Below are 72,089 nucleotides of genomic sequence, written 5' to 3' on the forward strand. Positions count from 1 at the left end.
TCTCAAACAAGTAATCTCAAATCACTCAGGTATTGAGGATTTAGTGTCTAATAATTTTAATGAAATTTACTTATGACAGATTTTCATCTCTTACAGTAAAGTTTCATAGGTCTTGTCCGATACTAGTCTTCACAAAGTAAGTATCTATGCAAATGATTATGACATTGCCATGTCCACATAGTTCAAGAAACAGAACTACTAGTCATCTTGCATTCTAATCGTCTAACGTTTTCTATGCGTCCAATTTTATAGAAAACTCCGACTAGGGACCATTTTCAACCTTTGACATTCAAGTTCACTTGATAGACATTTCTTAGTCACAGGACTGGTCCTGACAGTCTATCTTGAATATATCGTCAAATTGAAGGGTCTCATCATTTAATAAACCACAAATTAAATGGAAAAATGAATTCTCTTCATTTATTGTGAATGATTAACCAATAATGTTTTACAAAGGTTTAAACTCTAAAACTTTAAAACATTAAACATAGACATCAAAGCCATTCTCCAATATGCTTGATTCCCATAGCTGCAGTGTGCGAGTTGTGCTTTCGCGGCAGAGGTTTAGTCAATGGATCTGATATGTTGTCATCAGTTCCAATTTTGCTTATCTCGACTTCTTTTCTTTCAACGAACTCTCGTAGAAGGTGAAATCTACGAAGTACATGCTTGACTCTCTAGTGGTGTCTAGGCTCCTTTGCCTGTGCAATAGCTCCGTTATTATCACAATACAGGGCTATTGGTCCTTTAATGGAGGGGACTACACCAAGTTCACCTATGAACTTCCTTAGCCATATAGCTTCCTTTGCTGCTTCATGTGCAGCAATGTACTCCGCTTCAGTTGTAGAATCCGCAATGGTGCTTTGCTTAGCACTTTTCCAGCTTACTGCTCCTCCGTTGAGGCAGAAGACAAACCCAGACTGTGATCTGAAATCATTTTTGTCGGTTTGGAAACTTGCGTCCGTATAGCCTTTAACAATTAATTCATCATCTCCACCATAGACCAGGAAGTCATCTTTGTGCCTTTTCAGGTACTTCAGAATATTCTTGGCAGCAGTCCAATGCGCCTCTCCTGGGTCTGACTGGTATCTACTCGTAGCACTGAGTGCGTACGCAACATCCGGGCGTGTACATATCATAGCATACATTATTGAACCAATCAATGATGCATATGGAATCCCATTCATTCGTCTACGCTCATCAAGTGTTTTTGGGCACTGATTCTTGCTTAGAGTCATTCCATGAGACATGGGTAGGTAGCCTCGCTTGGAGTCCGCCATCTTGAACCTATCAAGCACCTTATTGATATAAGTGCTTTGACTAAGTCCAATCATCCTTTTAGATCTATCTCTGTAAATCTTGATGCCCAATATGTACTGTGCTTCTCCTAGATCTTTCATCGAAAAACATTTCCCAAGCCAAATCTTGACAGAGTTCAACATAGGAATGTCATTTCCGATAAGTAATATGTCGTCGACATATAATACTAGGAAAGCAATTTTGCTCCCACTGACCTTCTTGTATACACAAGATTCGTCTGCGTTCTTGATGAAACCAAAGTCACTGACTGCTTCATCAAAACGTATATTCCAGCTCCTGGATGCCTGCTTCAATCCGTAGATTGACTTCTTTAGCTTGCATACCTTTTTAGCATTCTTTGGATCCTCAAAACCTTCAGGCTGTGTCATAAACACAGTTTCTGTTAAAACGCCGTTTAAGAAAGCAGTTTTGACATCCATCTGCCATATTTCGTAATCGTAATATGCAGCGATTGCTAACATTATCCGAATAGACTTTAGCATTGCAACTGGTGAAAAGGTTTCATCGTAATCCACACCGTGGACTTGCCTGTAACCTTTTGCAACCAATCTAGCTTTGAAAACTTCAAGTTTCCCATCCTTGTCCTTTTTCAGTTTGAAAACCCATTTGCTTCCAATGGCTTGGTAGCCATCTGGCAAATCGACCAAATCCCATACTTGGTTTTCAGACATGGAGTCTAATTCAGATTGCATGGCTTCTTGCCATTGCTTGGAGCTAGGGCTCGTCATAGCTTGTTTGTAAGTCGCAGGTTCATCACTTTCAAGTAATAGAACGTCATAGCTCTCGTTCGTCAAAATACCTAAGTACCTTTCCGGTTGAGATCTATATCTTTGCGATCTACGCGGGGTAACATTTCTAGTTTGACCATGATTCTCACCAGATTCTTCTAAAGATCTCTGAGTTTCATCCTGAATGTCATCTTGAGCATTCTCTAGAGTTTGTTGTTCGACTCGAATTTCTTCGAGGTCTACTTTTCTCCCACTTGTCATTTTGGAAATGTGATCTTTCTCCAAAAAGACACCATCTCGAGCAACAAACACCTTGTTCTCAGACGTATTGTAGAAGTAATACCCCTTTGTTTCCTTTGGATAGCCCACAAGGATACATTTGTCAGATTTTGGATGAAGTTTGTCTGAAATTAATCGTTTGACGTATACTTCACATCCCCAAATCTTAAGAAAAGACACATTTGGAGGCTTTCCAAACCATAATTCGTATGGAGTCTTTTCGACAGCTTTAGACGGAGCTCTATTTATAGTGAGTGCAGCTGTATTTAGTGCATGTCCCCAAAATTCTAATGGAAGTTTGGCCTGACCCATCATTGACCTGACCATGTCTAGCAAGGTTCTGTTCCTCCATTCCGACACACCGTTCCATTGTGGTGTACTTGGAGGAGTCAATTCTGATAGAATTCCACATTCTTTCAGATGGTCATCAAATTCATAGCTCAGATATTCACCGCCTCTATCAGACCGCAGTGCCTTAATCTTCTTGCCTAATTGATTCTCTACTTCACTCTGAAATTCCTTGAATTTGTCAAAGGATTCAGACTTATGCTTCATTAGGTAGACATAACCATATCTACTGAAGTCATCAGTGAAAGTGATAAAGTAGCTGAAACCACCTCTAGCATTTGTACTCATTGGTCCACATACATCTGTATGGATTAAACCCAACAGTTCATTTGCTCTTTCTCCAACTTTAGAGAAAGGTTGCTTTGTCATTTTGCCAAGTAAACATGATTCGCATTTACCATAATCCTCTAAGTCAAATGGTTCTAGAATTCCTTCCTTTTGAAGTCTTTCTAAGCGTTTCAAGTTTATATGGCCTAATCGACAATGCCACAGATAGGTGAGATCTGAATCATCCTTTTTGGCCTTTTTGGTATTTATGTTATATACTTGTTTGTCGTGATCTAATAAATAAAGTCCATGGACTAATCTAGCAGATCCATAAAACATCTCTTTAAAATAAAACGAACAACTATTGTCTTTTATTAAAAAGGAAAATCCCTTAGCATCTAAGCAAGAAACTGAAATGATGTTTTTAGTAAGACTTGGAACATGGAAACATTCTTCCAGTTCCAAAACTAGCCCGGAGGGCAACGACAAATAGTAAGTTCCTACAGCTAATGCAGCAATCCGTGCTCCATTTCCCACTCGTAGGTCGACTTCACCCTTGCTTAACTTTCTACTTCTTCTTAGTCCCTGTGGATTGGAACATAAGTGTGAGCCACAACCTGTATCTAATACCCAAGAAGTTGAATTAGCAAGTATACAGTCTATAACGAAAATACCTGAAGATGGAACGACTGTTCCGTTCTTCTGATCTTCCTTTAGCTTCAAGCAATCTCTCTTCCAATGCCCCTTCTTCTTGCAGTAGAAGCATTCGGATTCAGAAGTGGGTTGACTGACCTTCCTCTTTACAGATTTGGCGCCAGTTTGCTTAGTTGGGCTGGCCTTGTTGCCACCTTTCTTAGCATTCCTCTTCTTTCCAGATTTCTTGAACTTGCCCCCACGCACCATAAGCACATCCTGCTTATCACTTTTGAGCGTCTTTTCAGCGGTCTTCAGCATACCGTGAAGCTCAGTGAGCGTTTTGTCCAGACTATTCATACTGTAGTTCAGTTTGAACTGATCATACCCGCTATGAAGAGAATGGAGGATGGTGTCTATAGCCATTTCCTGAGAAAATTGTTGATCCAGCCGACTCATATTCTCAATGAGTCCAATCATTTTGAGAACATGTGGACTTACGGGCTCGCCTTTCTTAAGCTTGGTCTCAAGAATTTTCCTATGAGTCTCGAATCTTTCGACTCGAGCCAGATCTTGGAACATGTTCTTCAACTCACTGATGATTGTGAAAGCATCTGAGTTGATGAACGTTTTCTGCAGATCCGCACTCATGGTGGCGAGCATTAGACATTTCACATCCTTGTTGGCATCAATCCAACGATTGAGGGCTGCCTGAGTGACCCCGTCGCCTGCGGCTTCGGGTATCGCCTCTTCTAGGACATACTCCTTTTCTTCCTGCATAAGAACTATTTGCAAGTTCCTTTGCCAGTCAAGGAAGTTTTTCCCGTTCAACTTCTCCTTTTCGAGAATTGATCGAATGTTGAATGAATTGTTGTTTGCCATATTAAAAACTACAATTGAAAAGAATAAACAAATAAATAATCATTCACAGTTTCTCTTAATAAACTTAAATTCTAGCATACATGCATAACTTAATGTTTATTAAGCATTTTATTCAAGTTATGTGTTCCGGCAGGTGTGAATAAAATGATTCCAAGATCCTAAAATCATTGAAGAACTAAGCACAGTTTGTCGACTTAATCCTAAAACATCTTAGGTAAGCAAAAGCCTTTTGCTAATAGTCTAGAAACTATTCTTGGTTGATAGGTACGTCTAAGAACTTATTAGGTAAACCTATCGATTTTGCCACGACATAAAAGGACTCCTTACTTATATCGTTGAGTTTCACCAAAACTAACATGTACTCACAATTATTTGTGTACCTTGCCCCTTTAGGACCAATAAGTAACACCTCGCTGAGCGAAAACTATTACTAGATTGATGTAAAGGATATCCAAGCAAGTGTATATTTTGGCATGGCACCTTTTAACTCAATTTTTAAGTTTGGAACTTAAGGCTCTTACTATGTTGGTTAGATTTTAAGTGAACTAAAATCCTTAATCATGCAACATAATCAAGCTTTTGATCTCATGCATTTTAAGACATATTTAAAAGCAATAAATAACTTAAAACATGCATAAGATAAATGTGATCTAGTATGGCCCGACTTCATCTTGAAGCTTTGACTTCAAAGTCCGTCTCGAAAATCTCCGTGGGAGGCACCATTTTCTTCAAATAGGATAAGCTATAATTAAAACTAATTACAAATATTTGATGGTACGCAGACCATATTTGAATTGAAAAACAACTTTGGTACTTTAGACCAATTACATTCAAATTAATGGTACGCAGACCATATTTTCTATCCTATTTGGGCCATACTAGTCACTTCATAACCTGCAAAACAGTACATATACAATATATACCATTCACCCATTCATTATCATGAATGGCCCACATAGCTGGTTAGTAAAACACATTATGCATCACGTAAACATTTGCAGCAATTAATCAAGGGCACCAATAATCTACCAATTATTCAGTCCTTATTAATTCTAATCAAGTTGTTTTAACCTTAAGGATTTGTAGACCTAATCAAGAGTTTATGACTAAAAAGGGCTCCCACTTCAACCAATAAATTCATATGCTTTACTAATTTTAAACATAAAAATGTATTTCTAGTCTAACCGGAAACATACAAATTTAATTAAAATTTAAAGCTCATATAAATTTATAATTGAATCCATAAAGTTTAATTTAATTTCAGTCGTATTTAAATTAATTCATGATTTTAATTTTAGTAAAATAATTAGAATAAATAAAATTTATTATAATTACAATATTCAAAATTAAAATCCAAGAAAATAATTTAAATTATTAATTTTAAAATTAATTAAAATTACGTAAACTGAAAATTTCAAATTAAACATTCAAAACGATCTAATCGCAACGCAAACACCCTACGCATCGCACGCCCATGGGCCACACGCACACAGCCATCGCTGGCCATGTGCGCGCAGCCCATGCGCTGCGTCGCATAGCTGCTGCTGCTTTCCTTCGCAAGACTCCACGCGAGCTCGTGCTCGCGGCGCGCGCGCCAGCGCTCGATGCACGCGAGCCATCGCTCGCTGCATTCGCTCGCCAGCGCTTGCTGTGCGCGCTCGCCAGCACTCGTTGTGCGCGCTCGCCAGCGCTCGCTTGATGCGAGCCAGCGCTCGCTGCGCGCGCTCGCTTGTGCGAGCCAGCGCTCAATGCGCGAGGCATCGACGCTGGGCGCAGCACTCATGGCACGCGAGCTTGCGCTCGCTGCGCGCGAGGCTGCGCGCGCTAGCGCGATGCAGTGCGCGTTGTGGCGCAGCTCGCTTGCTGCCCACACGCGACTGCCGTGCCTTGCCTTCGCCCATGCCCATTCGTCCATTGCTCATGGCCCACGACACAAGGCAGGGCTGCTGCCTTGTGCTCGTGCACCATGCCCTTGCTCATTGCATTCGTGCCGCATGGGCGACGAGCTCCCTTGCTCGTCGTCGCATGCCCGCACTATACAACACCCCTTAAGGGTAACACGCAGCGTCCATTGCTTTGTGCGTGCAAGTTATATGAACGAATCGCATAAAATTTAAAAAATTTATATTTAAAATTAATGACAAATTAATAAATTAATATTAATTTCATAATTTTAGGGCGAAAAAATCGAAAATTTATTATTCAATTGATTTCCGATTATCATGGATTCAAGTCTAGGTCATAAAAATTTAAAATTTATCATAAATTTACAATTTTATGGTGGTTTTTAATCATAGGTATCTAATTAAATTATAATTAATTATGAAAATCAAATTAATTCTAAATTATTCTAATTTTCAACAAATTAATCATAATTACAAATTAGATTGCATAATTAACAAGGCTAGGCATTCAAACTTGTTAAACATATACAGTAGGTCAATCAAAAATTCAAGATTTATCAACAAGAATCGCAAATATTTAATTTAACATCTTAAATTTACGAAATTTTGCATTCGAAAAACTAAAACCTTCGAAATGTCATAGTTAGGCTTCGAATTTGAGAATTTTGGGTTCGGCAGAAAAATACTTTTTTTGTCAAAATTTTAGAATGTCTTTTACATGCGGAATTGACACAAAAATCACTCGATTTGGATGAGTAACGAAGAAACTGCCGAAAAACTGCGTACGTATAATTAAATAAACGCAATTTGCAATTAATTAACAATTACGAAAATTAATCACCCCTTTAATTCTTGCAAATTTGTAATATTTAACCATGTTCATGCAATTTAGATTATGAAAATAATAAGAGGCTCGTGATACCACTGTTAGGTTATGATACATATGACAATTCATAAATCATGCGGAAAAACCATTTAGCCAGGAATACATATTATTTACACATAATCATATAGCATAGTTTAGATGCATACTCATTGTTGCGTGCCTTCCCTAGCTGCGCCCGAACCGAACAAGAACAAGTCTTTAGGACTCCAAGTGTCGTCCCTCCGTAGATAGTCCACATCACGTCCGGATCCGCCTTAAGATTGACCAACTAGAATCGCCCTTAAGGTACTAATAATTTCGGCACTTTTAGGCAAGGTATGTGACTGAATTTTTCTCTCAAAAACTCACTTTGAATACTTGAAAACTCGTTATAAATTGTGAACTCAGGCCACATATTTATAGGGGTATGGAAAGAGAATTGGAATCCTATTAGGATACGAATTAATTAAATTAGAATCCTAATGAAACTCTTATTTAATTAATTTATCAAATAGAATTTGGAATTTAATCATTAAACGAATCCTGTACGTTTTAGGTTTCGTATGTGAACACAAACACCCACGCACGCACAGCAGCCCACGAGGGGCGCCATGCGCGCGCGCGCACAGCCCGAGCATCGCAACCCACGACTGCCGCAGCCTTGGGCGCGCGCTGGGCCTGCCTTGCGGTGGGCCTGGCGCAGCCTTCGGCTGGCGTGTTGTGGCGCGCGTTTCCCTTGCTGGACGTGGGCCTGGCTTCGTGCTGGGCCTTCGTCTAGCAAGCTCGTCCAATGCTAATTTGTACGACGCGCTTCCGATTAATTTTCCGATTCCGGAATTCATTTCCGATACGAACAATATTTAACATTTCCGATTCCGGAATTTATTTCCGTTTCGAACAAATATTTAATATTTCCGTTTCCGGAATTATTTTCCGATTCCAATAATATTTCCGATTCAGACAATATTTCCGTTTCCGGCAATATTTCTGATTCCGGCAATATTTCTATTTCCGATAATATTTCCCGATACGTACCATGTTTCCGTTTCCGGCAACATCTACGACTTGGATAATATTTATATTTCCGATACGATCCATATTTCCGTTTCCGGCAATATCATCGTTTTCGGAGTATGCATTTCTTGCCTGTGACGATCTCAGCTCCCACTGAAACCAAGATCCGTCGATTCCGAATATCCATAGATGGAGTATTTAATGCCATTAAATACTTGATCCGTTTACGTACTATTTGTGTGACCCTACGGGTTCAGTCAAGAGTAAGCTGTGGATTAATATCATTAATTCCACTTGAACTGAAGCGGCCTCTAGCTAGGCATTCAGCTCACTTGATCTCACTGAATTATTAACTTGTTAATTAATACTGAACCGCATTTATTAGACTTAACATTGAATGCATACTTGGACCAAGGGCATTATTTCCTTCACATAAATCCTAAATACAACCATGATCAACCAATATAATGACCATAACTCTCCCACTTAACACATGACAAAACAACAAATAACCAACACCATACTTTCTTGCCTTTTTCACAATTATTACCAATCACTTATAAGGATATTTCATTATTGCAAAACTCGATTGAAACAATGCTTTGAACTTTTTCTGAGAGTAATAGATTTTTCTCTTTCTTTTCTTTTTCAATCTCTTTTTTTTTTCCTTTTCTTTTAGAAACCTTCACATTTGTTTTGTTCTTTCATCTCTTTCATTTTGAACTCATTTTTCAACAACAAACATGATAAGACGAACTCCTTTTTCAACAATACTAAAACTCCCTCACCTGACTACTATTAGCTCCCCCAAGCTAGGCTTGGGACTAGTAACCAATGGGTTTTTGCGGGCTTGTAATGTGGCTAGTCACCGAATAAAGGGCACAAGCAACAACATGGGTAGAAAAGGAGGGAACAAATGTATCTAATTTCATCTGAAGGCTACCTAAATAGAAAAATGCCTTCGTCCTCCACAATGTGCATGTATATGAGTCATAAAACACTACTAATAGTTGCAAATCAATACTCAAAATCAATGACACACCAGGAAGCTATCACACATTCCTAACCAAATCAACTAGCCGAGCACCAAGTCCACAAATAGTTAGTCAGAGTTGACTCATGTTAAGGCATCAAAGCAATCGGATATCAAATCATGGCTAACACATTTACATTGCTCATCATCAAATACCAAGAATCAAAACAACTTTCGATCAAGGGGCATAGGGAAGCATGGTTTTGTATTCATCGGAACGTATTTTTGTATTTTTTTTTCCAAAGCAATAAACTACTCTAGAAAGCAATAAACACACAAAAATAAACACACATAAAAATAAACACACCAAAATAAGTAAATGCAAAAATAATAAGAAAACATACCTAAAATGTACAAGTGAGTGAAACACCCCCCAAGCTAAATCAGACAATGTCCTCATTGGCTCAAAAAGGAGATGATTGAAAGGATAAGTGAAATAATGGGAGTGAATCCCGTGTTTAAATCAGCCTTTTCTCCTCTCGCCCGCTGGGCCAACGCCCGCCCGACGGGCCAGCATCTCGTGGGCCGCCCGACGGGCGGACAGGGCGACACTTGGTTAAAATTTCCGCACGCGCCCGGTCGGGAGGCTTTCGCCCGTCGGGCCATTTGCGAACTTGCTCCTTACGATGTTTTCTAACTTCTCGCGCTTAGGAGCTAACAACTGTACATCATCAAACACCAAAAACAGTAAAAATACCCTCTCCTCACCACTCTAAAGCAAAGAATAAACTAGAAAACACACGAAATAAAACTAAACTATCGAAAGCAATAAAGTACACTACGGAAAGCAATAAATGGATAGTGAAGTACTCATCCCCCGATTAGATTGATGCAATGTCCCCATTACACAATCTCAGTTTATGCACAGACAAAGAAAAGAAGGGGATGAGAGCCACGACAACTCATCGAATGGGGGCACCAAAGATGGTGCCATCTGGTGTCAATTCAAATGCCTCGGACGAGCTATATGGTGCGGAAAGTGACAGATCACGACCCCGATCATGAATACGGTGCCCACCGTTTACAGAACTTTCGGCCTTTTGGGTCGCAGTATTATCAAATCGTGCTTCCTTTCGAACCCATGCCAAAGAGTTGATATTCCGGTCACCTCCACCTGCAAAAAAATTTGAAACACGTGCTTTCTCCGAAGGAATGTTAAGAGTTAGTATGAGTCAATTCATTATTAAAATAATCATTAGAGACATTGACTCCACAACATAATTCCTCTACCATAAGACTCTTAGCAACATGGGTTAAATTGAAAGTAACCTTGTCATCCCCCACATTTAAGGTCAGCTTGCCATTCTTGACATCTATGATTGCCCCCGCAGTGTGTAGGAAAGGTCGACCTAAAATAATAGGAATCTTCCTGTCCTCTTCCATGTCCAAAACAACAAAGTCAACAGGAATAAAAAATTTACCTACTCTAACAAGCACATCTTCTAGCACACCTAGGGGGTACTTCACAGATCTATCGGCCATTTGCAGAGTTATATTGGTAACCTTTAAATCACCCATGTTCAATTTAGTGTAGACAGACAGGGGCATGACACTAACACTGGCACCTAAATCACATAAGGCTTTGTCAATAAAAGATTGCCAATGTTACACGGGATAGAGAAACTCCCGGGGTCCTTCAACTTGGGTGGAGACTTATTCTGTAGTAAGACACTACATTCTTCAGTAAATGCAACAGTCTCCACCTCACTAAATGCTCTCTTCCTAGTCAAGATGTCTTTCATGTATTTAGCATATGCATGTACTTGAGTAATTAATTCAGTGAAAGGGACTGTTACCTGCAGGTTCTTTACCACTTCTAAGAACTTACCAAACTGCTTGTCTAGCTTGTTCTTAAGCTGACGGTGAGGGAAGGGAAGTTTGATAGGCGGAACTTGTATTTCAACTTTCTTCTCAACCCTTGTGCTAGCTTCCTTCTCCTTGAGCACTTTCCCACTTTCTTCTGTCACACCATCACTGATAGGTACTTCAACCTCTTCTTCAATAGTCATAGGCGGCCCATCATACTCATATCCACTCCGCAAGGTAACAGCATTTACAGACTCTGTGTGCACGAGCTGTGAAGGGAGTTGACATTGGGGGTCTCTCAGCAAGAGTAGTAGCCATTTGTGCCAACTGTTTATCCATGATCTTGTTATGAGCAGTGAGGGCATCGATTTTGGCATCCTTTTCGCTCAGAGACCTCTGCAATTCCAACATCATATTCCTCATCTCTACAAGCATGGGATCATGCTGTGTGGGTTGAGGTTGTAGAGGAAAACCAGGTGATCCACTAGGCTGCGGGTTATAGTTACTCTACGATTGGTATGACTGTTGTGGTGGTGGTTGGTAATGTTGGTGTGGTGGTGGAGGGTGTTGAATCTGATGGGGGTTCTGGACATTAGTACTCCTATATGATAGTAGGGGGTTGTTTTTATACCCCTCATTGTAAGAGTTGGAGTACGGATTGTTCTACTTGTAGGACTGGAATGCAATGCATTGTTCGATAGAGCTCCGGCATTCCTATGCATAATGGCCTTGAATCCCACAACTACTACAGACATTGGCAGATTGGGCACTCATTGCAGCGGCACTAGCACGTTGGGTGGATTGGGAAGATGCGATCTGTATATTATTTAGCTTGTAATGTAGGCAGTTAGCTGAGCAGTAAGCTGTTCAATAGAATTCATCTCATGCTTAACACCCCGGTCGGCAAAACCTCTAGGATTCCCATATTGGGCACTATGGATGGCCATCTCCTCAATCACCTCTAAAGCTCTAGGCACCTCCAGTTGCATAAATCTCCCACTGGCAGCTGAATCCAAAAGACACCTAGACTCATTACCCAGACCATTATAGAACTGCTGAACCAGGAACTAGTCATCCAAACCATGGTGCGGGCACTCTCTTTGCAAGTCCTTGAATCTCTCCCAAACCTCGAACAAACTCTCATCTGCTTGTTGAGAGATACCTAATATCTGACCCCTCAGACGAGCTGTCTTCTCAGGTGGGAAATATTTAACATAGAATGCAAGGGCCAAGGAATTCCAATCGGTGATTTTCATAGCTGCGCGGTTGAGACTGTTAATCCATAGCTTTGCCTTCCCACTCAATGAAAATGGAAAGAGTATCTCCATAGTCTGCTCCGGTGTTAAATTCTTCTGCTTAATGGTGGCACAATACTGAATAAAAGACTAAATATGGAGATTAGGATCTTCACCCTTTTCCCCACCGAAGTGGTGTCTCTCGATCATGTGTATCAGCTGGCACTAGTAGAAAAAACCCCTGTTGCAGCGTACATGTATTAATACGCTTCAACAACCAATCGGTCAACGCGGATCAAACTATTTAAATGGTTATTGCAGCGTACAATTTAATTGTTCCCTACAAAAGTGTTTATTGCAGCGTACATTTTAAAAGCCCCTGCAATAACCCGTTTTTATCGCAGCGTACATTTAAAAGACCCCCTGCAATAACCCGGATAAAAAAAATTTCGCTGCAATATTGGTTGAATACTACGGAGTAATTCAGAACAAATTTCAGCATCTCAAAATTTCAGCTCTCGCGCTCAACTCCCTTCTTCTTCCCTTAGCTTTCCCTGCGTCGCCCCTCAAAAAAAAACCGTTCCTGGGTCATCAATCTAGCTTCCTCGTCGAGTCGTCGGTGGTTATGGCCTCCTCGCCAGTCGCTGGTGGGTATCTTTTCTCGCCTCCTCTCCAGGTGTCGTTTTGTTCAATTCGTTTTTTTGAGTTCTGTGCTTCGTTTTAGGTTTTGTTCAACTTGTTTGTTCAATTCGTTTTAGGGTTTGTTCTATTCGTTTGTTCAATTCGTTTTTAGGGTTCTATCCGTTTGTTCAATTCGTTTTTAGGGTTTGTTCAATTCGTTTTTAGGGTTTGTTCATAGATAATGATGGGGTGGTGTTGGAATTAGAGAATGGTGGTGGTGGTGGAGGTGGCGGTCGTGGTGGGGTGGATCAGGGGAGGTGGATTGACTGTTGTTAATTGCATTGTACGTACTATTGAAATGTGATTTTTCAAGGGCTACTTTGAGAGAAGTTGTGGTCTTTGAGGAAACCTGTCCTTCATGATTCATTTTTCTCCTAAAAAAATGTTTTATGTATGCATCATCAAATGTTTTCATCCAGGTTTGATAATACGTGCATGAATTTCATTGATATTGTCTAAAAATAATCTTGATATGGATGAAAAGGGAGAGTACTGTTATGCTTTCTCATGTCGTGCATTTTTCTCTGAAATGATGCAGCTCTACCTAATTCAAACAGTAGTTACAGTAAGAAATTTATGGGATTAAATTTTTTATGCTCAATTATTGGGAAATTTTTCAGTGAATTTTGAGCATTTAATTTGAGAGTTAAGATTTATCAATGGGGTCTTCAATTTCAAGTTGAAATATTTTTCTGGGGTTTTGAAATTTTGTTTCATAAACAAGATTTATAATAACAGTAATTATAACAACAATTTCTGGGTTTTCAAAATTTCAAATTTGTGAGACTTGAGATGTTATTCTACAGAGGTATGCGATTATGCAGATTGGTTTCTTTCCCGTTCTTGCTCTTCAGTTCAGAGATTGGTAATTCTTCCTTTCTTCCGAAATTATGATACTTTTAAGTTTAATTTGCTGTTATTGTTGTTTTGAATTAGTAGTTTGAAAGTGTTGATTTAATCTTGTTCAAGTTCATCTCATATCGGGAAATGATCTTTTGGGGTTTGTGAAATTTTCTTTTCGGGGAGTTGGATGGTTTTGCAATAGCTAAAACCATTTTGAATAGTCAATTAATCAAAATTTGGTGCTGCTGGTGGTTGTTTCTAGGTGTTGGGGTCTGTTTATTAGAAAAGAGGGGAATATATTAGGAATTCCATTTATTGATTGGTAGGCGGAGGAGCAAAAGGAGGAATCTGGCCGAGGATGGGATTCTCTAGCAAGATGTAGATGGTAGGCTCAGTATGCTGTTGAAATGGCTGCGAATACTCAGTATGCTCAGTATGCTGTGGGGTTATTCTTGGGTTATTTTGCCTTTGTGATCATGGTAGAAAACTTACAAGTTAGAGTATCTAGTTTTGATGAATCAGTAGGGATTACTGGATTAGTATCAGCCATATTTCTGGTTGCTTTCCACTATGAAGTCATGGAATCGTGATCTACCTTTCAATTTTGCTTGTTTATATTGAATTATTGATGTTAAGTTCATTGTGATGACCTGAACTTGTTTCTTCCCATGGTCTGGTTGGAGTATTTTTGGAATCTCTTATGTTGAGTATATTGATATTAAACTAGTAGTCTAGTAGTATGCATCTTTAAGATATTGAAGCTTACCGATCTTCTGTGATCATATTCTGAGAGCTAGAAGATATAAATCTTGACTGTGCTATTTCTGTTCCTTCTTCCAGCACCTTTGACAGTAAATGCTTTTACTGGAACTTATGGAATTAACTATGGTAGAATTGCGGACAATATCCCAACACCAGAGAAAGTTGTTGAGCTTTTGAAAGCTGCAAAGATACGAAATGTCAGAATATTTGACTTTGATCACAGTGTGCTTCAGGCCTTCAGTGGGACTGGGCTTGAGTTAGTTGTTGGACTTCCAAATGGGTACCTCAAAGACATGAGTGACAATGTAGATCATGCACTTAGTTGGGTAAAAGACAACATACAACAATTTTATCCTCAGACTCGTATTGTTGGTATCGCTGTCGGAAATGAAGTATTGGGGAATGATCAGGTCCTCTCAGAAAGTCTTTTACGTGCAGCAAAGAATATTTATAACGCAACCAAAAGTCTTCATCTTGAGCATAAAATTCAAATAACAACGTCTCATAGTTTTGGTGTTTTTGATAATTCTTATCCGCCATCTAATTGCACGTTCAGAGATAACGTGAAGCAACAGTTTATGGTGCCACTTTTGGACTTCTTTTTAAAGATCGGATCTCCTTTTTGTCTAAATGCTTATCCTTTCCTGACCTACATGAGTGATCCAAAACACATTGACGTAAAATATGCTCTTTTCAAGAAAAATGCTGGAATTGTTGATTCCCCAACAAAACTTCATTATGACAACCTGCTTGATGCTCAGATTGATGCAGCTTATGCTGCTCTTGAAGATGCAGGTTTTAAGAAGATGGAAGTGATAATTACTGAGACTAGTTGGGCATCTCGTGGGGATCCAAGTAAGAAGTTGCTACTCCAGAAAATGTAAGGACCTACAATTACAATTTGCGAAAGAGACTAGCTTTGAAGAAGGGAACACCTATGAGGCCAAAAATCATGCTTAAAGCTTATGTGTTTGCAATGTTCAATGAGGATGACAAACCTGGGCCAAATTTTGAGAGGAATTTTGGGCTTTGGAAACCTGATGGCAGCATCTCGTATGATGTGGGTTTTCCTGCATTGAAGTCAACTGCTTTAGCTATATCACCCTTCTCCATAAAGGTACACATTTGATTAATTTATTTGTTTTTATTCTAGTAGTAGACTTGACTAAACTGGTGTAACGCCCCGACCTCTAAATCACTTATTAAAGCATAATTAGCAGCGGAATTACCCTGATTTGGTCGGGACATTACCTGCCGTAATTCCCTCTTGGAAATTACAAGGCAAACATCAATCTTAAGCTATTAATTACTCTGAAAATATATAATACTCCTTTATAATACCAAAATAAAAGTTCATAACTTACTAAAAGTCTTGAATTAAACTATTAAAACTTTAAACATAAACTAGGTGAATAATAATAAAGTGAAATTCCTCGCCACTACTCGTTTCCATCGTTCCCCGCAGTACCTAAAACAGAAAACAAAATAACGGTGAGCCGAAGACTCAGTAACGAACTATTCTAGCAACGTAAATTCATTTCAATTCATTTTATTTAATAACACAGGGAGAATAGAATAATGTAAAACATTTTATAAAGTCCTTTATTTAATTCATTCATAACTTTTGGGTGCACATGCTAGTCGTGGCAAGTATGACATGGTGGAACGTCTTCCACGATGGACCGCTGTCCATAAACATGGGGCCTTGGCCCGAAAACATGAGAGCCTTGGCTCAATGGGCGGATGCCCCATGGGTACATGCATGACCGAGAATCGTAACCTGTGAACATATACTGCCAAAAGGACTAGGAATTTCACTTTCATTTATCATGTTTCGTTTGATTTTACATTTTAGTCTTTTTACTTCAGTTGAAGTAACATAATTCCTTTGGATCATAAGATCAAACATCCTTTCTTTCATGGTTTCTTATAAACAGCATTTTATAAGAAATTCAATCAATCATCATAGCATTTTATAATCAATCATAAAATAAGGAATAATTCAAATCATATTATAATAAATTATTCAATAAAATCATACTTCATTTCCCGCAATTCATAAAACATGTCAAAACATTCATTTAATAAATCAATCATACATTGTAATTTCATAATCACATTTATAAGGGAATTGCGGGTACTAGCAATAGCCGTTACCTAACTCCGCGATTTCCTAGGGATTTTCCTTGGTTCGTTCGTCCTGAGCTCCGAGTTCAATTCTTTCAAAATATTAAATCATTGAATTAGTACTAAATCGATAAATAATTTAAAATCAATATTTTATAAATCATAACCTTTATAAATCAAGAATTTTATAAATAACGAATTTTAATATAAATATAATTTCATAACTTAATGAAAATATTATTAATTGAAATTTTAATCGAATATATATTTATTTCATAAATCGGTTTTCATGAAAATCTTATTTAAATTCTGTTTTTGTTAATCCAAGATAATAATTTATTTTAGTAAAATCCATATTTGATAATTAAACCTGAAAAATAATAACAATTTATTAGTAAATAATTATATCATAAAAAAACAATATTAAAACATGAAAATTAATAGTTAGAGAATCTGAAATTTAATAGTTAGGAAATCTGAAATAGTAATTCAAAGTTTAACTCACCAAAGGCCCAAGTTAGAATAGCCCAACTCAAGTATGGATTTGATGTGAATAAAATTCAAGGTTTCAAGAAACCTGATTTTCGGTTCTTCTGGGAAAGGGAATAGAAACAGGGGAGGGGGCACGAAGAAGAGCGGGGGAGGAAAGAGAGGAGGAAGGAAGGGAAAGGTGGTCGGCTGGGCGGCTCGGTGTCGGATGCGACGGTGAGGGTGGTGGTTGTGCGGTGGACGAACGACAAGAGAGAAGAGGTAGGGGTACGACAGAGCAGAGCACAGGGAAGAGGGGGGGAAGAAGGTGGCCGACTGGGTGTCTGGCTGGGCGTCGCAGATGGGTTGCGACGGTGATGGCGGTGGTTTGGTGGCAGAGGAACGGCGAGGGAGACAGAAAATGGAGCACGAAGTGAGTGAAAACAGGGGAAATTCGGGTTTGTTTCTGGGTGGTTTTGGGCGGCGGCTCGCCGGAATTGAGGGCGGAGGTGGTTGGCGAGATGGTGAGGGTGGCTGGGGGTGGTGGTGTGTGGTGTGGTGTTGGTGCGGGTGGTGCAGCGAAGAGAAAAGGGGAGAGGCAGGGGAGTGCGAAGCGGGGAAGCAGGGGACGGTGGTTGAGTACGGTGGTGTTTCTGGCTGGCCGAGTGGTGCTGGGGTGGTGGTCGAACAGTGGTGGGAATGGTGGTGGTCGGTGGCTGTTGTGGTGGTTAATGGTGGTTGCAGCACGGTGGTGCCGTGAAAGGAAGAAGGAGGGAAGCTTTGGTGGGTTGTTGGTTCGAAACAGAGAGGAGAATTAGAATTGAAAATTGGTTTTGATTTTGTGATGTTGAATTCCAATTGGTACTATGACTGATTTGTATAGTCAAGAAGATTTAATGGAAAGGAAAAGTCCTTGGTCTCCAAGGCAGGAATGTAGACAGAATTCAAGGAAAGGAGTGGAAACATACGTGGAGAGGGGGGGAAGAAGAAGAGAAATGGAATTTTTCTCTTTCAAGGGCATTTTTGTAATTTCACAAGATTAGGCTAAAATTCTGAAAAAAAATTGGTTTCTATTTTTAGGAAATTAATTAGAATAGAGATGTTTAATTAAAACTAAGTTTCAAGATAATCTTTTATAAAAATATCGTTAACGAAAAATAAATTTAGTTTTTGAATAGAATAAGAACGTTTCGAAATTATTTAAAAATCCGAAATAATTAACGAAATAACTAAAATAAATAGCTTAAACTCGTAACTTTTTAAATTAAATCATGGAATCTGAAAAATAATAAATCGTGTAATAATATTAAAAATTCAAGTGAAGTAAACTTCGTTAATTAAAATAAAGTTCGAATTTAGGATTTAAAAACGGTTTTAAGCTAAATAAAAATAATTAAGCATAATTAATCGAGTTTTAAAAATTCGGGGTATTACAACTGGGCAGTGGACTGACGGTCTCCTTTGTCAAAACTTATGAAAGCGTCATCATGTTGATCTAAGATTAATGAACATTGCTTCAAGAAATATGACGACTTCCATAATAAATTACACAGTGTCTATTCGTTATTGTATTGCTTTTATCTCCTGCCTTTTGTGGACATATTCGTATATGTAAGTGTTTATCATTGCTGGAGATAAGGAGTTAGTATTTACATATCTCTTTCCTTGAATCAAGGACAAGCCGTTGTACGAGCAATGCTAGTTTACGTACTATTTGTGTGACCCTACGGGTTCAGTCAAGAGTAAGCTGTGGATTAATATCATTAATTCCACTTGAACTGAAGCGGCCTCTAGCTAGGCATTCAGCTCACTTGATCTCACTGAATTATTAACTTGTTAATTAATACTGAACCGCATTTATTAGACTTAACATTGAATGCATACTTGGACCAAGGGCATTATTTCCTTCAGTCTCCCACTTGTCCTTAGGGACAAGTGTGCATTTCCTAATTCCTTTGTCGCTCGATGCTTGCTCTTGAACATAAGGTAAGAGTTGTCATCCTTATTATGTCCAGAGGTGTTCCTCGGTTTCAGAGTTCAACTGATCAAATAAACAGATAATCATAGCCTATGATTCATCTGAGCACGGCCATGCATTTCACAGTTTCTAGCTCTCCGAGTGGCCTTGTACAACTTTTAAGCATCTCATCCCGATTTATGGGAGGACAATCCCAATCTTGCGATCTTAAGATTAGACTTCGTTTGATAGGTGATTACCTGAGCGTTGCCTTTATAGCCTCCTTTTACGGTGCGACGGTTGGTCAACGTCAAAGTAACCAGTTCTCAAACAAGTAATCTCAAATCACTCAGGTATTGAGGATTTAGTGTCTAATAATTTTAATGAAATTTACTTATGACAGATTTTCATCTCTTACAGTAAAGTTTCATAGGTCTTTTCCGATACTAGTCTTCAGAAAGTAAGTATCTATGCAAATGATTATGACATTGCCATGTCCACATAGTTCAAGAAACAGAACTACTAGTCATCTTGCATTCTAATCGTCTAACGTTTTCTATGCGTCCAATTTTATAGAAAACTCCGACTAGGGACCATTTTCAACCTTTGACATTCAAGTTCACTTGATAGACATTTCTTAGTCACAGGACTGGTCCTGACAGTCTATCTTGAATATATCGTCAAATTGAAGGGACTCATCATTTAATAAACCACAAATTAAATGGAAAAATGAATTCTCTTCATTTATTGTGAATGATTAACCAATAATGTTTTACAAAGATTTAAACTCTAAAACTTTAAAACATTAAACAGAGACATCAAAGCCATTCTCCAATATGCTTGATTCCCATAGCTGCAGTGTGCGAGTTGTGCTTCGCCTGCGGCAGAGGTTTAGTCAATGGATCTGATATGTTGTCATCAGTTCCAATTTTGCTTATCTCGACTTCTTTTCTTTCAACGAACTCTCGTAGAAGGTGAAATCTACGAAGTACATGCTTGACTCTCTGGTGGTGTCTAGGCTCCTTTGCCTGTGCAATAGCTCCGTTATTATCACAATACAGGGCTATTGGTCCTTTAATGGAGGGGACTACACCAAGTTCACCTATGAACTTCCTTAGCCATATAGCTTCCTTTGCTGCTTCATGTGCAGCAATGTACTCCGCTTCAGTTGTAGAATCCGCAATGGTGCTTTGCTTAGCACTTTTCCAGCTTACTGCTCCTCCGTTGAGGCAGAAGACAAACCCAGACTGTGATCTGAAATCATCTTTGTCGGTTTGGAAACTTGCGTCCGTATTTCCTTTAACAATTAATTCATCATCTCCACCATAGACCAGGAAGTCATCTTTGTGCCTTTTCAGGTACTTCAGAATATTCTTGGCAGCAGTCCAATGCGCCTCTCCTGGGTCTGACTGGTATCTGCTCGTAGCACTGAGTGCGTACGCAACATCCGGGCGTGTACATATCATAGCATACATTATTGAACCAATCAATGATGCATATGGAATCCCATTCATTCGTCTACGCTCATCAAGTGTTTTTGGGCACTGATTCTTGCTTAGAGTCATTCCATGAGACATGGGTAGGTAGCCTCGCTTGGAGTCCGCCATCTTGAACCTATCAAGCACCTTATTGATATAAGTGCTTTGACTAAGTCCAATCATCCTTTTAGATCTATCTCTGTAAATCTTGATGCCCAATATGTACTATGCTTCTCCTAGATCTTTCATCGAAAAACATTTCCCAAGCCAAATCTTGACAGAGTTCAACATAGGAATGTCATTTCCGATAAGTAATATGTCGTCGACATATAATACTAGGAAAGCAATTTTGCTCCCACTGACCTTCTTGTATACACAAGATTCGTCTGCGTTCTTGATGAAACCAAAGTCACTGACTGCTTCATCAAAACGTATATTCCAGCTCCTGGATGCCTGCTTCAATCCGTAGATTGACTTCTTTAGCTTGCATACCTTTTTAACATTCTTTGGATCCTCAAAACCTTCAGGCTGTGTCATAAACACAGTTTCTGTTAAAACGCCGTTTAAGAAAGCAGTTTTGACATCCATCTGCCATATTTCGTAATCGTAATATGCAGCGATTGCTAACATTATCCGAATAGACTTTAGCATTGCAACTGGTGAAAAGGTTTCATCGTAATCCACACCGTGGACTTGCCTGTAACCTTTTGCAACCAATCTAGCTTTGAAAACTTCAAGTTTCCCATCCTTGTCCTTTTTCAGTTTGAAAACCCATTTGCTTCCAATGGCTTGGTAGCCATCTGGCAAATCGACCAAATCCCATACTTGGTTTTCAGACATGGAGTCTAATTCAGATTGCATGGCTTCTTGCCATTGCTTGGAGCTAGGGCTCGTCATAGCTTGTTTGTAAGTCGCAGGTTCATCACTTTCAAGTAATAGAACGTCATAGCTCTCGTTCGTCAAAATACCTAAGTACCTTTCCGGTTGAGATCTATATCTTTGCGATCTACGCGGGGTAACATTTCTAGTTTGACCATGATTCTCACCAGATTCTTCTAAAGATCTCTGAGTTTCATCCTGAATGTCATCTTGAGCATTCTCTAGAGTTTATTGTTCGACTCGAATTTCTTCGAGGTCTACTTTTCTCCCACTTGTCATTTTGGAAATGTGATCTTTCTCCAAAAAGACACCATCTCGAGCAACAAACACCTTGTTCTCAGATGTATTGTAGAAGTAATACCCCTTTGTTTCCTTTGGATAGCCCACAAGGATACATTTGTCAGATTTTGGATGAAGTTTGTCTGAAATTAATCGTTTGACGTATACTTCACATCCCCAAATCTTAAGAAAAGACACATTTGGAGGCTTTCCAAACCATAATTCGTATGGAGTCTTTTCGACAGCTTTAGACGGAGCTCTATTTATAGTGAGTGCAGCTGTATTTAGTGCATGTCCCCAAAATTCTAATGGAAGTTTGGCCTGACCCATCATTGACCTGACCATGTCTAGCAAGGTTCTGTTCCTCCGTTCCGACACACCGTTCCATTGTGGTGTTCTTGGAGGAGTCAATTCTGATAGAATTCCACATTCTTTCAGATGGTCATCAAATTCATAGCTCAGATATTCACCGCCTCTATCAGACCGCAGTGCCTTAATCTTCTTGCCTAATTGATTCTCTACTTCACTCTGAAATTCCTTGAATTTGTCAAAGGATTCAGACTTATGCTTCATTAGGTAGACATAACCATATCTACTGAAGTCATCAGTGAAAGTGATAAAGTAGCTGAAACCACCTCTAGCATTTGTACTCATTGGTCCACATACATCTGTATGGATTAAACCCAACAGTTCATTTGCTCTTTCTCCAACTTTAGAGAAAGGTTGCTTTGTCATTTTGCCAAGTAAACATGATTCGCATTTACCATAATCCTCTAAGTCAAATGGTTCTAGAATTCCTTCCTTTTGAAGTCTTTCTAAGCGTTTCAAGTTTATATGGCCTAATCGACAATGCCACAGATAGGTGAGATCTGAATCATCCTTTTTGGCCTTTTTGGTATTTATGTTATATACTTGTTTGTCGTGATCTAATAAATAAAGTCCATTGACTAATCTAGCAGATCCATAAAACATCTCTTTAAAATAAAACGAACAACTATTGTCTTTTATTAAAAAGGAAAATCCCTTAGCATCTAAGCAAGAAACTGAAATGATGTTTTTAGTAAGACTTGGAACATGGAAACATTCTTCCAGTTCCAAAACTAGCCCGGAGGGCAACGACAAATAGTAAGTTCCTACAGCTAATGCAGCAATCCGTGCTCCATTTCCCACTCGTAGGTCGACTTCACCCTTGCTTAACTTTCTACTTCTTCTTAGTCCCTGTGGATTGGAACATAAGTGTGAGCCACAACCTGTATCTAATACCCAAGAAGTTGAATTAGCAAGTATACAGTCTATAACGAAAATACCTGAAGATGGAACGACTGTTCCGTTCTTCTGATCTTCCTTTAGCTTCAAGCAATCTCTCTTCCAATGCCCCTTCTTCTTGCAGTAGAAGCATTCGGATTCAGAAGTGGGTTGACTGACCTTCCTCTTTACAGATTTGGCGCCAGTTTGCTTAGTTGGGCTGGCCTTGTTGCCACCTTTCTTAGCATTCCTCTTCTTTCCAGATTTCTTGAACTTGCCCCCACGCACCATAAGCACATCCTGCTTATCACTTTTGAGCGTCTTTTCAGCGGTCTTCAGCATACCGTGAAGCTCAGTGAGTGTTTTGTCCAGACTATTCATACTGTAGTTCAGTTTGAACTGATCATACCCGCTATGAAGAGAATGGAGGATGGTGTCTATAGCCATTTCCTGAGAAAATTGTTGATCCAGCCGACTCATATTCTCAATGAGTCCAATCATTTTGAGAACATGTGGACTTACGGGCTCGCCTTTCTTAAGCTTGGTCTCAAGAATTTGCCTATGAGTCTCGAATCTTTCGACTCGAGCCAGATCTTGGAACATGTTCTTCAACTCACTGATGATTGTGAAAGCATCTGAGTTGATGAACGTTTTCTGCAGATCCGCACTCATGGTGGCGAGCATTAGACATTTCACATCCTTGTTGGCATCAATCCAACGATTGAGGGCTGCCTGAGTGACCCCGTCGCCTGCGGCTTCGGGTATCGCCTCTTCTAGGACATACTCCTTTTCTTCCTGCATAAGAACTATTTGCAAGTTCCTTTGCCAGTCAAGGAAGTTTTTCCCGTTCAACTTCTCCTTTTCGAGAATTGATCGAATGTTGAATGAATTGTTGTTTGCCATATTAAAAACTACAATTGAAAAGAATAAACAAATAAATAACCATTCACAGTTTCTCTTAATAAACTTAAATTCTAGCATACATGCATAACTCAATGTTTATTAAGCATTTTATTCAAGTTATGTGTTCCGGCAGGTGTGAATAAAATGATTCCAAGATCCTAAAATCATTGAAGAACTAAGCACAGTTTGTCGACTTAATATTGGTTTTCCCTTGTATGTTTTCTTTTGTGTATTTCACATTTTCCTGATAATGCAATTTTCTGCTCTTTGATGTCAAACTATCTCTTCCTTTCCTGATAATATATTCTATCGTTAGAACGAAAATTTCCAGAATGAACTTTATTATTTCAGTGGTAGGATTTACTTAAGAAAAGATCCAATAATCCAATTGTTATCTTTGTTTTGTGTCTATTCGGCCGAGGAACACTTCCTCTATTAGCATATGATCAACTTCCAATTTTTGTCATTTTTTCTGCTGTAGTGGTAACTGTCAACGATTATCTTACTCGTCGTGATGCTGAGTGGATGAGCAGTGTTCATCATTTCCTTGGTCTATCAGTTGGTCTCATTCAGGTAAATTTTTCAAATGTGAATTTGAGTTGTGCTTGTCTTTCATTTACGTCCGCATTATCTTGGACGTTGGGTCATGCCTACTGTTGTTTTTTGATTTCCTGCTCTGCATCTTGATTTTTATTCTCCTATTTATAAGTGTAGAAGGGAATGAAGGCTGAGGAGAGGAGATCCAACTATAGATGTGATATAACTTATACCAACAATTCAGTATGTAGCTTTAAGATCATTTCTCTTAGTTTTGGCTTATTTTTCATTTTTTCTCTGCTGGAAACTCGGAAGCTGTCACTTGCTCTTGTGGCAACTTCTTGATGTGCCTGGTACACTGTCTTATAATTGGATTCTATCGTTTTGTCCGCAGCGCCATGTTTTGGAACTGAATCATGTGTGCCTCATTTTTTGCAAAATTTAGGAACTTGGTTTTGATTATCTGCGGGACATGCAACCTTGCTGGAACTAGTGGAGAGCTTGTGATGAGATGGTACTTCTCCAAATAATATTGAATTTCTGTTTGATTTTTCTTTTTTTCCCCTATGAGAGTTTAATCTAGAAATTGTAAACAGGCCAAAGCCATTTCATTTTGCAATTTTTGATGAGGTCGATTCTGTTCTTATTGATGAGGGCAGAAACCCTTTACTGATAAGTGGACAGGTAATCTTCTTTCTATGTATAGGATGGGATAATAGTAAATTTCCTTGATAATTATAACTATGTGATTATATTGGAGGTCCACTAGCATCCCTCTGAAAGTGTGTCTCTCGGTATATATTTAGGCCAATGAAGATGCTGCCCGATACCCTGTTGCTGCCAAAGTAGCGGATTTGCTTGTGCGGGGTATTGTAAGTTTTATGTTCCTCTTTTCAGCAATAAGTAGAAGTCGTGATTTGGCCTTCTCTTTTAATTGTGCCAAAGATCCTAAGGACACATTTTATTCTTATTACATGATTAATATGCATAGTTTTAACTTTCTAAAACTCATTCCAATCTATGTAAGTACATTTAAGGCTCATTGGGTCGTTATAAGTCATATTTAGAGCTAAAACGACATTTCCGCTCCCAACTTTGAACTAAAGAACTTAAGGACTCATTTGATTATTATCACATGATTAATATGCATAGTTTTAATTTTCTAAAACTCATTCCAATCTATGTAAGCACATTTAAGGCTCATTGGGTCATTATAGGTCATATTTAGAGCTAAAACGACATTTCCGCTCCCAACTTTGAACTAAAGAACCTAAGGACTCATTTGATTTTTATAACATGATAACATGCATAGTTTTAACTTTCTTACACTAATTCCAATCTATTTATGCACATTTAAGGCTCATTAGATCGTTATAGATCATATTTAGAGCTAAAATGACATTTATGCTCCCAACTTTGAACTAAAGAACCTAAGGACTCATTTTATTATTATTACATGATTAATATGAATAGTATTAACATTCTAAAACTCATTCTAATCTATGTATGCATATTTAAGGCTCATTGGGTCGTTATAGATAATATTTAGAGCTAAAACCACATTTCCGCTCCCAACTTTGAACTAAAGAACCTATGGACTCATTTAATTCTTATTACATGATTAATATGCATAGTTTTAACTTTCTTAAACTAATTCCAATCTATCTATGCACATTTAAGGCTCATTAGATCGCTATAGGTCATATTTAGAGCTTAAATGACATTTAAGCTCCCAACTTTGAACTAAAAAACCTAAGGACTCATTTGATTCTTATTAAATGATTAATATGCATATTTTTAACTTTCTTAAACTCATTCCAAACTATTTATGCACATTTAAGGCTAATTGGATCGTTATAAGTCATATTTAGAGCTAAAATGACATTTACGCTCCTAACTTTGAACTTAAAAACCTAAGGACTCATTTGATTCTTATTAAATGATTAATATGCATATTTTTAACTTTCTAAAACTCATTCCAATCTATGTATGCACATTTAAGGCTCATTGGGTCGTTATAGGTCATATTTAGAGCTAAAACGACATTTCCGTTCCCAACTTTGAACTAAAGAACCTAAGGACTCATTTGATTCTTATTACTTGATTATATGCATAGTTTTAACTTTCTTAAACTAATTCCAATCTATTTATGCACATTTAAGGCTCATTAGATCGTTATTGGTCATATTTAGAGCTAAAATGACATTTACGCCCCCAACTTTGAACTGAAGAACCTAAGTACTCATTTTTATTCTAATTACATGATTAATATGCATAGTATTAACTTTCTAAAACTCATTCTAATCTATGTATGCACATTTAAGGCTCATTGGGTCGTTATAGGTAATATTTAGAGCTAAAACGACATTTCCGCTCCCAACTTTGAACTAAAGAACCTAAGGACTCATTTGATTCTTATTACATGATTAATATGCATAGTTTTAACTTTCTTAAACTAATTCCAATCTATTTATGCACATTTAAGGCTCATTAGATCGCTATAGGTCATATTTAGAGCTTAAATGACATTTACGCTCCCAACTTTGAACTAAAGAACCTAAGGACTCATTTTATTCTTATTACATGATTAATATACATAGTATTAACTTTCTAAAACTCATTCCAAACTATTTATGCACGTTTAAGGCTCATTGGATCGTTATAGGTCATATTTTGAGCTAAAATGACATTTACGCTCCTAACTTTGAACTAAAAAACCTATGGACTCATTTGATTCTTATTAAATGATTAATATGCATATTTTGAACTTTCTAAAACTAATTCCAAACTATTTATGCACATTTAAGGCTCATTGGATCGTTATAGGTCATATTTAGAGCTAAAACGATATTTCCGTTCCCAACTTTGAACTAAAGAACCTAAGGACTCATTTGATTCTTATTACATGATTATATGCATAGTTTTAACTTTCTAAAACTCATTCCAATCTATGTATGCACATTTAAGGCTCATTGGGTCGTTATTAGTCATATTTAGAGCTAAAATGACATTTCCGCTCCCAACTTTGAACTAAAGAACCTAAGGACTTATTTGATTCTTATTACATGATTAATATGCATTGTTTAACTTTCTACAACTCATTCTAATCTGTGTATGCACATTTAAGGCTCATTTGGTCGTTATAGGTCATATTTAGAGCTAAAATGACATTTACGCTCCCAACTTTGAAATAAAGAACCTATGGACTCATTTTATTCTTATTACATGATTAATATGCATAGTTTGAACTTTCTTAAACTCATTCAAATATATTTATGCACATTTAAGGCTCATTGCGATCGTTATAGGTCATATTTAGGCTAAAATGACATTTCCTTACTCTTGACTCGTATTCTAGACTATTAGGACATTGTCATTAGTTGCTTGAATGTTAAAATGCGATATTTAATTTGCATTTAATCTAATGCTTAATTGAAATTTTTGTTTTTGTAAAGGTCTATACTCTGAGGAATGCGCCTTATGCTAGTGAGGAAATTGATGTGGTACGTGAGCAATGGGCTAAGTTTTTTACCAGCAAATATTTATTATTGGCCTGAGCGCGCTTGATCGAGTTGGTTTAGATGTTATAGAACAATATTTTATAATAAAATGTATGCGTACGTTGAAATTCGAACATATATATAAATGTACGTGCACTTTGGTTTCATGTATACAAAACAACAATTATTGTTTTTATATTTGTTATACAGGTTGCGGTATTCTATTATTGTTGTGACAGGTTTCTATATTTGGTGCAAGGCACTCTAGGTATCCCTAACCACAATTAAAATTTTCCCGCCAAAAGTGCTTTTTTGCAGCGTACATATATATGTGTACGCTGTAACAAGGGTGTAAAATTTGGCAAAATTTCAGACTTGTTGCAGCATACAAATAGATGTACCCTGCAACAGGTGGGGTCTATTGCACCGTACATGAATTTGTACCCTGCAACAAGTCAAGATTTTGGTCAAAATTTTGACACTTGTTACAGCGTACATGCATATGTACGCTGTAAAAAAGTACTTTTTGCAGCGAACATTGTATGCTGCAACAAGTCTAGACTTGTTGCAGGCCCCCCAGTTGCAGCATACGATGTACGCTGCAATAGGGGTCTAAAAGCCCGCTGCAACAAGGGTTTTTTCTACTAGTGTGGGGTTCGATCTTGAAATTCTCGACCGTAATAGAAGGCATGATTTCCTTGGGAAGCATAGACAGACTTGGTTTAGAATAGTCTGTAAGCCTTGGCACAAGTGGGGGTGGTGGTGGTGGTGCTTGGTCACCCATCTCTGAATCTGTATGGAATAGATTGCTAATCAGATAGTCGGATTCAGAGTCAGAATAGTCCCTCAACTGTTCAACGAATCTACGCCGTCTACGAAAGGTCCGTTCAGGATCGAACGAAGTCAGATCGCTGGTATGGACAGTCCTGGGCATAAACAAGTAAAACCTAGAAAGCAGTCGTGAGATCCGATCTCAAGGAACGGCAGTCCCTTGAGAAGTAACAAACAATAATCTAGAAAAACAATTAATAACAGAAAATAAAACCGAATCCCCGGCAATGGCGCCAAAATTTGACAGGCTTAAGTCGTATCACCTAATAAAAAATAACCTAAGTCCACTAGCTAGGTAGCAAGGGAAGTCAGGATCAAATCCAAAGGGAAACAGGCGTTCTTTCTACTATCAATTAATTAATCTAGACTATTGGGAACAGGAATTGGTTGGTGGTTTGTATGATAAAACTACGAACGATAATTAAGCGAGTAAGAATCAATATATTAACAAATAACAATCCAGGACAATGAACAATCACGATAATCAACAAAGTAATTAATTAGACTAGCATGCTCTCTCGAATCGATATTAATCATAGACTTAGAATTAACGGGCTCTCGCTACGTATTAACTCTAATTCCACCTATTGACACAAGCCTAAACATCAAATTGCATCTCTCGAATCTTAATTTGATATTGCATAACTACCACAATTAAACCTGCGCAAATCTAATTGTATAGTGAAATAAACCAATCAATAGGAATCAATTACAATGCCAACAATCATGATTATTCAATATCCCTTCATATTATTCATGGATCCCCAAACCCTAGAAATTAGACTACTCAAGCACATTAACAATAAACAAGGAAATTCGCATGATTGACAACATAATTAGAGCTAAACAAAGAATTTAAATAGTGAACAATACCTTAATTGAAGAACAATGGAAATAGAAATCTTGAATTTTTATTGAAATTGAAAACTAAGTGTTTGCATAAATTTAGAGAGAAATTAACTAAGGAAAATAAAACTAAGGGTTTCAATACTAGAATAAGATGTCCACTAAAAATAATGAAGCCTAGTATTTATAATTTGCCCATAAAAATAAAGAAAAACCGGAAGAAAACCGCGGAAAAAGGGCCCTGGGTTGTCGTCGCCCGGTCGGGCAGCCTTCCGCCCGTCGGGCGACCAGCTCGTAACCCGCCCGTCGGGCACAGGTCTGCCCGCCAGGCGGAGGGAGACATTCTGAAAATCATCGGCACGCGCCCGGTCGGGCAGCTCCCGCCCGTCGGGCAGACGTTCGCCCGTCGGGCAGCCATTCGCCCGCCGGGCGCGCGTACAAACTGCACGATCCTCTATCTTTAAAACGCTATATCTCCTTCGTTATTCGTTGGAATTAGGTGAGTGACCACTCGTTGGAAAGCTATTGAAGTCTAGAATCCAACCCAATTGAAATCACTTCATTTAGAGTTGTAGAACGTAAGTTATGATCAAAAGAGTAGACGAGTGTCGGTTTTCTAGTTCTTTCACTATCCGCTTTGCTCAAAAACTCTTCCAACTCAATGTGTGTGCTCTCGAAAGTACATAATCTCTTGTATTGATTCAAATGAGTAGAAAATGTACAAAAACATGCTAATTCCTACAATGATGAACCTGAAACTACAAACACACTACAAGGAGCACATTAGTACTAAAAATCGCTCCGAAGAGCTCATTTGAGATCAAAAAGTACTAAGGGACGGGGGTAAAAACACTATAAAATATGAACATATCACCTAGCCCTGCAAGATGAAGGATTCGATCCAACCCAACCAATCATCCGGTCACCCACTACGGAGGAGGAAGCCAAGCACGGATGGTACACATCATTTCAATGGATCAACTCAAGAGGGATCGAGTTCAAGATGACCACTGGAGAAGGACCAAAATTCTTCGAGAACCAACCGAAAGTATGAGTTCAAGTCTAGGGTAGCTAGCATATAATGAAGGAAATAATGCCCTTGGTCCAAGTTTGCATTTAATGCTAAGTCTAATAAATGCGGTTCAATATTAATTAACAAGTAAATAATTCAGTGAGATCAATTGACCTGAATGCCTAGCTAGAGGCTACTTCAGTTCAAGTGGAATTAATAATATTAATCCACAACTTACTCTTGACTGAACCCGTAGGGTCACACAAATAGTGCGTGAATGAATCAAGTATTTAGGTGAATATAATATTCAGTAAATACTCTATTTATTGACATTCGGAAAATGATGGATATTGGTTCCAGTGGGAGCTGAAATTATCAAAAAGGCAAAGAAAGAATATTTGCCGGAAATGAAGATATTGCCGGAAACGGAAATATGGTTCATAACGGAAATATAAATGTTATCGAAGTCGAAGATATTTCCAGAAATGGAAATACAGTTAGTTTAGGAAAATATTAATGGAAATAGAAATATTGCCGGAATCAGAAATATTGCGGGAAACAGAAATATTACCGGAATAGAAAATATTGTCGAAATCAGAAAATATTGTCGGAGTCGGAAAATATTATAAAAAACGTGAATATTGTTCGAGTCGGAAATAAATTTCGGAATCGGAAGCACGGCGAGAGATTGCTCGACGAGCAAGCCCGCAAGGCACGAGGCCTAGCGCAAGCGCCAAGCCCAACGCCCAGAAGGCCTGCGCGCGCGAGCAATAGTGATGGGCCAGCAGCGCCATAGCGTGGGCTGCAAAGCCTTGCGTGGGCGGCAAGCAACAAGCAGCAGCAGCGGGGGCCTCAAGCCACACATGATGCAACGAGCACCAAACCCGCATGTGCTTGTCATTGGCTTGGACGCTAAGTCTACTTGCGTGACAAGTAGCTTGGGTCTTAAGCTAACCGTTTTCCTAATCCTACGCAAACTAGAATTTTAGGATAAATATAATACTAATAGTGTTTGATTATATCTGAATTCCTAAGAGTTTAAGATTAACTAGAATCCTAATTCTAATGGATTTAATAAATCCAATCTTAGTAGGATATGACTACTCTATTTCCTCTGATCCATGATCACAAATAAATATACAACACACATTGAATTCTAACCGAATTTAATAATTTTCTTATCACTTATTGTGAGTCCCCGAGTGCACATAAAACCTTAGATTATATCCAAGTTGTAACAGCCCTGATTTTAAGCAATTCTTAATATGATATTAAGAGTAATTTTCGTCTTAAACGTGTAATTAGAATTTCTCCTAAACCCATTTTGAGATTAAGATCTTGAAATTTTATTAAACTGGTGAATGAATTTGAGATTTTTTTTTATATTTTGTATTTAAGTTAGTATTCGAATTGATTTTCGAGTTTACCCTCGAGATAATTTATGGAATAAAAAATTCGTTTGAAGATTTGAGATTTTGTACTCCGAAGTAAATTGTTTAAACTCAAGGATTAATTATGAAATTAAAAATTCTATTTTAATGAATTATATTTTGTTCAAGTATTTTGCCTAAAAAAGAAAATCATTGTTAAGTTAGTTGAAGAGAATTATATTTAAATAATTAAGATTATTATACTTGAGCTTGTTTGTAAAAATCTGAGTGTTTAGATGATTTTCTTATTGTTAAATGAATAATGAACCTTCTCCTCTCCTCTCAATCTCCTTCACCTTCCTTCTCTCTCCTCACCGACACTCCCTCTCCCCACCTTCGACACCCTCCTCTCTCTGTCCTGAGCCGCGCACCACCAGCGCCTCCACCGTACTCCGTTCTCCCTCGTCAATGCTTCTGATGATGTGTGTTGTTTGTTTGTTGATTTGTTTCTGCCACCTTCCTTGCTCTACCTCCCTCTCGTGCTCTGGGTCGCCGCCGCCACCGACGGTGACGTTTCGGGATCTCCATGCTTGCTACACTACTTGATTGGTAATCTCTTAAATTCTTATCACTAATTTATTGAATTCAAGTAAAACCCCCAAATTGAAGAAAACCCTAACTTTCTCTTTTTTTGGGTTTCTCTCTCTTCTTGTTCGGTGCACCACTTCCTCCGCCGGAGTCGTGATTTGGTGGTGGTGATGCCCACCCTGTACGTGGTGGTTGTTAGTCGTCTGATGTTGTTGCTCTTCTCCCTCTCTCCACTTGCTCTTCCCTGTCATCTCTCTGGCTCTCCGCCAGGCTCTCCCACCACTGTGGCGGTGCGGCGTAGCTGGTCTTGCTGCTTCTTGGTATTATTGTTGGTCACTTTGTTGTTGTTGATGTGGAAGCTCATGTTGCTAATTCTGCCTTCTATATTCCTTAAGGGTATAAGTCAATCCAAACTTTATTCTATCTACTTTTCAGTTCATCCATTTCCACAAAGTTATGAGAATTTAATTTGTTATTGATTATTAACTTTATTCTATCTACTTTTCATATGAAAGATTTGGGAGTGTTAAAATATTTTTTGGGGCTAGAGGTAGCTCGAAGTCATGAGGGAATTTATCTTTGCCAGAGAAAATATGCATTGGAAATAATTGAAGAAACGGGTTTATTAGGGGCAAAACCGACAGAATTTCCAATGGAGCAACATCACAAACTGGCATTAGCGACCGGTGCGCTACTTGAAGACCCATAACCCTATCGAAGACTTGTAGGGAGATTGATTTACTTATCAGTGACTAGACATGATCTTGCCTATTCAGTACACATCTTATCTCAATTTATGCAACAACCTCGTGAAGAGCATTGGGAAGCAGTCTTGCGGGTTGTGAGATATTTAAAGAAAAAACCTGGCCAAGGAATTTACTTCTGTCCGATAGTGCTTTGGTCTTGGAGGGATGGTGTGATTCTGATTGGGCTAGTTGTCCACTTACAAGACGTTCTTTAACAGGGTGGTTGGTGTTGCTTGGTCTTTCGCCAATCTCTTGGAAAACTAAGAAACAACCAACCGTTTCTTGTTCTTCTGTTGAGGCGGAATACCGATCTATGGCAGCAACTACATGTGAGCTAAAATGGCTTAAACAATTGCTCGGTGATTTAGGAGTTTGCCATCCCAAAGGGATGCGGTTATTTTGTGATAGTCAATCTGCTTTGCATATTGCTCAGAATCCGGTGTTCAATGAACGGACAAAACATATATTGAAGCCGACTGTCATTTTGTTCGTGATGTAGTGACTGAAGGAATTATTTCCCCTTCGTATGTTCCTACGACAATACAACTAGCGGATATTTTCACAAAAGCCTTGGGAAAAACACAGTTTGAGTTCCTCCTTCACAAGTTGGGCATTCAAGACCTTCACGCTCCAACTTGAGGGGGGTATTGAGATATTATTATTATTATTGCTAGTAATGTAAAAAGATATGTTAGTCAACTTAGGAGTTATGATAATTGTTAATATAGCTTATACATACATAACTTCTGTCATAGTAGAGTAGTAATAAGGGATATTACATTAGCATTAATTTGTGTCTGAAACTCTGCTTGCTTGTAACGTTTATGTTACATTAGAATTTGTATAAATAGTGGGTTGATAAATGAGAAAGAACACACACTTTTGAGGAGAATTAACATTAATATATAGTGGTTGTTTCCTTTGAAATATTTGTTGATTTCTAATTGTCCAGCAGAGACTAGAAAGAAGACGCCAGATGCCATATCACATGCACATTAACCTTGAACTTTTGGAGGCAGTTCATCTAACTTGTGCCATGCTACTGGAGGTCCCCCACATGGCAGCCAATACCGTGGATGCAAAGCGTAAAGTCTATAAGCAAGACATTCAGAAGATTGCTTGAAAAAGCATTTGAAAATAACGAGCATGTTAACATTAAATGGTTTGCCTGACAGGAGGAGGGATGTTGCTACTGCAGGCAACCGGTGGCAGGACGTCTCCCAAAGAACAAAAGTTTCGTATTCTGCACACGGATCTTATACAACGTATGGATTCTTCTGGCCGTATGGTCAATCTCCCTAATTTATGCTACTTGAATGATGTGAAAAGCTTCAAAATTATGCTACTAGTTTTTTTAACCTAGTGTCTGATTTGGAGATATTGCTGGGTAAGGTAAATAGGTAATACGGCACCTATATAGTTGATGGAGAATAGCCTACATACCCTTTTTCCTTTCTCCGAACCACCAATGGGGCTTGGGAACAAGAGATTCTCGATGCAAATTAACTTATCGTTTATACGGTTAAAATTAGTGTGTTGACAATACAATAGGGTTAAAACGCCATGGATTCAATGCTTTAACCTCCAACTTAATGGAAGGTGTTACATCTCCTTTTAAACGAGAGTGCCGCCTAGCAGTCAAATCTGATTTTGACCATGTTGGACCAGGGTGTCCATACATATCAAATTCGGACCATTCTTGAGTCGAGTCAGTTCTTAACTGCTGCTGCTGGTACCTGACTGTATGATGTCAAGTACTAAACTTCTGATAGGGTATTCCAGCATATCAGTCTAATATCCAGTCAAACAACGATTTTTCCCTATGAAATATAACGAAACCATTACTCCATTATTCGGTCACGACTTTTTTACAGCCAACTAAATGTTCACTACAACATTCATTGATGATCACCAGAATACACACGTATGGAACTTTATACAGGAAAGGGGATTATCTATTTTACTTTTTATTTTGCCATAACATCACATCCTGTGGCAAGCGTAAGGACTCGGCTCCAAAATTTGTTGCACTAAGAACATGTTGGCCCCAATCATTTTTTGGGAAGCTGAAATTGATCGATGAAAGAAGCATCCTACATTACAACACTTGCTCTTGAACTCTCAAAAAAGCACTGAACTACATAGAAACAGATTTGTAGGATTTGATGAGCTGATTCCTTATGTAGCTAAAAGGAAGTATTTGTGACACATTTATGTACTAATTGTCCTCTACTTTACATCCTTCCTTTCGGATTTTATAGCCTCATACGACGTCATTACCTCTTTAAATTTCGCTTCAGCAACCTCTGTAACAACAAAGCTATGTGTCAGAGACTCGGAGGCAGCAAAAGAGACAACCTCAAAAGAAAATGCAAATATGTGAGACTATGAATAAGACCTTCTCACCTTTATTATCCTGGTTCTGATCAGGATGGAACTCCAATGCCTTTGCTCTGAAGGCTGACTGCAAGGTCAAAAAATATTAATAAATAAATAAATAACTACAACTCTGAATTGCTGTTGATACAAAAATGCGACAGAAGACGCTGAGTTTTTTGTTGTTTCTTTTACACTATTTACCATAAAGCCTAATCCTATCCATTAAAACTCATAATGTGTGTGCCACATTATTTACCATAAAGCCTAATCCTATCCATTAAAACTCAAAATGTGTGTGCCAAAGCCTAAACTAACATTTCTTTGTGGACAAAGAGCAATACTTTTAACTGCAGATTAATGCTCATGTTCCCCTTACTAGAATTTATAAATGGAAATGAAAACAATTATACTAGCAAATGGGGGTGTGGGTTCCTTTTGGATATCACACAAAGTGTTCACTTTGGGAGCCACCTCCAAGGGGGTGTAGGGCTTTTTTTTTTGCAAGTAGGTGTAGGGCATTCCACCTCTTAGAAGGTTTTTTGTTTGTTAAGATCTTCTTCTTCAGTTTTCTGCCTTCATTATTGTTCAATAAAGCTTACCTTGTTTGAATTTATTTATTTTTTTTTAAAAAAAACCTGTAGCTAACACTCAAGCATCAAATTGTACTATTTTTTCAGATTCCAAAAGTCTAGGAGGTTTTAACACCAGTTGGAACTCAGTTCATTTAATTAAGTGAGAAAGACACAAATACTCCGATGGAGCCAAAGATTCATTTGTTCTTTTGGTTGTGGGATGTAATGGACTAAATAAAAATGGCTCTTAAAACCTCTTTGCTTCCATTTCATGAAGTAGCAGATGGTCGTCCCGTTGTCGTCCCGTTATCGCTTTTGGGTCAATTGAAAACAACCTCTCTGCAATTGCAGGGGTAAGGTTGCGTACACCCGACCCCTCCTTACCCCGCTTCTTGCGGGAGCCTCTTTGAGGCAATGGGGTAATGATAATGATAATGATGAGAAAGACACAAACACTTTTAGTAAAAGAATCCAGCAAGTCTTGCAATAACGCAATGTGTTTGGATTTGAATAGAAACAGAAGGGATGGAGAGAGAGAGAGATTTGAATCCAGCAAGTCTTGCAATCTGTTCACTTTCATTTGGCTGGATATTTATTAGGGGGAAGAGAAGGAAAGGGAAATGAAAGAATCCAATTTCTTTCCATATTAATAAACCAAATACTTCCAAAGGTGGGAATTTGGAGAAATTCAGAAGCCCATTCAACTTCCTTATATTTTTTTTCCCTTTCCCTACACCATTACACCAAAGAAAAGAGCTAATTGGCTAACTGGCTAAGTAAACAGCTCTAGTAAATCTTCAAAAAGAGGAAACTCCAGTAATGTCCGTATCCACAGATTTGGCCTGATCACAGGGAGGCTAGGAGCTTAAACCGTGATACATCGAAATCAATAAGAATATTCACATAGCATTCTTACGTCTGACCTTAACGTCTTAACAATAAATCTGGCAAATATAAAGGGGAGCACTAGTTCTATCTGATGAGATTTTAACCTATGTAGCACATGAACAACTGCTGCAGTGGAACGCTGGATGTTTGAGGAAATGGGATTCACTATCTAATTGAAGCTCAAAGAAAGTTCCGTCTTCAAGAAGCTGGTGTGATCAGGTTAACAAGAGATAAAAGCGTCATGGACCTAAATGCTGAACAAATAACTCTATATATGTATTTAATATGGCTTTCTGTTCTCTCTATTGACTTCGTTACAAGAGTCATAAAAGCAAGAAAGGGCCAAAATAAACAACGGTTTATGGCCTTGTAGACAGATTCCAAAGGACTCCCAATGAATATGACACGGACAACACAATATGGGCTGGCACAGGTGGTCTAGGTCGTGGTTGTATTCATTTCCTATATCCCGGTAAATACAAAGCCATCAACGGCTTTTAAGAGTGATAGCAAAACACTGAGAGAAAGCTTCACATAGAGATCCAAGAACACTGTCAAATATTCAAATCAACTGATTTAAAAAATATAGTATTGCAAAGAAAGGGCATCTATTAGAGGTAACATAAATAAATCCACATAGATAAACCTTGATGAAGAATCTAAAGCTCATTCAAAGATAAGAGCATAAAACAATACTCCATTTGTCCCCAAATTCTATTTTGTGAACATACCCATATGCTCGAAATGATACCATTAATTAAGAACTTTGAGAGACAGACCGACAACAATGTGGAAATGAACATAGTTAAATTAAAGGAACATAAGTATGGTGCTTTTATTCAACTTCTTAAACAATATAAAATGTCGCCAATTATTTAGGGGCTGAAGGAAATTGCCAGCAAACAGTTCAGTTTTGGACACTTTTGAAAATAAGAAAGGGTGAGGGAACTACTAAAAATACTGTGTACTCCATAAATAAATTAAAACAAAAACAAAAAATAAGTAGAAGGTAGTGTTCTTCGAAATAAAGGAAACGAGGGAAGTATTAAGTACCTTTATCTCCTCATCAGTGTATGATTTTGTTCTTAGCCTGCAAATAAAAACATGGCATGTCAATTTGACATGTAAGCATCAACAAATACACAAAGGACTTTGTGAAAGAATATATCTGAAACAAACTATAATCAGGATCGAGAGTTGTAAATGAAAAAAAATGAAAATTCATTTAGCTCAATTTCAAGGAGAAGCAAAGAGGGGATCTAGTAGGACACATATTTCACAACAACGTCATGACACTAGAAAACCTATTTTTTATCAGATATGGAGTTCACAAATCAGTCAGGCTTGGAACATAAAATTAAAGTACATCGTCAGACTTAATTAGCATAAAAGTGAAGTCTGAACATTACAATTATATTGAAATTCATACAATCAATTGAACATACTAATATATACTGTAAGGGCTTTCTTGTGTAGGTTCTTACGTGTTAGTGTGTTTCGTCCACTTTGGCTGTTTAGGTGAGACAAGTGTCTTGACATAAAAGGCCAGCTTTCACTTTAAGAAATTGGCGCCCATCAGATAACAGGTGTTACATGTCCATTAGTCACAGCAGAGGGATAAAATGGTAATATTGCTCTTAGGATTCTGAGATTTGGCCAGATCAGTGGGTGCTATGTGGCACCAAATTGAATTACATGATACTTGCCTTTGGGCTTTCACCATGTGTCACTGTAGGATTTCGGTTGTGTGACACTGTTCCACAACAACAACGATTGTGTTGGGACTGGGAATGGTAAAAGCCTAAGGAAATGTGCAGAAGGATAGTACTTGCCCAACTTCAAAGGTAAAACAGCCTCTAAAATTCTAACGGGTTTGGTTGTGGTACGTCTTGTAGTAGGAGTAAAATGCTCGTGCTAACATCAATACAGAAAAAGCAATGATCAAAGACAAGTGTCTCAAGTATATTCTATGAACGAAAAATGGGATAGTTTGAAAACATGCAATTAATAGTAATAACCGTCGTAATCTCTGTGTAGTGAAGAATAATTGATGCGATGAATTAATAAATTTAATAAGGAATTCAGGTAAGAGAAAATGCATAAAATACTGTTTTGTTATTACATTTTTGTTAATACCATAAAGCGTAGGAAGTGTAAATACTTCTGAAAAGATTTTAAATAATACACGAGTCATTATCATTTACTATAAAACACTTCCTTCGCTTCACAATAGATTCATCATTCTGACTTTCTACACTATTTACATACTAACTTTGACCATCAATATATTTAATCAAATATTTTGAAAATTATAAAAATTAGATATTTTGAAAATATATATTGAGATTATCCCAATAACAATTAAAATTTAGAAATTCCGTCGTAACACGTTAGTTATAAATGTGGTCAAAATTAATAATTGAATTGTGTAAAAAGTCAATATGATGCATCTATTAAGAAACAGAGGAAATAGTAATCAATAACATTGTATTGGATTGGTAGGTGAGCTCTCACATTTCAATTTAGAGGTCATGTATTCATGTCTCGGTGGTGAAAATATATTTTACTTGAGAGAAAAACATGGAGGCTGAGCCTTTGCATGAGAATAGAGTGCCACATGCCACGTACAATGCATTAGAAACGTTTTTTAATATAAGTATAGATGAGGATTTGAGCTCATAATCTTCTCTATTAGATTCTGTAAGGACTGTTTTTCTCTATTTCTATGCTTCGCGCCTTCGCTACATCTCTAATAAATTAGTTCTCATCTCTTTAGAGAAGGGACCTATATGAAATGGTCAGCAACTCGAATGTTGTCCATACACGTAGCGAGTAAGTTTCAACAGAATGATCATTTACCTGTCAAGGCCTAAGACTGCATAGTGGCGAGATAAAGAATAAGATCCATTTTTTTGAGGCGTCTGTTTATGGTTTGTCTTTCGATCTCTAAAGGAAGACTCAGCTGTCCAATACCAATCATCCCGCTGGAAATGTTGATGATATTCACCAGTCCCATTTTCTCTCCAGCTCTCATAGCTTCTTTTATACTTATTTCTCTCTCTGTTGAACACACTTTGCATACGACGTATGCGCTCCTAGGAAAAAAAACAAGTTACAAAGAAAATCATTAACAAGGCCCAAACAAGCAAAGTACATAAGAGGAAAGAAAGCAAAAAAGAGGCTCTTAATTTGAAGTAAGAAGCAAAAAGACAGGAACTGAACAAAGTCACTCTATGTCTCTATATAAGAAATTGCACCAGCTTAAAACAAGTTTGACACAAAACATCAAGAATTCAGTAAATTCTACTGAGTATATATTGAATGATAATAAAGAAAATGCAAAAATATTCTGAAGGCCAAAGGAGTGACAGAGTGAGATACATATTATACTTCCTCTGTTCCATAGATATTACAGCATGTAGAGTTTTATACTTCCCAGTGCACAACTTGGACCACTTACATCATTAATTTTCAATAAAATAACATGAAATAAAATTGATATCTTCAAAGTTAAATCGAGACGAGTCTAACAAGATTCCACATGACTATATTTCTCCTAGCGTATGAATCACAATAGATGGTCAAAGCCAAGTGTGTAAATAGTGTAAATGTCCAAATGTTGCAATAATTATGGAAAAGAGGAAATACTTCAACTAAGATCATTCATTAATTTCAAATAGCAGTCGATAGAAAAATCAATCTAGTGGGTTTCAAATAATTTTGGCAGTTTCAACTTAGGTTAACTAAAGTTATCCTTCAACACTAAACCCATCTAGAAAATATCTTACCCTCTCTCCTCCCTATCATAATCTTGCATCCACTGACAGAAACCCCTCCATGCTCCTCCTGCAAGGAAGCACGGAGCAGGAATCAGCAAACGCTCTCATCAATAAACCAAAGGTATAAGAAAATGCATCAGAACGCCTAAAGCAATAAAACTGGGATCAATAAGCCATGGAGTAAGTATGCAAAAGAAACTTGAAAATGCACTCCTCGACTATTAAAAAGGAATACATCAACATACTGAAAGTAATAGGGACTGATATAATGAGAAATGTCATCTTAATACAAGCATGTGCCAGTTTTAATTAATTAATAAATAAATAAAGCAATCAAGCAGAACCCGAAAAGATCTGTATGGAAATTACAATTGAACTTTACAAAGAATTCCTTCAGACAAAGCCATATAGCAGATCTTACCACTCTCTCTAGCTCATCTTCATATTCCTCTTGCATCCGCTGTCTGTACCTTCTACGTGCGTCCTCCTGAAAAGATGATCTAAAAGAACCACTTCCTCCTTTATTTGACTGCATCCTGGAAAACTTTGAAATAGAATTACAAACAACAGAATTAGTTGTAGGGGCAGAAATTCTCTGTAGTAAGGCTAAATAAATATATAAAGCAGTTCATACACTGGATATGCACGGAGGAACTGTGTGCAACATACAAAATAGCATCTACATTACAGTAAATAACAAATTAACATCACAAATCACTGAAGTAAAACCATTAGCCTTAAATACGACAAATCATATGGAATTGGTAAAACCTACCTAAGAAAGTAACCCATCTTCTTCAGCATAATCATCCATCTTTGAAAACCAAGCCCAGCAAGACTGACATCTATGCTTAAGTAATGGATGGCTCTAAGTAAGACAAAAATACACATTGATGGAGTTCACTGGTAACTCTTAAGGGGTGTTTCACTTTAAATGTAAATGTAATCAATAATTTGCTACTACAATCTTTTACTTCATGCGAAATGTGAGGACATGTTATAGATCAAATGATGGGAAATATTCAGTCTTTGAAAAGCAAACTGTTGTCTTACAAATAGGTTCACTTTACAAGCATATATCTCCTCTCTTTATTTCTAAAAGGATACTACGAGATATCAGTAGGAAAGGCATGCATTATCTGTAGGATAGACTGCTGACAAGTTGAGAGACTTTTAGCATAGCTAAGTAGGAGAAAGGGCTGACTTTCAGCGGATTTCTAAGGGACATACTTCAGAGAACTTCTGGCCTGATATAAAAGCTGCAGCCACTAGGTAGTTTAATTGTTCAATTTGACCTCAAATGGTCTGCGTGCGTCTTCATTTATGAAGTTTCTACATGGAAAGGAATTCTAGCTCCCCTGAAGTTTTGACACATTTCTTATATTGGAGAAAAAATTGGTTTAGTAAGCTTGGTGATTTAATGAACACAAATTCTTATTTACAAGTGGTGTACAATAAATATGTACACCACAATAAAAGTTAACCCAAAATGCTTAAAATTTACCTTTATATATGTAAAAGTTATCTATTTTTTAATAATAAATTTTTTCATTTGAATAAAAAAAAATTCTTCAAAATCACTAATAATTTATAAAACTAATCATTTAACTTTTTAAAATGTTTATCTACAACCTTTTCTTTTATAATACTTCGTATAAAAGTTAATAAAAACATATTAAAAGTTTCAAAAAACTAGGTAAAAGTTATAAAAAAACTGATTAAAAGTTATCTTGGTGTACAATAAATTTATTGTACACCTTGTGCGTGCAAGACCTTTTGTTTAATGAAAGTACTGTTTTGCTAAAACGGAGAAAATGGAGCAGAAATTAAATTTCTATATCATAAACATGTTACACAGCAATCCAGGCAAAAGAAATTCCCTCTTTCTTTCCTAACATATAAGAAATAAGTTCTCATAAAGGAAAGAAAGTTGTCCTATGATTCTCCTTCTTACCTCCAGAATGAGTAAAGCGCTTACTTACCTTTTTGGGAAGGCATTAAAAGAGTCTAACATCTACAGATGGAACTTTTCTCCTTCTCCTTTTTTAATTTTTAGGTAATCTTGCAAATAGCCATGACACAAATGCAAACTCCATTACTAAGAGAAGAACAAATGTACCATCTTTCTACAAAGTCGTTATTTACAAGGTTAATCCATAACAAGAACCTTTTATGGAAAGGCCATAGAGGAAACAGCGTGCACATGACTTGCAAACCTAAATTTAATCCTTTATAATTCATCCAAGTATCTAGCTATAAATGCTTCTAATGATTTTCCATCTAGAAATCTACTCCCAAGGTTCACAAGAACAGATAAAACCACTCGTGACACAATGGCTGATATTGTGCCTTCACATGAGCCTGTTGATACTTTGAGATTCAGATTAGATTCAAATTGTAAATCTAGCTATGTAAACTGTGCTCATGGATTGAGAACAAATGATATGGTTTATAACTTACGTTAATAGCTTACTTTAGGAATCATTTGGCTTTTCCATACTCTTAAAAGTGTGGATTTTATACATTTGCTTATTTGTCTTTTGGGCATTTATGGTTCCAACCTGTTTGATGAACTTATTGGGTGAATGTTTAAGCCTTATCAATTTCGTTTAATAGGCTTGTCAGCTTGCTGCATGTGTAAATTGCTTGAACCCCAAAGCAGACCATAAGTTTGCTAGTAGGTTATTTCTTATTTCCTAGTTAGAACAAGGACCAGCATGTTATTTCCTACACATACGCTGTGATGCTTGGACTAGCTGTTCGACATTCCATACCCCTCCATACGCGGTACACACACGGGATATGGGTCGGATTCGTACAGGCGAAAACGAACTCGGCACTTTGTAGTTGGTTTTTTTTGGGGGGGGGAGGGGGGGTTCTTTTTAAAGAAAGCTCGTGGAATATTGGAATGAAGTTCATTCAAGAAAGTTTAAGCGTATTGCCTTTCCATTGTGTTTAATTTCTTGATATTTTTTAGTGTTTTACATACTTGTTTTACATACTTGTAGGTATCATCCTAAACTCAGACCAAGTAAATATAACCAATCTTCCTAATTCATACTTGTAGGTATCATACTAACTTCAGAGGTGGGTATTTGTAAAGTACTCCCTTTCGCTTCATTTTAATGGCAACACTTCACTTTTTCACCAAAACCCGGAAAAAGTGTAATTTGGAAAGGAAAACAATTATAAAAGTAGTGGTCCAAAAAGTAAAATAATACTCCCTATATCCCAATTTAATTGTCCCACCAAACATTTCACCTATGTAGCACGGAAACGGGTACGGGGACAAATACCGGGACGAGTACGGAAACGGGAAACGGTAAAATCAAATTTTCAAGAAACGGGTACGGCAAGGATACGGCAAAAATCCAATAAGAAAAATTAATACATCCTCATTTCGTACATGAACCTTGCCGCAAATGTGTATACACTAGCTATTAAGAGAGAGAGTTTTAGCTACTTAAAACTATTTATCAAGACAAAAGGTAAAATAATTCCTAATTACATTTCAATAATAAGAAAAAGTAAATTAAAAAAAAAAAAACAGCCTTGGGAGTTGGAATTAGGATACAACTGTTGTCTTATTCCCTCAAAAAAAATGATACAGCTATTTCACTTTCCTCTTTCCTTCTTCCTCATCCTCTTCACCTTCTTCTTTCTTTCTCTGTCCTTCATTTTCACATAGACTTGCAGAAATTCACCCTCATCCTTTCCCCCTCCTTTATTTTCACGCAAACATACTTACCTCCCTCTTTTCTTTCCCCTCTTCAATTTTCACGAACAAGATCACGATTCTAACACCAATAATTGATGGCTTTACCTAATTTTTTTGCCTTTTTTGTGTGGGTACTTCTATTTGAGGCCCAAAGGTATCCGAAACGTACCCAATAATGGTGTTGACCGTACCCATTTAAGTTGACCGTACCCAATTTTTGGATACGAATCCGGTACGTATCCATGAGGTACCCGTACCGTACCCGAGAGGTACCCGGTACGGATACCTCACTAAACTGCCGTACCCGTGCTTCCTAGCTTTTCACGATGTTTTGTGGATAAGTAGTTGTTGTCTTATCTATTATACTTTAATCAGAAAAAAGGATTTTTTTGTCATAAAAGACCTTTTAAAGTCAAAAAATTGTGACAAAGGACCTTATTAAAAATAATTGTGAGATGGGACCTGAAATTGATTTTTTGTTGTGAGATGGGATCTTTACCGATATTCCGATGGTTGGCTCCAATTTTCCGGCAAGCAGAGGGTTTTTTTTAGGTTTTTAGGTTAGTTAAAGGAGGGAGGGAATTAGAGGAAACTTAATGAAAAAAAATCATTTTTTAATAAGCACGTGATCAACATGCGCGAGTTTGGAGTCAACCATCGGAAAATGGGTAAAGGTCCCATCTCACAGAAGAAAAAAGAAAATCAATTTTAGATCCCATCTCACAACAATTTTTTATAAGGCCCTTCGTCACAAAATTTGGATTTTAAAAGGTCATTTCTGACAAAAAATCCTACAAAAAATAGATGTTATTAAAGATAATGAATGAATATTTTAATTGAATGGGAGAGAGTGTGGGCCTTAACTTTTGGTAGTGGGAAGAGAGATGTAATAAACTATTAGTAGTTCCATGCCATAAAAGGAATTGTGACTATTAAACCCGGGACGGATGTAAAAGAAAAGTGTAGTGATTAAATTGGGGTAGAGAGAGTATAAAAGTTTGGAACAGTGGCCCTAAAAGAGTAAGGAAATGATCAAAAAAAGTTTGGGCCACATATCTCAAAATGGAAAAACTTGAAGTGTAACCATTCTTTTCAAATGTACAGAAAAGAAAATTGTAACCTATTTTTTTTGTTAGACATACAAAAAAGTGCAACCATTGTATTGAAACGGGCAGTCGGGCAGATTATAAACTATAAACTATTGAGATATAAAGTGATAAAGAATCACAAGAGGGGAAAGAACCAGTAAATTTAGAAGTATCAACAGAACATTAACTCATTCATGATCTTCTTGAGGCAGTAAATACTTAATAGAACAATCACATGAAAGAATTTGTTTACCTGGGTAGAAATCCAATCAACAGTTCGCCCAAACTGTCTCAGTTGTCCAACCTGCCAAGTTTTCAATGACTTAAATGGATAGAAAACATATAAAAACATGCAAGCTAAATTTAATGACAATATGTTTATGTTCATTGCAGGCTTCTGGAACGTACGGCTTATACGAACTACAAGTTTTAGCAAAACAAAACCATGAAACAATGTTGATAGGGCACTACACGAATTGATTAAGGGTTTGTTTGGCCAAGTTTCTCAAAACAAATTAATGTTTCTTAGAAGTAGTTTTCTAGAAATTGTATCTACAGAAACTATTGGCAAACGAATTTCTAGAAAACCTATTCCTAATTCGCTATCACCCCAAATGTAACGGAAAACACTCAAAACTAACAATCATGATTCAAAAATCAACTAGCAAATTCCATTCTTCCATGTGCATAAGCCATCCGTTTTGATCAGCAAATAGGAGGAGACGAGGGAAATAAGAAGCGGAAAACCTGAGCACTATCAATTTGGTGGTTTTACAGCTCTGAAGAGTTGCAAAAGTTAATCCAACTAAGTCACACAAAAAGCTACACAAGCCTAGCTTTGTAATTTTCAACAGTCTGCAAAACAATTAAAACTCAACATTGCAAATTAACTCAAACCAACGACCTGTCCCAAAATATAACTAATCAAACAAACTTAATTGTCCACAAAACTTCATCATTAAATCTAAACAATGCCAGATTTCACAGCAAAAAGCATTTCCAACCAAATTATGCAACAAAACCACCATAATCTCGAATAACAAAGCAGTAATAGATTCTTCGTTTCAATCGAATGAAAAGGAAATTCAAAGAAACTGAAGAAAAATGAAAATGAATTATATACATACAGCAAAGGTGGTTGCAGTGGCGCCAATCAAACTGAAGAGCACAATTCCCCACAATTTCTTGCTGCCGTCTTCCTTTTTATGGTTGTCGTTATCTTCCGCCATGTTCGGGCATGTCAATTGAAAATTTTAAGAAATTGAAGACAATCGAATTGGAAACCCTGATCGCATGCTTCTTCGTGTTATCAAGAGGTCGAATTGGTATTTTAGATTCCCGAGAGAGAGTGGTTCACCGCCTGACAACTTTACCTGAATTTGATTTTAACTTCTTCGGCGACAGAAATGGGTCGGGTTTGGATCCGATAGATCTCACACGTGCATCCACTCCACCCGATCTATCCGTTATCCGCTTTATCCATCACCAGGGCAGCATTTATCTATTCATCATTCGAGGGTGAAGCAGGTGGAACGGGTAATTTTCGGGTGAATAATATGCATAATAATCAACCAAAAGAAAGCATATATCCCTACATTCAATTCGGCGATTTATGTGTAAGACCGTTTTACCGAAAAAACCACTTTGATTGCTTAACTAATTTTGTTCCATTATTTAACTAATTAGTTCTACTGTTTAACTAATTGGTTTCAGTGTTTAACCAATTGGTTCCAATACTTAACTAATTAGTTCTAGTGCTTAACTAATTAGTTCTAGTGCTTAACTTATATGACACCGAGGTGGTCTTTTGTGTAAGACCGCCTTATATAAAAATTTGTACATTTAATTTCGGTAGCTAGTTCTTATCATCATAACCTATAGAGCGATTTCCGTCAATAATACTGGAAAATGCATAAATTCCCAAAATACTCCACATACTAATTTACTTCCCACTCTAACGTCCACGTCAGCAATACAACTGGTCCATTTTTTTTTTAATCAACCAGCGCAAAACCGCCAACTGAAATAGAGGTTGACACTGGTAGTACCGCCAACTGAAATAGAGGTTGACGTGGACGGTAGAGTGGGAAAGAAATTAGAATGTGGCGTATTTCGGAAATTGATGCATCTTCTAACATTATTGTTGGAAATCGCTCTAACTTATAACCAAAAAAAATTCAACAAACAAATAATTGACTTAATTACCAGCATCTACTATATTTAAAATAGAAAAAAAAAGTATATATAACCTGAATCTCGCCCGCATCCATCACCCGATTCACTCGTCGCCCGTTTTTCATCCATTTATTAAGTTTTCATATGTTTTATTATAGCAAGTGATTGGGTTATTATTGGATCATCAACTGGATATTTCTATCTAACTATCTCTATCCATCCTACTACGGTACTACCACATGTGAGTTAGTCGATTCATAAAACGATATTGAGTACTATTTACAGTAATTTGGTTAAACGGCAGGCCCATTCAATTCCAAGTTTAGGTCTTGTCCGATTCGGGTTAGTACAAATTGGATTGACCTGGAGCGATTCGGCTCATATCGGACTCGGGTAAACTCGGCTCGATTTTAAACAGGTTTTTAACGGGTCAAATTGCGTCGGGTAGATTTTGGATTTGTAGCAGGTGACATTTTAGTGTCTCGTTTCGATTTCAGTTAGATTAGACCTTTATTTTCGAGTATTATCTAGCGGTTATCAAAATGTTCTATGTATCTTATTATTATCATTTTTTAACGGTTCATTGTTAAGTTCGAATCACTGTTAAGTCAATTGCTCACTGCTATCAATTGCAATTTGCATTGTGATTATATAAACAACTCGATTATTAAAACTATTCAAATAATTTATTAAATATATTTAAAGCCCGTGCCATGCACGATTTTGCAAAATTATACAACTAATATACTAAATAGTTGTTTGATGTAAAAAAAAAGAAATTAATTACTTTTTTATACGGATTATAACTCATTTGATGTTGTTTTGTCATTAGCTTAACTAAAGCTAAAGATATTTTTATCTTTTTTCAGTCCTTCCTTATCTTATAAACTAATTGTTTATCTTAATCCAAACTTTTTAACTGAAGATAATTTTATAAAAATGTTTATCTCCTTTACTATTTTATTTTATTATGGACTCATTTTATCTTTTTTTTATTAATTAAAATTATAATAATAATATTGTGTGACTGGACAATCCATATATATATATATATATAGAGAGAGAAAGGCTCCCGTAAGAACACTTCTTACGGTGAGAACACCTCTTACGGTAAGAACACTATTGATTAATGGCATTTTCGTAATTATAAATAACAAATACCCTCGTTTAATATAATTCTTTCACGCAATTTTTTTAAAAATATTTCGGATTCCACTCTCTCTCTTCAATTCCTCTTTCTCTCTCTTCCCTTTTCGAACACCACCATCATCCGGCGATTTCCGGTCGTAGCCACCACCACATCCGACCATGGTCGTTCTAATCCACCACCAACATGCGGTTGTTGCCGCTCGATGATCGTCGCCGCCGGTCTCTGCATTTTTCTAATCGCCGGTAGCCTGCGAAATCGATTCTTCAAAATCGATTATTCGAAATCGATTCTTTAAAATCGATTTCGCTGCTCGCCGGTTACTTCTCGCCGGTGGTCACTTCTCGCCGCCTCTCTCCGCCGCTGCTCGCATCTCTCCGCCGCTGCCGTAAGAACACCTTCTCAAATCTCAATCGCTCTTAACTCGCCGGTAAGAACACCTTCCTCCTCCGTCCAATTCATCAATTGATTGATTCTCGAATCTCAATCGCAAATTCTTAATCGGCATTCACGATTTGTTTTTCGAACAAAATTGAACGAAATTTGCGAAAGTGTTGGTGGTTCGCTGGTGTTGCTGGTGGCCGCGAATCAGATCCGTGAATTAGTGTTGGTGATTTCTCGTGATTCGCCGATTTGTGGTGGTGTTGAGCGAGGCAGCTAATCCTAGCAGCGGTGGCTGGCTGCGAATCCTAGCAGTGGAGGCTGGCAGCGAACCCTAGCAGCGGTGGCTGGCAGCGGCGAAGTTTTTACATGCTTGAATAATTTAGCACATCGTTGAATAATTTTGAACATGCTTGAATAATTTTAGAAATGCTTGTATTAATTTAGAATATGCTTGAATAATTTTTGAAACACGGTTGAATAAAGTTAGAACATGCTTGGATAAATTTAGAAAGCTTGAATAAATTTAGAACATGCTTGAATTAATTTAGAACACGCTTGAATAATTTATAACATGTTTTTAGAACATGAGTTTGAAATTTTAGAACATGTATATATGTATATATGTGTTGACTATGTTCTCATGTTCTAAGTTTAGAACATGAATAAATTTAGAACATGCTTAAATAAATTTAGAACATAGTTGAACAAATTTAGAACATCGTTGAATAAATTTAGAACATGCTTGAAATTTTAGAACGTGATTGAATAATTTTAGAACATGTTTGAATTAATTTAGAACATGAGCTTAAAAATTTAGAACATGGTTGAATAAAATTAAAACATGCTTGAATAAATTTAGAACATGTTTGAAAAAATTTAGAACATTAGCTTGAAAATTTAGAACATTGTTGAATAAATTTAGAACATGAGCTTGAAAATTTAGAACATGTATATATGTATATGTGTTGACTAGGTTCTCATGTTCTAAATTTAGAACATTATTGAATACATTTAGAACATGCTTGAATAAATTTAGAACATCTTTGAACAAATTTAGAACATCGTTGAATAAATTTAGAACATGCTTGAATAAATTTAGAACATGAGCTTGAAAATTTAGAACATGGTTGAATAATTTTATAATATGCTTGAATTAATTTATAACATGAGCTTAAAAATTTAGAACATGGTTGAATAAAATTAAAACATGCTTGAATAAATTTAGAACATGATTGAACAAATTTAGAACATGGTTGAATAAACGGATATTTCATGAAATACCCCCGAGTTTTGAAGTAATTCACCAAATGCCCATCAAGTTCCAATAATTCACCAAATACCCCTGACAATTGACTTAATGTCCCAAATACCCTTACTTTTAACGGTCCGTTAGTCCGCCGTTAGCCTAGTTTCATAATTCACCAAATACCCCTATTATTAAACTTATTTCACCAAATCCCCAAACTTAAAAATAGTTATTCTGATGTTCCAACGACTAGTTTTTTCGTTTGAAAAGTAGCTGTTGATCTTGCTTGGCTATAAAAACCCACTTTCCGAATGTTTCTTGTAATTTAGATATTGTTTTTCTTTGCTTTGCTAATTGCATTAGATTTGTGTCATGAGTTTTGTTTCCAAATCATCATCCACACACAATGAGTCCACATATATTAGAGTACCTAACCAATTTTGCTATTGTGATAGGAAATTTGTCATCTGAAGCTCCGATACAACACTCAATCCACAAAGGCTGTACTACAAGTGTGATCCTTGCAACAATCTGAGATGGTGCAAGGGAGTAGTTGAGCAAGAAAACAGGGGGCAGCAGCATGAAGGACAATACAGGGGAAGCTTAGACGAAGGAGAAAGTACTGAAAATAGGGGAAATAGTAAGATGCAATAGGACTTGAAGCAAATGAAGAAAAGGCTGATACTGTAATGTCAATACAAGGCATCTTACTTTGATTTTGAAATGAAGAAAGGCTAATCCTATTTATGTCATGGTTTGGGATGGACAGGCAGAACTTAGGACTCAGGAGAGCAAGCAAGTACTTTTAGCAAAGAAAAGTTAAGACTTCAGAGAACTCTTAGCAAAGCAATTGGGAGGCAAACAACATGTGAAAGAAGTCCGAGGGCAGGGTCTTATTATTGGTATAGAGTTGGATGTACAAGTTGGCCCGCTAGTTGATGCTTATCGAAATTCAGGAATGTTAAATTGTTAATATTAACTGCTGGAAAAGGAAAATAGTGAGATTGGTTCCTCCACTGACCATATTAGAACAGGAGCTCGAAACAGGTTCTGAGATTCTCCTCGAGTGTTTCCCGTCCCTAGGTTGAAGCAGTGGAGTTGAATTTGTGTACGATGAGTCGATGCTTGTCAAATTTCCTTGTGACATCAATAGATCCAAACCTCATAATTGGCATCGTAGCTGTAAATCAGGAATAAGTTTCCTACTAGCTTCTCTTTGGATTATGCCTTGAGTTTAATGTACAAATTGTCATTTCAAGATATCCCACTCGTTAATCAGAATATTGATTTTCTTTGTTGCTTGGATTCATTTCATAAGTATCTTTCTTCCTTATTATAAGGCTTAGTTTGTTATTTTGATACCTATAAATTGTGTAGCTTTGTATTGAGTGGAACACACAATCAACATTATTATTTTCTCTTCGTACTACAACGTTTGTTCAAAATTAGCCTTTAAATATTATCACGACTTTAGTGGATCAAGAAGGCATAAGCAAACAATAAGCAACGACTAATTTTCAAACGAAAAAACTAGACGTTGGAACATCAGAATAACTATTTTTAAGGTTGGGGCATTTGGTGAAATAAGTTTAATAATAGGGGTATTTGGTGAAATAAATTTTTAAAAAAGGGGCATTTGGTGAATTATGAAACTAGGCTAACGGCGTACTAACGGACCGTTATCAGTAAGGGTATTTGGGGCATTAAGTCAATTGTCAGGGGTATTTAGTGAATTATTGGAACTTGATGGGCATTTGGTGAATTACTTCAAAACTCGGGGGTATTTCATGAAATATCCGTTGAATAAATTTAGAACATGGTTGAATAAATTTAGAACATGAGCTTGAAAATTTAGAACATGGTTGAATAAATTTAGAACATGGTTGAACAAATTTTGAACATGGTTGAATAAATTTAGATCATAGTTGAACAAATTTAGAACATGGAGAGTATAAAAGTGTTCTTACCGTAAGAAGTGTTCTTACATAAGGAGGTGTTCTTACCGGATCCCTCCCCTATATATATACATATATATATATATATATATATATATATATATATATATATATATATATATATATATATATATATATATATATAGAGAGAGAGAGAGAGAGAGAGAGAGAGAGAGAGAGAGAGAGAGAGAAAGGCTCCCGTAAGAACACTTCTTACTGTGAGAACACTTCTTACGGTAAGAACACTTTCTTAATCGTTGGATTGTTTCTAATCTGACCGCCCAAAATGAATCGATTTTAACAAATCTGGGCCTTAAATATTTTACGGTTGGGATTAAAAACAAAAAAAAAATCAGATTTTTTTCTCTCTCCATTTTCAGATTTCTTTTTCTCTCTCTTCACTTCCTCTTCTAGGTTCAGAATTTCTCTCTCCACCACCAACGATCGCCGTTCGTTCTTGCCGGTCGCCGCTCGTATGTCTTCGGTCGGTGCTCGCGGTGGTGATTCCTTCATTGCCGCGAAATCGAAATCAATTAATTTCTCAATTTGAACGAAATCGAAATCGAACAAAATCGAACGACAATTCTCAACGGCATTCGAACAAATTCAAACCAACGGCAAATGAAATCGATTCCTCTCTCTCTCCAGCGCTCATTCTCTCTCTTCAATTCCTCTCGCTCCCCGGCGCTCATTCTCTCGCTGCTCGCTTCTCGCCGGTCGCTGCTCGCTTCTCGCCGGTCTATGCTCGCGGTAGTAAATCGATTTATCAATCGAAATCAACTTATCGATTTATCAATGGTCGGTGTTGCTGGTGGCTACAAATCGCCGTGTTTCTGGTGGATGCAAATCGTCGGTGTTAGTGGTGGCCGCGAAATCGAACAAAATCGCGAAATCAAACTGGATTTCGCCGGTGTTGGTGCTGAGCGACTGTTTTATCCGGTGAATCCTTATGTCGCTCCTTGTTCCCTCGATCAAGTATCCGGATGTCGCTCCTCTTCCTCCTTCACAAAGTCAATACCGCAAATTAGTGCGGGTGGCGGCAGTGAAAGCGGTTCCAGTCCAGCAGCAGTTGCGGTGGAGGAAACTGGTCTGTGCTCTGTGGTGGTGCTGAGCTAGCGGTTTGCCACCAACGTTCAAGCCACTAATTTTGCATTTTTCTCTCTCTTCCCGTTTTTATCATCCTTGGCAGGCTCATCTTTTCTAATCTTCGTTGGCAGGCTTAATTTAGAACATGCTATAAAAAAAAATTAGAACATGCTTAAATAAATTTAGAACTCTATTGAATAAAGTTAGAACATGTTTGAATAAATTTAGAACACTGTTGGATAAAGTTAGAATACGCTTGAATAATTTTAGAACATGCATGAATAAATTTAGAACATGTTTGAATGAATTTTGAACACGGTTAAATAAAGTCAGAATATGCTTGGATAAATTTAGAAATTTTGAATAAATTTAAAAAATGCTTGAATAGATTTAAAACATGCTTGAATAAATTTAAAACATGGTTGAATAAATTTATATCATGTTTGAATAAATTTAGAACATGCATGAATAAATTTAGAACGTGCATGAATAAATTTTGAACACGTACGGTTGAATAAAGTCAGAACATGCTTTGATAAATTTAGAAAGCTTGAATAAATTTAGAACATTCTTGAATGGATTTAGAACATGTTTGAATAAATTTTAGAACATGCTTGAATTAATTTAGACGAGCTTGAAATTTCAGAACATGTATATATGTATATGTGTTGACTAGGTTCTCATGTTCTAAATTTAGAACATGGTTAAATAAATTTAGAACATGCTTGAATAAATTTATAACATGGTTGAACAAATTTAGAACATCGTTGAATGAATTTAGAACATACTTGAATAAATTTAGAATATGAGCTTGAAAATTTAGAACATGATTGAATAAATTTAGAACATGATTGAATAAATTTAGAACATGGTTGAATAAATTTAGAACATGGTTGGATAAATTTAGAACATGAGCTTAAAAATTTAGAACATGGTTGAATAAAATTAAAACATGCTTGAATAAACTTAGAACATGGTTGAACAAATTTAGAACATGGTTGAATAAATTTAGAACATGAGCTTGAAAATTTAGAACATTGTTGGATAAATTTAGAATATGGTTGAACAAATTTAGAACATGGTTGAACAAATTTAGTTACTTGTGTGTAATTTTGAAGTAAAAACCGGTTCAGTCCAAGACCAACAACAAATAAAAGAAGATTACTTTTGTATTAAAAATTTATAAATTACAATCATTATCAACAAAAAGAAAGAATATAAATGAGTTCTTGACTCAATGGTGGTGATGTAGGATTATATAGATGCATAAAGCGGAATTTCAGGAAACAATTTCCTAACATCTATCACAGGATCACATGCATAACAATAGTATAGATCAGATTAAGACGAAAGAATAATCACCTTTGTAGCGTGTTCTCCCGTTCATATGCAAGCTTCGAAGATCTTAGAGCCCCACTTGTTGCTCCTCTACTTAGTCCACAAGCACCAATTGAATCCCACGTATGCTAGTACGGAAGAGAACAATCAAAATCAATCTCTTGCTTTGTTTGGGAAGAACGGCGTTTCAGAGAATGATAGTTAGGGTTTTTGTGTTTTCCTTTTATCAGATATTGAATGAACGTAATTCCTAAATCCCTGACATTATAACTATTATAATGTGAGAGTTTTAGGTTAACACAAAACCAAAGCCCAATATGCTTTCCCTTAATAGACCGGTTGCCATAGGGCCTTTTGGGCCCATTCCAATTACTGCTTATATGTGTGACCTTATAGGATTAATATATTTTAGTTGTTGGTCCAATCAATATTGTCCTACTAATCACATTTATTCTCTAGCAAGAAAATATGATTACTAAAATAATTTACTTATTATCTTCATAATTAATTCCTATTTATATTTAGTAATTGTCGGAAATGTCTAAGGACATAATTCCTTCAATCTCCCACTTGTCCGAAGACAAGAACGCAATGTTAAATTCCTTAAGTATCTTAATGCCAAAATTTGATAACACGATGTTATTCTCAAATTCTTTTTTCTTGATTGCTGAGTTCGAACTGTTCAAATAAATATTAACATTTTAATCTCATTCCGCATGGCCATGCAATTTTTCAGTTCTCGCTCATCAAGAGGCCCAGACACCATTCCTATCTAATAGGAGGACTTATTCACTCTTGTATGACCATAACTCCCACCCAATTCTTAGCCCACCTGATCACTGCCTTTATAACCTCCTTTTACTGCGCGGCGTTTAACATCGTCAAGGTTAAACTAATTGTCTCATGGTTATTAAGACATACATACTCATGTCTAAGGAATCCACTAAATATAGAATTTTGATTCTACTTTTAGTATCTAGTTAGGTCAAGTCTCAATGCATCAAGTATGCATCCATATAATCAATTCGACATCTCTATGTCTCCATAGCCCATGGAACTGCACTATCAATTAATTACATGCTAGTCTTCACATAAATCACTTATGTCCAATTTAATGATTTAGACTAGGGACTTTAATAAGTTGTGATTTCAGTTCACTTTATAAGGTTCCATTATCAAAACGTTTTCGATAATCCTATTTGAAAACACACAAGTTATTTGGACATTTTATTTAATACTAAACCAAACAATTAAATAAGAATGAACTTTTATTGATAAACATTCAAAGCATAATAAATGTCTTTACAATTGTAAACATGAAGTAAACAACCTAAAGCCATTCTCCCATATGCCTAAGCCCCATAGACCTAGTATGACTCTCATGCTTAGGTTGAGCAAGCGGTTTAGTCAAAGGATCAGCCACGTTATCCTCAGTATGAACCTTGCTTACTTTCACATCCCCTCTTTCAACGATCTCTCGAATAAGGTGGAATCTCCCGAGCACATGTTTGGATTTTTTGTGTGATCTGGGTTCCTTGGACTGAGAAATGGCACCATTGTTGTCACAATACAACTCAATGCCATTTTCAATGCTAGGAACTAAACCAAGTTCACTAATGAACTTTTTGATCCAAACAGCTTCTTTTGCTACATCACTTTCTGCAATATACTCAACCTCTGTTGTAGAATCTGCGATGGTACTCTGCTTAGAACTCTTCCAGCTCACAGTCCCTCCATTGAGACAAAATATGAAACCAGATTGTGATCGGAAATCATCTTTCGCAAGTACTTAAGGATATTCTTTGCTGTCATCCAGTGCGCCTCTCCTGGGTTTGACTGGTATCTGTTGCACATACTCAAAGCATATGCAACATCCGGTCGAGTGCATACCATGGCATACATAATGGATCCTATGGTAGAGGCATAAGGAACATTACTCATATGCTTGACCTCATCAGGTGTCGAAGGACACTGAGTCTTGCCAAGTGATATGCCATGTTGCATGGGAATGAAACCTCTTTTGGAGTTTTCTAGCTTGAACCTTGCAAGAACCTTTTCAATATAAGTAACTTGGCTAAGTCCAATTAGCCTTTTGGATCTATCTCTATGAATCCTTATTCCCAAGATGTACTCAGCTTCTCCTAGGTCATTCATGGAGAAACAACTTTTAAGCCATTCCTTGACTGATTCAAGCATGGTCATGTCGTTTCCTATGAGAAGTATGTCATCCACATAAAAGACCAGGAAAGAAATACTACTTTCACTCAACTTCTTGTATATACAAGATTCCTCTTCATTTCTGAGGAAGCCAAAAGATTTGACTGCCTCATCAAATATGAGGTTCCAATTTCGAGATGCTTGCTTTAGTCCATAAATGGACTTCTTAAGCTTGCAAACTTTCCTTGGACTGTTTGGATCTTCAAAACCTTGTGGTTGTGTCATGTACACATCCTCTTTCAAGAACCCATTCAAGAAAGCGGTTTTGACGTCCATCTGCCAAACCTCATAGTCATGAAAGGCAGCAATCGCAAGGATTATCCTAATGGACTTCAGCATAGCTACTGGTGAGAAGGTTTCATCATAGTCTATACCATGAATTTGCCTAAAACCTTTTTCCACTAGTCTTGCCTTAAAGACATCAATGTTTCCATCTTTGTCCTTTTTGAGTTTGAAAATCCATTTGCAACCAATGGGTTTAACCCCATCAGGCAAAGCAACCAAGTCCTATACTTGATTTTCAAACATCGAATCCATATCGGATATCATGGCTTCAAGCCATTTCTCGGAGTCTTGACTCGTCAAAGCATTTGTGTAGTTAGTAGGTTCCTTATGTTCTAAAATCTCTATTTCAGAACTTTCAGTCAAAAGGAAATTAATATACCTCTTTGACGGAATGACGGTCCTACTAGACCTACGTTGGGGAACAACAGGAGAAGTTTCCACCTCATTAGGTTGAGGGACTTCGCATGGATTATCTCCAAGTGGGACGGTAGAAGGCGCGTGAATGGAAAGCACCGCCTCCTGAGCATTTTCATGCTGGGTTGTCTCTGACGAGGTGTAAACCTCATCCATTTGTTGCTCATCTCGAATTTCTTCGAGATATACATTACTCCCACTTGTTTTTTCTGGAAATAAACTCCTTTTCCAGAAAGACACCATCGCGAGCAACAAACACTTTGTTTTCTCTTTGGTTGTAGAAGTAGTATCCCTTAGTCTGTTTTGGGTAACCCACAAAAAGACATTTATCAGACTTGGGTGAAAGCTTATCAGATAGTAAACGTTTTACATAAACTTCACAACCCCATGTCCTTAGAAAAGACAATTTTGGAACTTTTCCGGTCCACATCTCATATGGAGTCTTCTCTACTGCTTTGGACGGAGCTCTGTTGAGTGTGAATGCCGATGTTTCAAGCGCAAATCCCCAAAATGAGGCAGGAAGGTCAGCAAGACTCATCATGGACCGAACCATATCTAATAGAGTTCGATTCCTTCTTTCGGAAACCCCATTCAACTGTGGTGTCCCTGGTGGAGTCAATTGCGAAAGTATTCCACAATCTTTCAAATGATCACCAAACTCTTGAGAAAAATATTCACCACACGATCGGATCGCAATGCTTTAATTTTCTTTCCAAGTTGGTTTTGTACTTCATTTTGGAATTCCTTGAACTTTTCAAAGGATTCCGACTTATGTTGCATGAGGTAAACATCTCACATCATCAGTAAAAGTAATGAAATACCCGTACCCTCCCCTAGCCAAAGTACTCATAGGTCCGCACACATCAGTATGTATGAGGGCTAAAAGATCATTGGCCCTTTCACTTGAGCCTTTGAAAGGAGACTTTGTCATTTTTCCCATTAAGTAAAACTCACATACTTCAAATGATTCAAAATGAAATGATTTGAGAATTCCATCCTTATGAAGTTTCTCTATGCGCTTTGAACTTATGTGGCCTAATCGATAATGCCATAGGTAAGTAGGGTTCAAATCATTTGGTTTGTGTTTCTTGTTTTCTATGTGATAGATATGGTTTTGTAAGTCTAGTACATATAAACCATTTGATAATTTAGTAGAGACATAGAACATACCATTCAAATATGCTGAACAACAATTATTCATAATTTAAAAAGAAAAACCTTCCGAATCCAAAATCGGAATAGAAATTATGTTCTTGGTAATAACTGGAACGTAATAACAATTATATAGTTCTAATATCAAACCAGAAGGCAAGAGTAAACTATAATCTCCTACAGCTAAAGCACCAACTCTTGCTCCATTGCCTACTCGGAGATCCACTTCGCCTTTGCTCAAGCTCCTACTTCTTTTTAGTCCCTGCATATTACCAATAATGTGAGATCCACAAGCGGTATCAAATACCCAAGAAGCAGTTGTAGCTAAATTAACTTCTATGACATAGATTCTTGAAGTTGAAGCACCAGCCTTCTTATCCTCCAGATACTTGGGGCAGTTCCTCTTCCAATGACCAATCTTGTGGCAGTGGTAGCACTCATGTTGAGCAGCTACCTTAGCCTTAGGAGTGACCTTTGGCTTGGCGCTAAAAATGCCTGGGGTCGTTTTATCTCCGGATTCCTTTTGTATTCGTATCTTAAAATCTATCTTTCTACACACCTTTTTCCTATAAATACAGACTCAAAACCGACGTGAAAAGAACACACACAACACACAATTGCATAACCTGAGTATTGACTCTAGCCTTAAGCCTAAGCCTCACGCTGCGAAATTGATCCGGCGTTCTGTCGCAATCGACCCAAAAGTCGAACAGAACGCATCCTGCCCCTTGTAGCTTGATGAATTAAGCCTAAATACTAGAACATTGCTTAGAAACCCGAGATTCGTTAAATAAAAGGAGAAATAGCAAAGCCAAGTGGCTAGTTTTCTGAGAACCACAACGCACCTCTCAAGGGTGCGTTGTAATGTGTCCCTCATATGATTTAATCTCTTTCATCACCCTTTTATAAAATTGTCAAACTATTAATTTGATTGATCTATCACGCCTAATAAGATAATACCTTGGACAATTGAATTATCATTCTAGGTACCTTAAATCAATCTAAATAAGATAATCACGATCGATTTAGTGTTATGTGTTGCATATTGCTAAAATCAATACAGAATAGTTTAATAAGTTTAACGCATGTCCCTTCAATTATTTATGCTGAGCTAGTAAGGATAACCTGCTTCTGGAGTATTATCGATGAGCACTCCTCTCGGTAGCTACAGTCCCCCGAACTCTCAATCTCTGCCCTACGGGTGTACGTTGAGCGATCCCCACACCAGGGATCACAAGGGAACCTATGGCCGTCGTGGTCGAACATAATTGCACTCCCTTTATGTCACGATAACCGGGTTTTGTCAGTTTTTCTCATTGTCGTTAAAAACTGAATGGCGACTCCTATATTACTAGTCGATTGGGTGTAAACTCACAGGAAATCCAATTACACTTGATCTGACAACGTCACGCCCACGAGGGACGAGGTCACGCATTAGCCTCGTGCTTTTTCGACCCCCTCACAGTGGCGACTCCGCTGGGGACGTCAATGAAATACTTTTGCTCGTAGGTAATCAAAATAGCCGAAGGGTGAAACGATCCTACCCCGCGTTTATTTCCCTATCAAGTTGGGACGACCTGAAAATCAGCATATTAATGTGAATGGACAGAACCGCATAACGAATCTTGGCTCCCTTGGCGTGTTTCATCTCGGGAGTTGGCAATAAGGATACCCATCGCCACCCGGGGGGTGCATACGCTTTGAATGTTGTCCACTCAGCACTTTCGCTAGTAGTACACCTGTCCCAAACCCAATCGCTCGCCCATTAGGTCCCTCTCATTGGTGCATGCCCCCTTGGCTTACATCGTGATTGTCCTCTTGGGACGAAATTCGCTCGTGAATGCACTACCTCGATCGGGGCATGTGTTGGATTGACGATAGAAGCGGTACCAAGCCGGCGCAAATGTTACCCATAGAAGCCTATCATAAACTACGTGACATATTATTTTGCTTCATGTTGTAATGTTAGTTACGTGTAGCGAATTATGTGATTGTGTGTGACAAATAATACTAGAAAACCAACAACCCTAAAAATTGCCCAAACATTCATAAACACCAATTGGCCAAAGAGTTATACCAAAATACGTGTTCCGTAGCCCCGGGCGATCACCACAAAAATAAGCGACGCCCAGGACAGCCTGTAACGGATCCCACAAACGCTGCACAACGCGTAAAGGACGTTATTAGGCAAGCACGCAAAATTAAGTCGTATGTACGAAAAAAGGATAGACGAACAGAATACGAGTACCAGTCAGGGACGCATTTTTAGCGCCCCTGGCTGGGCGCCAATCATTTTCAACGCCCCTGCTGGGCGCTGAAGTTGCTGCCTGGCCTTTTGGTCAGGCACAGCAGCCTCGGTACCCGCGCATAAAGTATACGTAGCAATAAAAAAAATTCGTAACAAATTTGCTACGAGGACGTATGAAAAAAGGCACTCGATTCTAAGAACGACTTATAAAATAAATAACTCCTTGTGTCGTTGTTAGGCTTCCTATGACGACTATGTTCGGCACTAAACCGAGCACGCTGATTAAATGACCTTGAATGTCACATGGGAAAAGTATTCAAAAAATGATGTTCGAATAAAGTTTTCAAGGAAAAATAATGTTCGAATAAAAATAAATAAATCCGAGTCTAGACTAGGCTATGCCAAAGTACAATCTAAATCCTAAGTCTTAGTTGTCTTATACATAGAATCGGTCCTAATGCTTGGTGTCATTCTGCAAGTTAAAAGGTTAAACCATATTGAGTCTCCCTTCCTAACATTTAAAAGAAATCAATAAGCACCCATATGTAATTGTCATCCCTTGCTAAGAATCTACGGCCTCAATACTCTCTCTCACCAATAAAAAGAATATATTATGTAATTCATGTATTTGCAAAATGGAAACAGTCACATTCTGAAAATCATTCCTCCATAGTCGCACAACCCCCAAAGTGAGCCTAAGGTGTCAATACCATCGGCAAAAAAAAAAATTATTAATGGCCTCAAGGCTTATGATCACATTGGGTCACGACTATCATAGTCCTCTCGAGCCACTCGCTCCTTGAAGTACTCCTAAGTACGGACTAAAAGATTTTCCATGAATGCAACATGACGAACCATGAAAATACCCAAATCGGCATGCCATAAGGCTACCATTGGGGTAAAGCAATACACACTAAGAGGGAAGCCGCACTAATGATTCTAGTCTTGCAAAAATGAAAATTCGATCTCCCCAACTAACTACCTTGCCAACATTAAGCAAAATGGCGCATGACTAATGAACACCCAAGGGTTAAAATCTAAAGTGTCAACCAACGAAAGTTATGGTCCAATTAGCCTAAGTCTGAGAGTCGCTTGGTCAAGTATTATGGGCTTACGCCACGTCATTATTTTGAGTCTAGGCCACCTCCTTGTATTCATACATGGGTTATAATCAGAAAAATTAATGAAAGTTCGAGTCTAAATCACAACTTCCAATTAAATCCCGGAAACTGGAATCTGAAAAGAAGCAAAAAAATTATTTTCGATGTATTTCTTTCGTTAAATTTCAATAAAGTAAAAACAACATTTTGAATCTACGCTATTTGCACATTTTAAGAAACGACTAAATACGCTTGCAAAGTAAGATAATTTAAAAGGTCCACCCTAGGCCTACTAAAATTAAAGGTCCACTATAGGCCTACCAAACGAGGCTCACTCAGTCTCGCCTCGTGACTCAAAGACCACAACCATCTACCTTTTAGCCCAAATAAAAAGGGGGAGAAATCCCAAGCAAAAAAGAAAAAAGAGAAAGAGAAAAGGGAGAGCGAAAAGAGCGAGCCATGAAATACATAGCCCGTACCTCCCAAAGTGCGAAATTTACCCAAGTAAACGAAGGAAAAGAATTGAGTCAACCAATCCAAATCATACCACAAAAACTACATAAAGTTCTACGATCTTCTACCCTTTCCAATCCTCATGCTTGACTAATACCTATACAAATTATCCTATCTCATTCAACCCGTCTTTCAAGCCGTCTTCACGAATAAAAAAAAGATAAATGAAAAGTACATTCTACGCTTAACGTAAATATATATATATATATATATATATATATATATATATATATATATATATATATATATATATATATATATATATATAGAAATAATAATAAAAAAGAAACTTTGCAAAGCGCCTTTAAAGTTCGTCTAAAAAGAAAAAGAAGCATTTAGCGCACAAAAAAAGATTCGCAAATATTTGGCACAAAACGAAAAGGAACAGCGCAAAAAGGCAGCCCAGAACGCGTTTTCAACGCCCAGGCCTGGGCGCCAAAAATAATAACTCCCAGCCCTGGGCGCCATTCTTGCTTATCACTTTTCAACTCCCAATTCCTAAAAGTGTTCGTATATTTTCCTATATACATGAGGAAGAATAACGAACACTTGGGGGTAGAAGATCATATAAAATACGCAAAATACGCACGCTCCAAAATTTTCGTACACTTATTTCACCCTATTTCAAACATTACGATTCCACTAGAACGTACTTGTTTAAAATCGGCATTCTAAGAAACCATTTTCTGGCTAAGAACTACGCAAGACCTGATTCCAAATTAAATCTATTTAAGGCAGATACGTAGGCAATCCATGATTCGGTCCAACCAATTTGCAAAAATGTTAAAGCCTATAGAATAACAAGAATAAAAAAATAGAGTCCCTTATTGAAATTTAATTACTTGCAATCCAAATCGAAAGAAAAATTTAAGTCAAAGGAAGAATCCAAGTCATCAAAGATGCCAAAATGAGCACACATCGAAAAATAATAAGGGCACGTACCCTTGCCAGAAGGAGCACTCACACTCCTAGGCGCTTAGCCAATACTCAAAAGATCGCTTTGCCTCAATTGAATGGGGGCTAGCGCGAGCGTCCATGACCTCCAAAGTACTCGACTTGACCCTTCCTAAAGCAAAGTAACTCACTTAAAGACCTTCTTTCACCACTAGACACAGTCATAATCGCCAACAAGTAGTAAAGGCAGTAAGCTTGAAATAAAGAGGATTGTTCTACGGCATCACCCCATCGTTCCTTCGAACTCAGGGCACCCGTTCATGGTAATTCAAATGCTTGCGAATCCCCTTCGAAAAAATCAGATATTGTCAATAGGACTTGGCACTTAACCAAGGCTCACCCTACTCAGACATATGACACGGGCATCTAAAATCGAAATCTGAAAGCATCATTAATGAGAAGACATAATAGCAACTGGGGGCTAAAAATTGAAATGAAAGAGCTAGGGAAAGAACTAAGTATACCTTGACCTTTTGTGCAGACATACACCAAGTAAATCTAAGTCAATTTGAAAGCAGTTTATATTCCCGCAATTCTGGAAAAGATGGCCCTAAAAACCTAAAAGCATGTGCCACACGGGCACAAGTAATATCTTGACGCCTGCACCCTGGCTTCCAGCAAATCCTTAGACAACGTTCCGAAAATCGTAACAGTATTTTGATTCACTCATGTAATCCTGTACGAACCCTTCTATAAGTCAACTTACTTAGGACACCTCGGATTGTACACAGTAGGACTCAGATTTCAAATAATTTTCAAAGACTTCTTCGAACATAATAAAGTGTCGTTGGTTTAAGCTAAGTATGCGTTTATCTCGATGTTGCAAGTGAGTCAAAATGATTTCTAAATATGATTATGGGTAAAGAAAGGCACCTAGCTTTTGGTCAAGGCACACTTCAACATGTGACTACCTTGACCATGGCAATGTCGAACAATACGACATTTACAAGAGAAGTAGCAAATCACTACTCGAACGTACCTCGCACTAAACGAGTCTGGTTCAAACTATTCATGATCCATGTCATCATGAATGCATAAAAACGTATGCCAAGCATTAGCACCAAGCCAATTCCGTAGCTACAATTGGGGGCTTGAGAAAAACATTCTAAAAATGCTCGAAATGACGATTTTATCGCAAATTCTCGACGCTAATGCTATATACACGTCACAGGGGCACAATCCTAAGGTTTGATCGTGTAAAACGAACCTTAGAATGGCTACAACCCCTCCCAAATTCTAAGCGCTACTTAGAATATATAAAGTCACCCCACTAACAAGGGTAACTGAAAATCGCGAGTCACCAAAACTCCGATCAAACTACTGCACATAACGCTCACCCTACAAGCGCCCGTTACACAGTCTACATCGTTCCAAAGCAAAAGCGAAAGAAAAATCAAAGATAAAAAAAAGAAGAAAGAAACATCTATGAATCCTCGCATCGAACGAAGTAATAAGCCGTACACACCCACGCAGAAGTTGTTATACTTGTTCGAGCACCTGAACGAGGCGTGATGAAGTACTCCAATGCAAAAAATGATAATGATATCCCAACACCTGGAGGAATGTTCTAAGACACGCTGTTAGGCCACACAAGCCTACGTCGCACCATAAGTTCAACCATCCCACGGTACAAGTCTAAAAAAAGATTTGGCTCATGGAACGACTTAGGCTTTTAGAAGCTCCTGCGGATCCTAAACGTTATCGCCCTATAGCTTTGGGTAACCGAAAGTCCTAGGCGTGAATTATTTCTAACACCCAGGCCTGGGCGCCGGAAATAAGCCTAGGCCCCAAAAAAAAGGCCATGACTTCTATAGGGTCCTGTCGTATCCATTCGACTCGATAATTGCCAATTTCTTTACTGAAAGTCGCACCTCACGGCTTTGTTAAGAGTAGCACACCACTACAAAGATCTCTCGCACTTACGAGCACGATCCCAAACACGATCAAGGACATTACAAAATGCGTATCCCCAAGGAACCTCTTTGACAAGAAATGACCGTCAAGCACGAGTGCTTGGGGGCTCGAAAGAAAATATATATTTGAAAAGAGAGTATGCAAAGTTAAAACAATATTCCCAGACTACGCTGTACGAAGTCCCGTGTTTGGATAATCTCAAAAGATAAAACCGGATTACGACCTCAAGACAAAGGTCGCCGTTGATACTTATACATAGTCCCCTAATCAAGGACCCAGGTAGTGGCAAAATTGAGCCATAAAGACTAGCTCAAAACCATGAAAGATGATGACCATGAGACAATGGCCCGTCTGAGCACGTTGTCAACCCACATTCAGGTTGCAACTAAATCCGAGCATCCCTCGAAAGAATTCTCTCTTACAAGAATGAATTAAAAGAAATTCTCAAAAGAAATCACAAGAAAAAGTGAATAGGGACTCGCCCACCTCAATCAGGCAAGATTGCGGCACGTACCACGCGAGTCCCAAATCGAAAAGACGAATTCAGGTTCGCTCACCTCCAGCGGGCGGGGCGTCCACCCTTAGGGGACAGGGCTCGCCCACCTTCAGCGGGCGGGGTCTGCGTCACTAACCACGCAGGTCCTCATTTTTCGAAAATGAAAGGAAAATAAAATCTTCAAAACAAAAACAGGCTCGCCATCTTCAGCCGGCGGAGTCTACGTCACAAACCGCGTAGGTCCTTATTTTCAAAAAAAAAATCAAAACAGATTCGTCCACTTCTATCGGACGGGGCGTCCACCCTCAGCGGACAGGCTCGCCATCTTCAGCCGGCGGGGTCTAGGTCACAAACCGCGTAGGTCCTTATTTTCAAAACATCAAAACAGATTCGTCCACTTCTATCGGACGGGGCGTCCACCCTCAGCGGACAGGCTCGCCCACCTTCAGCGGGCAGGGTCTGCGTCACTAACCACGCAGGTCCTTAGTCGCTGCAGCGATAACTTTTCCCGGTTTATCCTTTTCCAAAAATCAAAGGATGGTTTCCCTTTTCCAAAAATCAAAGGATGGTTTCCCTTTTCCAAAAATCAAAGGTGGTTTCCCTTTTCCAAAAATCAAAGGATGGTTTCCCTTTTCCAAAAATCAAAGGATTGGTTTTTCGTTTTTCCAAAAAAAGAGCGATGTGCTGGATTTTCCTTCGTTTTACGTCTTATAAAAACAAGGGGGTTTTCTCGTTTAGCTAACCCTAAAAATGAGAGTCTTTAAAAACGTTTTACCTCGTAATTGGGCTTGGCCAGGCCTAGTTACACTTTATAGCTTTGATTTCAAAAACATCTCTAGATACTTCCAATGACAAAGTGAGGGAGTTTCTATACTATCAGTTAACAAATTCCAATGACACGTGAGGAATGTGTTAACACTTCAAGTGATGACCCTTAAGTCAAATGTTATCACTCGGGGGCTCGTGAGACCCTCGCAAAACAGGTCACATACACCATGGCTTGTATGACGCACTCCGTCTAGTACTTTGACCATCGTCTCATCTCGAGACTCAGTCAAAGTGGGGGCTAATTGTAGACACCTACTTTTGTCCCCATTCCCGAAAGGGAAGGTTCGATGATGAGAACATAAATCTCCACTTGGCAACGCATCTCCTATAAAATAACGAATCTCAATCACCCTTTCATTTCAGCCAAAGCTACTATTTATAGAAACCTAAGAATAGTAACTGCCGTAAAAGGTAGTTGTTAAAAATGGCAAAGTCATAAAAGATAGAAACCGGTCAGAATTAGGTGTTGCACTCCAACATAAATCCTAAAAGAGATAGAATTTGCATTCCTGGTATAATTCGAAAATAAGAGTTACGTATTAATTAAATTCCTAACGAACCTAGAGTTCGTAACGGGCCCAGACGCATTGCGTCATAAGTTAATACGCACTAAAAGACTCGGATAAATCTCCCAAAAAGCTACGTGTTCTAAGAGTCCAAATCTGACAAGAACACGGCCCAGATCACATTTTCAACGCCCAGCCCTGGGCGCTGAAACCTTCGGCGCCCAGCCCTAAGCGCTGAAAATGCCTGGGGCCGTTTTATCTCCGGATTCCTTTTGGATTCGTATCTTAAAATCTATCTTTCCACACACCCTTTTCCTATAAATACAGCCTCAAAACCGACGTGAAAAGAACACACACAACACACAATTGCATAACCTGAGTATTGACTCTAGCCTTAAGCCTAAGCCTCACGCTGCGAAATTGATCTGGCGTTCTGTCGCAATCGACCCAAAAGTCGAACAGAACGCATCCTGCCCCTTGTAGCTTGATGAATTAAGCCTAAATACTGGAACATTGCTTAGAAACCCGAGATTCGTTAAATAAAAGGAGAAATAGCAAAGCTAAGTGGTTATTTTTCTGAGAACCACAACGCACCTCTCAAGGGTGCGCTGTAATGTATCCCTCATATGATTTAATCGCTTTCATCACCCTTTTATAAAATTGTCAAACGATTAATTTGATTGATCTATTACGCCTAATAAGATAATACCTTGGACAATTGAATTATCATGCTAGGTACCTTAAATCAATCTAAATAAGATAATCACGATGGATTTAGTGTTATGTGTTGCATATTGCTAAAATCAATACAGAATAGTTTAATAAGTTTAACGCATGTCCCTTCAATTATTTATGATGAGCTAGTAAGTATAACCTGCCTCTGGAGTATTATCGATGAGCACTCGGTAGCTACAGTCCCCCGAACTCCCAATCTCTGCCCTGCGGGTGTACGTTGAGAGATCCCCACACCAGGGATCACAAGGGAACCTATGGCCGTCGTGGTCGAACATAATTGCACTCCCTTTATGTCACGATAACAGGGTTTTGTCAGTTTTTCTCATTGTCGTTAAAAACTAAATGGCGACTCCTATATTACTAGTCGATTGGGTGTAAACTCACAGGAAATCCAATTACACTTGATCTGACAACGTCACGCCCACGAGGGACGAGGTCACGCATTAGCCTCGTGCTTTTTCGACCCCCTCACAGTAGCCTCCCCTCCTTACATGTAGAAGTTCAACTTAAAGTTATGAAAATCTTCAAGCAAGGATCTGATGACTATGTCAATTGCCAGGTCCTTAGGATAAGGGAAGCCCAATTTCTCCATGGTCTGAAAATGTCCAATCAAATCGAATACATGCGGACCAACAGGCTTCCCCTCTTCCAACTTGGAATCCAGAAGTTTGCAATTTTCTCCAAATCTCTCCAATCTAGCATTTTTCTGAAACAAAGTTTTCAGTTGCTGGATTATGCTGTAGGCATCCAGACCATCAAAACTTTTTTGATACTCTGGTTGCATGCAAGCAAGCATCAAGCATGTTACTTGCAGGGAGTTATCCTCTAGAGTTTGTCTAGCTCGCTTTTGAGCTGCAGTAGCATTTTCTAGCAGGGGTTCAGGGAGAGGATTGTCAAGAACACTTTCTTTTCCTTCCGCTCTGAGAACAATTCTCACAGCCATTTGCCATTGTAGGAAGTTGGTAGCATTCAGTTTATCTTTTTCAATTAGAGGGCGCAAGTTAAAAGTAGAGTTGTTGTTTGCACCAGACATGATAACTACAATAAAAGCGCAAGATTCAACATAATGTTTATCAAAAGTAGCAATTAAACAGATTTAATTAACTACTACCTTTATTCAAAATTAGAAGTCCCCATTGAATAAAGAATTAACCAAGATCCCCTCCCACTACAATCAAACGGACTTTGGCCCTACTACTTTAATTTATAGTAGTTGAGGTAAATAAACATTTTACTAATTATAACTAATTATAACTCTTGGGAGACAGATTAACAACTCTTTGTATTTTCTTATCTCTTAGCTTCAAAACCCAAAACTTTGTCTTTTGATAGTTTTGTTGAGTTAAACCAAACATTAACATGTGTGTTTCAAAAACCTACGCTACTATCCCCGGAATTATAAGCAACACCCTGATTTGGCAGAACCTATTACGTATGATCTAAGGCTTTATAGGTGTTGTATGGAAAAGCACATAAACTCAATATTATTTGGGACCTAAGTTTACTATGTTGGTTAATTAAAAGTTAACACATTGCTTTAACTAACCACATACATAAACTTAATAAGAATTTTAAGGCAATATAAAATGCATAAAATTGAATGTGATCCTAGTATCGCCCCTAAAAATAAGCTCAAATCTTCTTGGGTTCCTGTTCATCTTTCTTGGATCTCCATCCTTGAATTTCTGATTGGACCTTCTTACTCCATCGAACACATAATACGAACTTTCTAATTTAAAGTTTTAAAATTAAATTACAACATTACAGAACGATGCGCAGATCGTATTTCAAAATTTACAAGAATACAAAACGATACGCATATCGTATTTTCTATCCTATTTTGGGCCATACTAGTCACTTGCCTGTAACAAAATATCATATATATTCCATACACGCATATAATATCAAAATATATGAGACAAAATAATATTCACTTATTAACTATTGATAAGCAAATGACATTTCCAAAATAATTATAAAAACTTAGCAAGACCGGCAGCGTGGCCAGCACAGTAATAACAGAGCAGCAGGGCTGCTCTTCCGCCGCAAAAACCCCCGACTGCCGTCCTAGTTACCGTCGGAACACGACCCTAATTCACCCTCCACCGTGGCTCCACTGTAGCAGGTGGGGCCACCCAGCCATGGTGGGTAATTCTTTAAATTTGTGCAACAATTACCCAAATTTAATTAATCTTTATCCAATTTTGTTTAAAGATTAAGAAAATTAATTAGGTGTGATGATCCAAAAATTATGGCAGAAAATTTGAATAAATTAACAAAATTAAAACTGAATTTTAGGTTTGTTAAAAGTTAGATTTCAAATAGAATCTTTATTCAAATTAAATCTAACAAGAATTCAAAATTTAGGGCATAAATATCTCATTTTATTCAAATAATTCAGAAAAATAATAATTATAATCCGCAAATTTTGAATTAAAGTATTAGGCCGTTCTATTGAATTTTCTTAACAAATAAAATCAAAAATTTTAATTGTTATCTTCAAATTTTATGATTAATCGAATTAAACTTAAAAATTAACTAAATTCAATAATTAATATACAAAAATTCCGAAAAATAGTCAAAAAATTACCAAAAAGTTTCAGCTATTGATATAAAAATTAGATCATGGTCAGTAGATTTATTTAACAAATTAAAAATCAAATCTTTAATTGTTAAAAAATTATTTCCATTATTAATCTTATTAACCAATAAATAATTTAAATCTAACGAATTTAATTTTAAAAAATCCGAAATTTTTTGTGTGAAATTAACAGTTAATTTCGGCCCTATTTTAAAAATTTCTCGCTCATCAAGAGGCCCAGACACCATTCCTATCTAATAGGAGGACTTATTCACTCTTGTATGACCATAACTCCCACTCAATTCTTAGCCCACCTAATCACTGCCTTTATAACCTCCTTTTACGGCGCGGCGTTTAACATCGTCAAGGTTAAACTAATTGTCTCATGGTTATTAAGACATACATACTCATGTTTAAGGAATCCACTAAATATAGAATTTTGATTCTACTTTTAGTATCTAGTTAGGTCAAGTCTCAATGCATCAAGTATGCATCCATATAATCAATTAGACATCTCTATGTCTCCATAGCCCATGGAACTGCGCTATCAATTAATTACATGCTAGTCTTCACATAAATCAGTTATGTCCAATTTAATGATTTAGACTAGGGACTTTAATAAGTTGTGATTCCAGTTCACTTTATAGGGTTCCATTATCAAAACGTTTTCGATAATCCTATTTGAAAACACAAAAGTTATTTGGACATTTTATTTAATACTAAACCAAACAATTAAATAAGAATGAACTTTTATTGATAAACATTCAAAGCATAATAAATGTCTTTACAATTGTAAACATAAAGTAAACAACCTAAAGCCATTCTCCCATATTCCTAAGCCCCATAGACCTAGTATGACTCTCATGCTTAGGTTGAGCAAGCGGTTTAGTCAAAGGATCAGCCACGTTATCCTCAGTATGAACCTTGCTTACTTTCACATCCCCTCTTTCAACGATCTCTCGAATAAGGTGGAATCTCCCGAGCACATGTTTGGATTTTTTGTGTGATCTGGGTTCCTTGGACTG

The 72,089-nt window shown here is 37.5% G+C and overlaps 1 protein-coding gene, 1 long non-coding RNA gene, 1 other non-coding gene and 1 pseudogene across 3 annotated transcripts; 3 read left to right on the forward strand and 1 right to left on the reverse strand.

Moving 5' to 3' along the window:
* The first annotated feature begins 12,156 nt into the window (after positions 1 to 12,156).
* On the forward strand, positions 12,157 to 12,263 carry LOC130464543 (small nucleolar RNA R71). Its single transcript, XR_008924943.1, has one exon. It is a non-coding gene; the product is annotated as a small nucleolar RNA R71 (small nucleolar RNA).
* Positions 12,264 to 14,057: 1,794 nt separating this feature from the next.
* Positions 14,058 to 25,716, forward strand: LOC110803960 (glucan endo-1,3-beta-glucosidase 14-like; annotated as a pseudogene).
* Positions 25,717 to 32,291: 6,575 nt separating this feature from the next.
* LOC110803952 (uncharacterized) lies at positions 32,292 to 34,258 on the forward strand. Its single transcript, XR_002537608.2, has 2 exons — positions 32,292 to 33,016; positions 33,136 to 34,258. It is a non-coding gene; the product is annotated as an uncharacterized lncRNA (long non-coding RNA).
* An 894-nt stretch (positions 34,259 to 35,152) lies between these two features.
* On the reverse strand, positions 35,153 to 47,223 carry LOC110803957 (uncharacterized). Its single transcript, XM_022009508.2, has 7 exons — positions 46,918 to 47,223; positions 46,044 to 46,094; positions 41,406 to 41,528; positions 40,065 to 40,300; positions 38,259 to 38,295; positions 35,773 to 35,830; positions 35,153 to 35,672 (listed from the first exon to the last, which is right to left on the reverse strand). The coding sequence occupies exons 1-7, from the start codon at positions 47,017 to 47,019 to the stop codon at positions 35,596 to 35,598; spliced, it is 684 nt and encodes a 227-aa protein (XP_021865200.1). The 5' UTR covers positions 47,020 to 47,223; the 3' UTR covers positions 35,153 to 35,595.
* Positions 47,224 to 72,089: the final 24,866 nt, after the last annotated feature.

This window comes from Spinacia oleracea, chromosome 6 (genome assembly GCF_020520425.1).
Source record: "Spinacia oleracea cultivar Varoflay chromosome 6, BTI_SOV_V1, whole genome shotgun sequence".
NCBI lineage: Eukaryota > Viridiplantae > Streptophyta > Magnoliopsida > Caryophyllales > Amaranthaceae > Spinacia > Spinacia oleracea.

Excerpts from the sequence above, each read along its gene's own strand:
- LOC110803957 (XM_022009508.2), bottom strand. The coding sequence starts at position 47,019 with ATGGCGGAAGATAACGACAACCATAAAAAGGAAGACGGCAGCAAGAAA. Across the intron at positions 38,296-40,064 it reads GCAGTCTTAGGCCTTGACAG|GCTAAGAACAAAATCATACA; the intron begins GTAAATGATCAT and ends TTTTATTTGCAG. Across the intron at positions 35,673-35,772 it reads TCAGAACCAGGATAATAAAG|AGGTTGCTGAAGCGAAATTT; the intron begins GTGAGAAGGTCT and ends TTGTTGTTACAG.